The sequence below is a fragment of the Berghia stephanieae genome, chromosome 5, assembly GCF_034508935.2.
Source record: "Berghia stephanieae isolate SIO BIC M18660-M18661 chromosome 5, UCSD_Bste_1.3, whole genome shotgun sequence".
Classification (NCBI taxonomy): domain Eukaryota; kingdom Metazoa; phylum Mollusca; class Gastropoda; order Nudibranchia; family Aeolidiidae; genus Berghia; species Berghia stephanieae.
In genome coordinates, this window is record NC_088364.1 from 23,988,830 (window position 1) to 24,060,918 (window position 72,089).

Below are 72,089 nucleotides of genomic sequence, written 5' to 3' on the forward strand. Positions count from 1 at the left end.
AGACTGGCCTTTTGACATCATTTTTTGGTCAGTGTCAGGCTGTAACTTTACTATGGCTACGGTGTATCCCTCTTAGTGGGGACCTGTGCTTGTGTCTGGATGAGACTTTTTTAGTGATCTCAAACTAAGTACATACTTTGATAGTGTGCTCTTGGAATCTACACCCAATTTGAACCAATTCCCCTTTATATTATCTTTTCTTGCTTGGGTGCTTTAATTGTAATTTTAGAACTTTTTGCTATCCTATTTTCTTCCTTTTTACTGGCGCTGATATGACCTAATGATGATGATGATGATGAATTGGTGGTGGTTGTGGTTGTAGTTGTGGTGGTAGTGATTGTGATGATGTGGTGATGGTGGTTGTAGTAGAGGTGGCAGGGATGGTGGTGATGTGGTGTTGGTTGTAGGGATGGTGATATGGAGGTTGTAGTAGTGGTGGTAGGGATGGTGATGTGATGGTGGTTGTAGTAGTAGTAGTGGTAGGGATGATCTGGTGGTTGTTGGGCTGGTGATGTGGTGGTCGTTGTAGTAGTGGTGGTAAGGATGGTGATGTGGTGGTGGGGATGGTGATGTTTTGTTTGTTTGTTTTGTTTTTAAGGGTTATACGGCGCTTGCAACACATTTAGGTTATATCAGCGCCAGTAAAAAGGAAGAACATGGGATAGTCGAAAGTTCTAGAATTACAATTACAATTAAAGAACCCAAGAGAGAGTAAGACAAAGGGGAATTGGGAACAAAAAGGGATCAGATGTAGATTCCAAGAGCATACCATGAATGTACTTAGTTTGAGATCACCTATAAGTCTCACCAAGACACAAGACACAAGTACAAGATCCAACAAAGAGGAATACACTCAAATGCTTACATTATAAATTCAAAATAACACATATTATAATAATACATAACAGAGAGATGATTTACAAGGAAAAAAATATCATCTCCCAAAACAATAACTATGCATTTGACTGTTTCCCTCCCAGCCAGGACTCCGGCCAGGGCCAGGACAAAACCAAGTAATCTCATTCCAAGACAAAGACAGAAAGCAAGTTGGAAAACAGATATAAGGAGCAGCGGTGGTATTGATAATGATGTGGTGGTTGTTTTACTTGTGGTGATACAGATGATGATGTTGTGGTTGTAGAAGTGGTGATCTCGCAAAATTCAAGGAGTTTTCTCCTCAAATAAAATTCAAGTTTGCAAGATTTTCTTAACATAATTATAATCAAGGAGTCCTTGAATTTAAGGAGGCCGCGGGAACCCTGTGGACTAAGAACAATGTTTACAACAACTGATTTGATTTTACCATATAAAATGTTGCAATAGTGGACAGGAAACTCAATTTTGATTAATTGCAACTTCGATTAATCGTAACATTTTTGCTGATTCCAAGGTGTTGCTATTATCCAGAGTGGACTATATTATTATAATTAATAATTGCTCCATCCATTTAACAAATTTTGAATATCTTAAAAGGCAGTTCGAATTTCATCTTTTCAGTTGTCCCACAGTTGCTCGATTTGGGACTGCAGACCATACACCAATCTCAGAATCAAGTCTATCCTGTATGGTGCCAATTTCAATTCCAAAGGACAAATATAGGGTTAAAGAAGAGGCATCAAAAGTGGATTGACAGAGGGAGAACAGAATAAAAGAGCGAAACCCTTTCCCCATGCCCAGAATTGCCCAATGAGGTACGGTCATAATTCAAATCAATTTTCAATCATGGAACAAAATACACTTCACATCATTTCAAAATTTTATTATTGAAATTCAGTTTGGTCATAATCTCTCGCAAACAATATTTCAGAATCTCTCAAATTGGTTTACTTTTTCACTCGCATTTCTTTCCCCCCAAAAAGCTACCAGAACGTACAATTTTAATAAAAAGTACCAACTTGTTTTCAAAATATTAAAATAAACTTCCAAACTCTTATATCATCATTTGAAACAAAATATTGAAAAAAAAAATAATCTTGCAACATCATCATCCTTTCCCATCCCCACCCGATGCTCTTAGAAGACATAAAACTCACTTTTATTTTTTAAATAACAATTATTATTATAATTTGAGGGTGGGCTGATAAATACGTTCGTTTTTTGATAAAACTACAAACCCAGTATCAATGACGAACTGCTTACCATTTTCTGCGATATGCAGGGTGTGGTTCATATAGACTTTCTGGAACAAGGAGAAATGGTGAACTCAAACAATTTGTTTCGAGTCTACAAACTCTTAAAGCTAGACAGCCATGGGCTCGGTACTGCAGCATGATAATACAAGCGAGTACACTAGTAGTCAGACTCTAGATGTCTAAAAATGGTTGAACATACAACTTAACACCATCTGATACATAATCCGAATCTTGCCCCATCTATTTCTTGGTCCCCCAGCTCAAAAAGTATCTCAGAAACCATTAAGACAGTGAAACAGAAATAGTGGCAAATGTTTGATCTTTAAAGGGAAAAGTCATCTGTATTCTTTGCTGACAGAGTGCACCAACGAATCTGATGTTGTAGCTCAGTTGGGATGGTGACTGAAGAAAAATAAAGTACAAAGTTTGTAGCTAGAATTCTAAGCTTTTTTTTTCGACCATGGGTGCCACTCCACAAATCCAATATCCTGAAAATTAAAAATTGTCCCCCACTACCTTGAAAATGTTTCTTGACTCATTGACCCCTCGTTATTGAGGCAACGTAATTAAAACTCAGTCATTGACCACCCCCACCGCCAAACATATTTATCTGAAATCAACTGTATAAACTTTGAAGGAACTAATCAGAAACACAAACTATATTGATTGACTATAGAGGATGATAACGAAAAATAGACCACTTCATAACTTTATTATACCTATTCCCGTTGGGGGTGGGGACACAACCCGGAAAATCTAGTACCAGAAAATCTGTGCCCCGGTATTCCAGGATATCCCTGAAAAGTGGCATCCATGCTTTCGATGTATGATTTATGAATCTGCTATTAGAAACAAACAAAATGGAACTTATTTATCAGCTCACCCTCATACAAAAAGATTCTACATTCCAGCACATACTATAAGGACTTCCCATCACCTGCTGGAGCCAAGCGATGGACCATCTCTTCTTTGTTAATCAAATGATTTGTTTTGTGAACCAATTGCATCAGGTCTGACAAGCTGTTGGACCACTGGTTCAGTATAGCGTTAGGGTCCTTAAGTTGGGTAAAGCTCACAACTCCTGCGAGACGGTCAATCTTGGCTTGAATGGTTTTGTTGACCACCAAGTTGGAAAGAAACTCTTCTGTCTCCCCTTCAGTCAAATCTAAAAGTTGGGACATTCTTTGCATGCGTAGCCTTGTGTAGTATTTAGCCATGACTCGTATATTCTGTGAACAAATAAAAGAGCTTGAAATTGGTAGGTGAAAGGGAAGAAAAAGTCATTATTTAGCAGGCGAGATGTAGTTTTAAAAATTAGAGCTAAAATATATTTTATCAGGACTGAAAACTATAAAAATCAGTCTAATGCAGTTATTTGGCAATGTCCATAGTCATCAAGAATACCAGATGAGCAGATTTGTCTTTTACCAAAAAAAAAAACATAATAATAATATAAAAAACAAAAACAAAGCAATGTACGCTCAGTATCACACATGTCTAGTAAGTGGACAAATATGAATAATACACCTCCCTATACTGCCATGCTTGGGATTTTGGTTAGTTGATGGCTTGGATTAAGGAATCAATGAAACGTGATACATAGAACGGTGACTGTGCCATGGAATCCAGGACTGATTGCAAACACGTTTACCCCTTCCATTTACATAAGTGCACCTTCGGTTACATAAAAACTCCTCCCTCCCTCCCTCCCTCTCTCTCTCTCTCTCTGTCTGTCTCTCTCTCTCTCTCTCTGTCTCTCTCTCTCTCTCTCCTCTCTCTCTCTCTCTCTCCCCTCTCTCTCTCTCCCCTCTCTCTCTCTCTCTCTCTCTCTCTCTCTCTCTCTCTCTCTCTCTCTCTCTCTCTCTCTCTCTCTCTCTCTCTCTCTCTCTGTGTGTGTGTGTGTGTGTGTTATCTTTTCTGTTTTCTTTGTTTATAAATGTTCAAAAAACACCAATTTTTTTTTTCCATTAAGCTGATTGAAAAGAGGAGAACAAGGAATGAACAAATGAATGCAAGTCGAACAAGGGCTTCAAGATTGGATACCCATATGCAATATCAAGACACAGCTAAAGAAGTCAAAAGACGTGTGCAGAAAGACACACAGGAGGACACATGAGGATCCTTTATCAATATACCAAGGCACTTGCTGGAAAATATGGGAAACCAGAGGTACCACCCAAAGATAAAGATGAGAAAACTATTTTTGGAAAAGAGGCTCAATCTAAGTGATGGAGTGAATATTTCAACTGCATTCTGAACAGACCACCACCAGACAACCCTCCTGAAATTTTTCCAGCAAGGAATGAGCTACCAATTAGCTGTGATCCACCATCGACAGCAGAGATTGTGGGTGCTATTAACAAGAAGAAAAGGGGGAAAGCTGCTGGACCAGACCAGATTCCACAGGAGGCTCTAAAAGTTGGTGCTGAAAGATATGCTGAGGCCATTCACCCACTGTTTGAGAGAATCTGGAATGACGGGATATTCCAAAAGGATTGGAAAGAAGGACATGTTGTCAAGCTTCCAAAGAAAGGGGACCTCGGTAATTGTAATAATTATCGAGGAATCACTCTTCTGTCTACCCCGGGAAAGGTTTTTCAACCATATTATTCTAGAGAGAATTAAAAATGCAACAGATGCTAAACTGCATGATGAATAGGCCGGTTTTCGGAAAAGACATTCAACCACCAACCAGATTGCCTCTCTGTGAGTCAGTGGAAGTCTATAGAATGGAACTCTCCTCTTATTGTCAACTTTCTGGATTACGAGAGGGCTTTCGACAGTATTGACAGAGCAACATTGTGGAAAATTCTGGCACATTATGGAATCCCTGAGAAGTTGGTAAACCTCATCAAGGAAATGTATGAAGGAACACGTTGCAGGTGTGTACATGAAGATCTGCTTACTGACAGCTTTGAAATTAAGATTGATGTCAAGCAGGGATGCTTCCTCTCACCATTTCAGTTCATCTTTGCCATTGATTGGCTTATGAAGGAAACCCCCTAAAGGCGAAGAAATGACACACCATGGACCCCCTGGACAGAGTTGGATGATCTGGCTCTTCTATCTCATACCCAAGACCAGATGCAAGCAAAAACCACAATTCTAAACAGCCTCTCAGAATCCATTGGCTTGAGAATTCACTCTGCCAAGTCAAAGGTCCTAAGGATAGGTATGCGCCAAAGGGAGCAGATCAAAGTAAAAGATCAGGAACTTGAAGAAATAGATACTTTCTGCAATCTCAGGAGTATAATAGACAAAGATGGAGGCACAGAAGAAGAGGTGAAAGCATGGATTGGAAAGGCAAAGGCTGCATTCATATCTTTGATCAGAGTTTGGAGAACTAAAGATATCTCCCTTCGACTAAAGCTGGGACTTTTCAACTGAAACATGAAGTCAGTCCTTCTGTATGGATGCATCGCAGGCATGTATAAGGAGGATACAGATTCTCGTAAACAGGTGCAGGCATAAGCTACTCAGAATAAAATGGATGGACAGGATTAAGAACGAAGAAGTATGGAAAAGAACGTAGCTGAAACCAGTGGGAAAGCAAATAGGAAGAAGATGATGGAGGTGGATTGGACACACCCTTAGAAAGAATTCCTCCACTATAACAAAGAAAGTATTGGACTGGAACCCTCAGGGCAGAAGATCAAAGGGAAGGCCACGGGAATATGGAGAAGAGTAAAGAAGCTGATATACAGAGAAGTGATAAGACATGGAATGAGATAAAAAAAGTTAGCTCAAGATAGAGAGGGATGGAAACTGTCTATGGCCTATACCCTGACCCAGGGTGAAAAAGGCAATGATGATGATACTAAAGTTAAAAAATGGGGATATGGGCACAGCTAAAACTGATTTAAGAGACAGGTTGACAAGATTTTATTGAAAAAGCAAAACAGCAAACTGTGACATTTTAAAGAGCATTATCACTGATTCCATTCAACGCAAAGAAAATCATAACTAGAAAGCATTACCTGCCATGAGCAACACCGGAAAAAAAACATCTCATAAAAATAAAGCAGAAACGCTACAACATTACAAAGAGCAGAGGATTGGTAAAACTTCCAATAAATTCCATACCTAATTCATAAGAAACTAAAAAGGGAACATAATAAATATGTCAACAACATGCTCGATAAAGATCATAACAATGATCAGAAAGATGCAAAAGTAACAAAACAATTTTGGAAGTATGTATCCGAAAAAAAAGGGAAAGCTGTTTCAAGTATCAGTACTCTGCGACTCAGTGATGGATCAGAAACCACGGATGTAAAAGAAATTGCCAAACATATTAAACAAGCAGTATGAGAGCGTGTTCACCATTGAAAATCTAAAGCTACCATCCTTGAATAAGAGCCCTATATCATTGTACCAAAAATAACCATTACTGAATATGGAGTCAAAAAGCATGTCATGTAAGATCCAGGAACACATCATTCATCATGTAATGGAACATCTTGAACAGCACAACATCCTTTCAGACTCACAGCATAGTTTCCGGAAGAATAGACCTTCTTCCTTTTGCTGCTTTTATCTAAATAAAAATATATATCAACTGTTCTTCCACATCTATTGAAAGTTCTTTGGTTGCTGTTTTGGCAGCAATATGTAGGAGGTGACATGGACAGCCATTTATATACACGTCTGGGTTCTCCCTGTGAATAAAAGCGCTCACGCCTTTGTTGCTTCCTGTCATGACACTTGCATTGTCACATGCAAATGCCAAACAATTTCTCCACTTTATCCCATTTGCTTGCAATGCAGAGTATAACACTTTGAATATATTCTCTCCAGTAGAAGCACCATCACAAGTTTTCAGAGAAAACATATCTGTCATTACTTTTCCCTCCTCCTCATCAAAAGTCCATGATCAGATGCAGCAATTGGTAAGTTGTGCTCAACTAAAAATTTATTCTACAGCATCTCTGCATTTATCACTTTGTCATCGAGTGGGTTTGGGGTAAGAGTAAAATATGAAGACACAGAGTTCATTTTGGATTTTAATCAGTCATTATCCTGATGTTTCTTTGTTTCCACATGCCTATCGATATCACTTGATCCACCCGATTTGATAGTGAAATCTGTCTCACAAATATCACAACGAGCATGATAATCCCCAAGTTTAGATTTCACGAAAGAAGCCCAGGTCGATGTATATTCTGGCCTAAACTTTTGCTCAACTTTAGGTTTTTTCGCTGGTGGTGCCATTTTTCAAACGTAATGTTATCTAGATCCAGATCTAGCTGAATTTACCACTATTCAGTTTAGCTTAGTATCTCTACTATAATAATAGTTATTTGAAGTAGAGATCTAAAACAATCGGATTTAGAGATAGATAGACTGACTGTCTAACGAAATTAATCACTTACAGCACAAGTCCAAATGTGACACGTTCCGTAAGAATGAAAAGCACTTTATAACTATTAATTCAAGTATAAATCAGTCATTGAATAATCCACAGCACCAGAATCCAAATTAAACAGAATAGAGAGGCGCGAGGATGTCTTCTATTGCAACAAGAAAGAATGATTGACCAACGCTAATAACTGGCACTAAATGACCGATTGACCAACGCGGGTGTCGAAGACTAGGTTGGGCGACTTGATACTTTACTTCGATCAACTCGTGAAGACTGAAATTTTAGAATCGATACCTTAAAAGGCTTTGTTTGCGTCGGATTCATGTCTCTAGGTAATCGTAATCGTAGGCCAAGAGAATCGGATATCAAGACAATGTGTCTAGTGTCACCCTTCACATAAATTTTCGTTAACTATCGGTCCGGTCGAAAAAAAGAGGAATTTGAAGCAGGATCGCGGAATGAAAGGCAATTTCGCTGGATGATTCCGCAGATCGCGGGATGATAGGCACCTCTGTATTGACTGAACTTTTGTTTCAAAGAAAAGTAGTCAATGAATGTCTTCATTCGAACTGGCCGAGTGGTGTTTCATTGCCGTTCACACCCACCACCAAATCTCAGCATCAATGACATCAGACTTACACACAAAACTTATCTAATGATGAAGGCTTTGGCATCACCTGTGTCTGCGTTGATCAGAAGCGCAAGAGCAAGTAGACGTAGACGGTTTTGTAACAAAGTTAAGTAACCACCCCCTGTCACTCCTAGATATAGCCCATGCTAGTGACTTGTGAATGTTCCCTTGCATGTGGGAAGTCAAATCAGACCTTCCCATGGTCTTGATATAAAGTCTTTTTACACAATATGCAGTATGTTTCAAGATTGTTGCTAGTATTTTTTAACCAGTCTTTGAAAGCCAGATATTTGGTCCAGAACTCCTGGAATGTTCCACCAGGCATGATGATTAGCAGTTAACTTAACATTGCTTAATCAGTGATGATAATAGTAATTTATCAAAAAGGAGGAAAATTTCACGTTTTGTATTATGTAATATATTACTATTAGTGTAAAACCATTCTTACCATTAGACATAAATTTACTCTTTGTAAACATTTACTGAATTGTCCTTTTCACATAACATTTTAAAGGCCAACAATAATATCCAAATAAAAGGCCAGAAAGTGTTTTCTTTTGAATTTTACTTTATAAAGCAGGCTACAATATCTTTGTTACAGAAACCTAGTGGTTATGCAGCTTATAAATACAACCAAAGAATCTCTTAAATTTCAAACCATAGTCCAAAGGCAAAAAAAAAGAAGAGTAAACTTAGCCAATCACCTTTGCTTTATTGTATCCCTGTATAACCAGAGTTTTAATGGATGGTTGCGAAAGAAATAGAGAAAGAGAGAGTGAGAGAGAGAGGGAGGGAGAAAAAAAAAAAGGGGGGGGGGGGGGGGGGGGGGAAGGACTTCTCTCCCAGAATAATTTATGGAATTGACCCTATGACCTCTCTACGTTTAAAAAAAAAAGAAGAAAAGTGAAACAGAAAGAGAGGCCAAGAGGGAGAGAGAGAGAGAGGGGCCGAGAGAGAGAGAGAGAGAGAGAGAGAGAGAGAGAGAGAGAGAGAGAGAGAGAGAGAGAGAGAGAGAGAGAGAGAGAGAGAGAGAGAGAGAGAGAAATTAAAAAGGCAAGAGGCACCTACATCAGAGAAAACAAATTAAGGCCCATTTATCCCTCCCCTTCAACCATCAACTAGTCAAAGAAACCACTGGTCTTCTGTATCAATTGTGACATCTGGCGCCATTCTGTCTGGCCCAACGTCATAAAGATGGGACCGTCACTAAATTTCACGAGACTGAGCACAGATGTCAAAATGTGACATAAGGCATTATGGTGATTTTGTGGTTTTGAGGACAATGTTTGACACGGCAAATTCAGCGGAAAATTTCTGAGAAATTCCCAAAATCCCAGAATTCCGCAGAAGATTATTATCACTGCTTGATAAGTAAATAATAAGACATCAAACTTCACGTTTATGACCACACCCGATTTGAAAGTTCCCGACTCAGACAAGAAAAATCAAGACCGGTTTTTATTTTCAAGACTGTTTTTTCCCCGATCTTGAGGAAAGTAAAAAATTCAAGACCATTTCTCGACTTGACTTCCCGACCGAGTGGGAACCCTGTTAACAGATGAATGCAATCTTTGAAATGGAAATTTGGCTAAAAACGACCTTATGGAGGAACAAGCAAAGCATTTTTGAATGTAATGATCATTGTGAATTAGCTGAAATACGTGATAAATGTTCAATTCTTGATCAGCTCCGTCTAAATGCCTGTTTGCTCTGTTTTCTAACCACCGTGCGTTTAGGCAATCACCGCAGCAATTTCATTTTCATATTTTTTTCAAAAATACTTACATGTTCTACTACTCTGTTTTTCAGATCAGCCCATCTCTTTTCGCCTCCTTCCACTTTACTGCTTGAGCTAAACACAAAGGTAGCAGTATCTCCGCCCTTTAAACCTTTTTCATACTCTTTGCAAAGTTGACTCCACTTGATTATTTCATTGGTATTGAAGTTCTTCAAAAAATTTCTGGAAAAATTGAGAATATGGACTAATTAAAACCCTTCAAAATACTGAAAAAAATTAATCACATCATGAAATAAAGAACTTTTCTGAAAATGTGTTGGTATAGATAAACAATAAATATTTTAAAAATAGATAAATATATAAATAAATATACATTTTATTTCTATAGAGTAATTGACAAATTCTCAGTGAACAGCATATCTCAGAAATCATGTTTTATTTTATAACCGTAATAAAGCTGGTCTTCTGTTAAAACTATTCCAATTGTCTGTTTTCCTTTATCGCCGGTTTAGATCCAGAAACATCTGAGATTGATTTTTTTGTTTCATTGTGCTTAGACTGAATAAGAAACTGACTGTCAAGATTGTTCGTTTGTTTGTTTTTAAGGGTTTTACGGCGCTTGCAACACATTAAGGTCATATCAGCACCAGTAAAAAGGAAGAAAATGGGATAGTAAAAAGTTCTAGAATTACAATTAAAGCACTAAAGAAAAGGTAAGACAAAGGGGAATTGGTTCAAATAGGAAACAGATTTACAGTTTACAAATCATATTGTATAATATGTAAAAAAAAACATAATACAACAATGCATAACAGAGAGATGATTTACAAGGAAAAAAATATCATCTCCCAAAACTGTAACTATACATTCGACTGTTTCCCTCCCAGCCAAGGACTCCGGCCTGGGTCAGGACAAAACTAAGTAATCTCATTCCAAGACAAAGACAGAAAGCATGTCGGAAAATGGGTATGGGGGGATAGAAGACACAGTATGTACTTCCCTGCCCACTATGGGAGGTCAGGATCCCCACCCGGACTGTCAAGATGAAGAAGATTCTATTTTCTATATCAGCCATACAGTAGTTTCATACAATTGGTCATAGTCTAGGTTCTCGAAGTAAACCTGTGGCCGGATTCAAAGAAACTGATTATCAAGAGTCACAAAAGTGGAGCATCTGACAATGTTGCCAAAATCAGTCCTTCACTTTAGCAGCCAATGACTCGTTCTAAAATATCTAAGTTGGTGTCCGGTCTATAAAAATTGTTTGACAGATAAAAAAAGTGTGGTTAAGCTAATTAATATATTTCAATACTTCAATGAATGTGTTCAGTGAATGAAATGGCAATAATAAGAGAAGAAACACTCATCTAACTTCTCTAAGTGATATTGTAAAGCACTTTGAGGTTTCAGCATATAGTGCTATAGAAAATTACTTTGTTATTATTAACTACATTTTGGTCACTCTCAGCAAAAATTGAGTCATAAAATTATCTTTATTTTAAAGTCACAGTCAAGGCCTTCTACCGTTAAAACAACTTCCCTTTTCCGCATTCCAGTTTTATGATTATCTTGTTTGCTGGAAATTCGAGGAGAGATCCAGAAACACCCGAAGGAGTGGAGAAAGAAAAAAGAAAGAAACAGAAAAATAAACGCCAAAAGGAAGAAGAAAAAAATAGAGTGTAAAGTAAGGAACAGGAAAGTCAGACCAATGGAAAGAAAGACGGTGATTCTGACTTTAGCAATGACGGTTGTAGTGATAGAAAAGAACTGGAAAAAAAAATGAAGTCGGTGTTCGTTGAGAGTGATGGAGAGGTTGATATGGAAATGGTGAAACAACGATAAAAATGAGAAATGTGTTGGTTGTGAATCGAAAGGGATTCCAGGAGTCTGATTCATGGAGCGGGACTATGGTAGGCTCAGACTATAGCAAAGTCTGAGACTTTGTAGTCTAAGACTTTGGGAAATCAGAGACTACGGAAAGTTAGCTATTCATGGAGTCAGACTTCGTCCCTGACTATCAAGTCTCTGACTACGCTTGCGAAGTCTCAGACTACAGAGGTCAATCTATTTTTAACTGGGGATTCCTCGGAAACGTACCACAACACGTCATAGAAATGTGTTACTTTTCCCGCTGCGCATGCGTCATACGAAGTGGCACAGAAATCATATCTATTTCTTCTTCGTGTTTGTTTTGATCGTTTTTTTTTTTTTTGTTTGTTTGTTTGTTTTGTTGTTGTTTTTTCCCCACAAATAAAAATAGTGTGAGACAAGTTTAAGGGTGTAAAATTGTTTGAGAATGTGTGTGTGTAATGTTTTTAGTAAATATAAATAACGATGGCTTGGCACTTAAATGATTCTTATCCACGGTGTAGCATTGTTCTCAGTAGAGAGCGGTGGGCGCTGCCTGAAGCATGGGGTCCCGAAAATACTAACGAAAGAGTGATGATGGAGAGGAATCGGTGGAAACAATACAGACAATGGGCGTTTCGGGTACAAACCCTTCGTCGGCACAACAATAAACAAATAAACGTTGAAAACAAATAAGATGAAATGCAGTATAAATTGCATCGTCTGTACTCAACGATGGTTGGAGTGTGAACAAATCGTTAGCCCGGTGTGATAGAAATGATAAGGCCAGTGAGAGACGTGAAATTTCTAGAAAATAATGGACGATAAAAGACATAAAAGAAATGTAATAGTAGTCGTAGTAGTAGTAGTAGTAGTAGTAGTAGTAGTAGTAGTAGTAGTAGTAGTAGTAGTAGTAGTAGTAGTAGTAGTAATGGTAGTAGTTGTAATAGTAGTATTAGTAGTAGTAGTATTAGTAGTAGTAGTAGTAGTAGTAGTAGTAGTAGTAGTAGTAGTAGTAGTAGTAGTAGAGTAGTTAGTAGTAGTAGTAGTAGTAGTAGTAGTAGTTGTTGTTGTTGTTGTTGTTGTTGTTGTTGTTGTAGAAGTTGTAGTTGTAGTAGCAGCAGTAGTAGTAGTAGTAGAAGTAGTAGTAGTGGTAGTTGTAGTAGTAGTAGGAGTAATGATAATAGTGAAAGTAGCAGCAGCAACAGTAGTAGTAGTAGTCGTAGTAATAGTAGTAGTAGTAGTAGTAGTAGTAGTAGTAGTAGTAGTAGTAGTAGTAGTAGGAGGAGGAGGAGGAGGAGGAGGAGGAGGAGGAGGAAGTTACTATGACTGTGTGTTGGGGGGGGGGGGGGAGGAGGAGTCCCTGCAGAGTGTTTCGAATGGGCAAGATGACGAGTGTATGTGCGATTGTCGAATCTTCGAGAAAAGTAAAGAAAATAAAATAAACAAAACCAATAAATAAATAAATAAATAAATAAATAAATAAATAAATAAATAAATAAATAAATAAATAAAAATAAATATAAAATCAAAAACTGTCGGGTATTCTTGTTCTAATCGCTGTACAATTACTTCCCCAGCGTAGAGGACATATTATGATCTTGAAATTTAGTCCCAGACTACGATATTTACGCCTGCTAAATCGCGGGTGTAAATTTCACCCGTTTAGTCCCTCGTTTAGTCTAAGACTTGGCGTAGTCAGGCTTCATGAATATCTTACAACGCCTTTTAGTCTGAGACAACGGATTTAGTCTAGGACTATCGTCGTAGTCCCGCTCCATGAATCAGACCCCTGGAGTGTAATGTGAGACTTTTTGTGACAAACGTCTAATCTAAGAAGAATTGGCAGACCTGAATTTTGTGTGCACTTTGTGTTGCTCAAATCAGCGATCTTTTCCAATTTTCTACCCTGGGTGCCTCTGTATGCTAGGTATAATATTTGTTTGTAGTTATAAATCTAAACTTAGATGCCTTGTTGATAATTTTTGGCCACTGAAGATATTTGCGGCCACAAAAACATTGAAAGACCACTCTCTTGTGGCTGGTGATGTTTAATGTTTAGAAAGACACAGTTCCTTCTTAAATATTGCAAATTATTCTATGGCCAGAAAGCTATGCAAATGGCTATATGACACATTTTCAACTATTTGCTGGCCAGTAAGATGTTTTGACATGGTAGCTGATAAAAAGAATAAAAACTCATCAAACGTGTGAGAAACAGCCTTCATCTGATATACCAATAAATAAGCTTGCTATAAATAGCATATTGGTCCATCTACCACAAATAGGTGCAGCAGACAACAATGTCGAGAGATATTATTTTTTTAGCCGATAAGACATCATTTACTCTTTATTCTTGGTCTGGCCGAAGCATTGGAAAAAATCCTCCTTGATTTGGCCGCACCATAAAAAAGCATAATTTCCCTCCTAAGGCTGAAGTTTACCTTAACAGTGATCTCAGTCCTGCCGGCTAATTTTTCCTTTTTACCCATTTTTCAGAGCATAGCAATAAAATGAGCTACTCCAATCAAAAAGTGACTCCATCTTTAACTTAAGAGGACTTTAGACAGTTGGATACAGAAACTCTTCTGGAAACAATTCTTTTCAAATATTTTATATTTTGTTGAAAGGTGCTTATTGCAATATTTTTCATGAAGACATTCATCGGAGGTCGGGTTTGAAATATATTTGTGGCTTTGTCATACTTCCACAAACCGTCTTTATTTTTGGACATTATGCTAGGTAATGATTGCTGATACTTGTATCTGAATTTCATTAAAATGTAGCAATTCACTTTGTAGATATTTACCAACAAAATGCGATGTATATGTGTTTTATTACACAACGGCCCAAATTATTTCTGCTCTAACAACACTGGCATCTTTTGGCTGGTTCGTAAAAAGGTGTATCAGACCCATTCATGCCCCATTAATTTATGATACCATGAATGACCCCGCATGGTCAAGTTGGTGTGATACATGGGTTGTGAGAAATAAACAAAGAACTGTTTAAATGACCTTGATTTTATGTCAAATTGATGTATGGGTCTATTGTGATTTTAATATTTTGGAGATTTAAAAAAAAATGTTTTTGGTCGCTCTTTGTCTTTTATTTCTCATAGTAAGCCCATCATCTCTAAAAAAGGATGGTGTATGTGTGTGTCTTGCAGTTGTGAAAGAATGTATAGTCTGATTAGTTCACATGACTCAGTACCGTCCTACGAACCCATTGCAAAGTTGAAATCATTTTGTTTTTTGTCCATGGTGTGCAGAGCTGCCAACCCTTCATATTCCAAAAGTGGAATCAGAACGTCAGAAAATAGGAATTTGAAACAAAAAATAGGAATTTCTTAACAATTGATAATTCAGTATCAAATTACGACCAACTTTGCCACCAAATACATAAAGACAGTACTCAGGCACAACTGGCAAAACTACATATCACATTTTTAGGTAATGGAATGGGGAAGGGGAAAGGAGTGCATTTAATTTTCCTATTAAGCTCCCTTTTGGCAATCGTTAAAAAGAAAATTCACCTTTTAACCTCCCCCCCCCCCCCCCCCTCCCTCCATTTTTTAAACTCTTACCATGATCATCATTATTGAAAATCAGAATTTTAGAGACAATGGCGGAATTGTGGAAAGGGAAGAGTGAAATAGGAATGATTCTGTCAAAAGCGGAAGGGTTGGCAAGTACGGCTATGTGGTCTAGTGGTATGACACTCGCTTTCGGATCGGAAGGTCCTGGGTTCGAGCCTCGCTCGGCACATAGTTGAGTCCTTGGAAAAGACTCTTTACTCACATTCTCTCACCGTACTCAGGTGTAAAATGAGTACCTGGCCGTTAACAGCGTTGTCTTTGTCCGAAAAATTGTAATATCGCCTAACAGGCGTCATGTCTCGTCCTACATGTTAAATGTTGCTGTTGACCAGGGACCCCTTGTAAAGCGCATTGAGCACGTTAAGTGGATATTGCGCTATATAAATGCTCACAAAAAAAAAAAAAAAAAAAAAAAAAAAAAAAAAAAAAAAGTATGGGTGGGCTGTCACAGTATAATTCTAATGCTTTATTTAATAAGTCCGGGGTGATAAAAGGGCAAATATCGTGAAGGTGCAGTTTTCTTTGGTTTGGATGCTTTTTAACCATTCAATGATTTCATCAGTATTGATTTTTTCTCACTTGTTTGCTGATTTTTCCAATTTCAGTTTGAAAATTTCAATCAAACTTTAAACTGACACAAAAAATTTTAATTAACGACAGAATATTAGCAATAATGGCAATGCCACAAAGATCCCTCCCCTCCTTCTGCTGTCCCTATACATGCTAAATAAATTAACAAAACAAAATAAAAAATAAAATGAATTTTTAAAAAAGAAGATTAAAATAAACAACAATAAATTGATAACCAGATTTCAAAGACGAAAAGGGTACAAACAAGCTATTGTAAATGTTGAGAAATTGGAACTAACTGATAAAACGGAAGATCCTCCAAATTCTTATCTTGAGACACTCTTGCCATCAGGTCTGACTGTTCATTGTCATAAGGAGCTAAAACCAAATACAATACAACACACTGCAGGGCCTGAGAAAAAAAAAGACAAAAATTTGACGTTTTTTTTGTCCATCACCATAAATTAGTAGAAATCAGTAAAATGCAATGATTCAATTAATTAAGACCCATTTGAAAAACAGGGTATTTTAATTTCCTAAAATTAGAATAGGATAAGAAGCAATAAACTGTAAATTCTGATACTGTATTCCAAAGAAGGTTTTTAAAAATAGTAGTTAAAAACCAGATGGGGAGGACCGTTTGTGTGTAGCTTTTTTTCAGACCACACCCAATTTGAAAGTTCCCGACTCAGACAAGTAAAAATCAAGACCATTTTTATTTTCAAGACCATGTTTCCCTGATCTTGAGGAAAAAATTCAAGACCATTTCCTGACTTCCCAACCCAGTGGGAACCCTGTTTTTTCTTTTCTATCCCATATATCATAATTGATTTCACATATTATCATAAGCAACAAGTTTAACACACTATCATATCAGCAAAAATGTGTCTGCACAGTGCATGGTAATGAAGGATTTTATTTACCATGTGCTAAAATCATGATTTATTCCAAAACCACAAATCACTAGATGCAAAATATAAAACATAATAATATAGAAGTGATTAAATGTCATGATATTACATGAAATCAACTATGACAGAATTTGATGTCTATTTGTAAAAATACACAGCTATGACACTAACTTAAAATTAGCTTGGTGGTAGTGATAATGATGTGTTCGTGTAGTTTAAGTTATTGGGTTTATGATAGTGGTTTAGATTGGGTCATCCCCCCCCCCCCCCCCCAAAGACCATTTTATCATCATCAATACAAAATGACTAAGGCAGACAAAGACAAACAGATAGTTTTGTGCAAATCTCTCTGTCTCTCTCAAATACTGTCTCACTCACTCTTCACACATCAATGACACTATAACAGAATGCACAAATGCATCAGCTTGGCGGCCATCCCATTTAATGTGATGAATTTGGTGTGCGTCCATGAGTTTGTCAATGTTTGGGGTCATGGATGTCAGCCGTTGTTGCAAATCCTCTCCATAGACAATGTTGAGACTATTTCGGGACTTTGAAAGAATGTGTGTTAGAATGCTGAAACCCCTCTCCATCAGAAATGACATCGGGGCAGCGATGGAAAAACCATTTAGCCTCTTTCCAAATTGCGGCTCTCAATCTGAAATATTGATACTTTTCTCGCTCGACTTTAACTCGAAATCATTTTGCAATTCAAACAGTTCATCTTGGGTGGTGGATCCGGACAGGCAAATCGTCAATACCAAACTCCTATGGACTCAGGATCCATACTGGCACATCAAGATTAAAGTAGGTCCTGGAAGCGATTTCTCATATAAACCTCATTTTTTCAATGTGATCTGTGAAATTTCGAATGTTGTCATCAGAGATATGCTCTGCAATGCCTTTGAGGTTCGGATATTTAGTGAAGTCTCTTCAAAAGAGGAAGCGCCTTGTAAATAGGAAGATTTGCTATGAATCTAGATAAAGCGGATTTCACTTGGATCATGTTTACGTCAATACCTTTTAACTGTAGATTCAGTTCATTGAATTTTCCATAGACATCAGACAGGTAAGTAATTTGTCTTTGATTCCATTGAGTTGGTCGGTGATTGGAGAATTGATTGACTGTAAAAACTCGACAAGGGAGTTGAATAGTGCAAATAATTGAGCAAGACAGTTCCCTTTAGAGAGCCATCAAATCTTTGTGTGGAGCAGTAACCAACTGAACCCTTCGTCATTCTCCATGCATAGCTGTTGGAAAATGTGCACTTTTAACTTTACATGCTGGGTAAGATTTTTAGCCACAATGTGTTGTTTGTGAATCACACAATGCATTAATAAAATGTTTGGCACAGCCTTTTTCAAAAATGCTGTCAAGCCACGATAGTACCCTACCATGGCAGCTGCCCCATCTCTGGCACACGCTTCAACATTTGTGATTGGGATTTCCTATCTTCGAAAAAATCACGAATAGTTTTGGACAGTGTTGCCCTATGGTGTCTGTAGTTGAGGTGCATGCAAAGAGTTCTTGGCAAATGTGATTGCCTTGTATAAAACAATCTATAGATCAGCAGTATGGCATCATTGTTGCTGAAGAGTCGACTCGTCCAATTGAAGGCTGAATTTGATCACTTTAAAAAGCTGAATCAATTGACCTCAGCTTCTCCCGCCATATCATCAATTTGCCTTTGAATTATGCTCTTACTTCAAGATAAAGCCTTCATTACTGATTCAGGATCTTTGTGTAGAGCAATCATTATAACTTGTATGTCTGGGGCATGTTTCACCTATGATGAGAGGTTTGCTTAAAAAATCAAAATAATTCCTAGTATAATCAATCCTATTTAGTTGCTGATCATCGCCCCCAAATTCAAATTTTTCTTTCATCGCCCACTGGTTTAGATGATAAGGATGTAGTGATGGTGGTTATAGTTCTTGTAGTGATGATGATATTCTGTTGGTGGTTGTAGTGCTGTTGAATGGTGGTAGTGGTTGTTGAGGTTTTAGTAATGATAATTTTACTGTGTTTGTTGTAGTGATGATGATCCAATCCAATCCAAAATAGTTGCAGCTTCATGTGATGAAGACTGACGCAAATAAGTTTGGTGGGGTGGCATTGACATACTATCTATTTATTGTTTTTAAACTGGTGGATTTTTAAATAACTATGGACTATTGTCAGAATATTGGTTGCTCTCACATTTTCAGGGATACTGTTCCATGTGCAAATAGTACTGGAGAAGAACGACTGTTTATGCACAATGATTCTGGATATGGCAGTGCATATGAATTTTCTTTTCTTCTGTGGTTTTTCAATGTGTTAATAGGGACTGTGGTGGTTCCCTGTCAGCTGTTGCACCATACACCTTTCAATAAGTGGTGTCCAGTTTAAATGCTCCATCATGTCTTTTACATTGTGTTGTCGGTTGTAGTCATTACAGACAAATCGACAGGCCCTTCTTTGTTTCATTTCTATCTTACTGATCAAATGTTGATGTAATCGGGTCCCATAAACTAAGGGTGTTATTGGCTTTGTTGCCCATCTTTTCAATATGTGGGTTTCACTTTAGCTTGTCGTCAATTGTTATGCACAGGTAATCAGCATTTCTTGCAGTTTTCGTTATTCGGATGGCTTTAAACTTTTTTGGATGGAACTTCACTTTCCACTCACTTTCCCATTCTTGTAGGTTTGCAAGGTCCTGTTGTAGAATGACCCAGTCTTTCTCTGATTTTATATGTCGGTATAATAGACTATAATCTGCAAACAACCAAATCTTTGAGACTAGGGATATTCTTTCTGGTATATTGTTGATATAAACGAGAAATAATGGTGGTGATGCAAATGGCGGTGGTTGTAATAATGATATTAGTGATGATAATATAAGCAACATCCTCTATTCTTAGAATATAAAACCTCAGGTAGATCAGGCAGGGTGAGAACAGAACGTTTTTAAAATTCCTTTGAACCCTCTACCTCAAGGAGACTTTCTCAAAGTGGCATTAAGATGAAGATCAAGGGCAGTGTGGGTGGGTGAATGGTGGGTGTGAATATATTACAGTCCACTCTGGATAATCGCAGCACCTTGGGATCAGCGAAAATGTTGCGATTAACCGAAGTTGAAATTATCCGAAGTTGAGTTTCCTGCCCACTATTGCAACATTTTACACAAATATGGTAAATCCAATCAGTTGTTGTGAACATTGTTCTGAGTCCACCACAGACATGACAGCCCTGTATAGATTTTGACAAGCAAAATCAGATTTGAGGAAAGCCGACATCTTAAGATTGGATTCACTTTCACATTTTGTTATTAACATTTGTAAGAGTCCAAGAGATTAGCCGTGATGAGAGACAATGAGGTCTCACCAAACCCATTGGCCACAATGTACAGTTGTTAATCACTAAACTCAGTCTCTCCTCACAACTGTCATCGTCTACACCATGCCCAACCCACTTGCCTCATGTCTAATGGTCACAGATGACCGCACAAACCCGAACTGCAAAGCCCTGCCTCTTTTGTCTCTAATAGTGTGGTGACACACTAATGAAGTATTAAATCCCGACCACTCTCGATTCTTCAATGTGTCATGATTTCACAAGAAATCTGATCATGAGATTTTGTTTGATTGATTTCCATAAATTTGCCCCCTTTTGAGATTGAAAATGTGTTGCGATTAACCGAAGTTTGTTGCAATTAACCAGTGACTTTTATATAGAATTAATTCCGTTTCTTGGGAAATGTTGCGATTAACTGAAAGTTGCAATTAACCGAGTTGCTATTATCCGGAGTGGACTGTATATGTAATTATAGAGAATAAAAAGGTATGAAATTAGGTAGGTACAAGAGAAGAATGTTTGTTTGAGAGAGAGAGAGAGAGAGAGAGAGAGAGAGAGAGAGAGAGAGAGAGAGAGAGAGAGAGAGAGAGAGAGAGAGAGAGAGAGAGAGAGAGAGAGTAGAGATGAGAGAGAGAAGAGAGAAGAGGAAGAGGAGAGAGAAGAGAGAAGAGAAAGAGAGAGAGAAGAAGAAGAGGAGATGAGAGAGAGGAGAAGGGAAGAGAGAGAGAGAGAGAGAGAGAGAGAGAGAGAGAGAGAGAGAGATATGGCAGGAATGAGAAATTATTTTTTTTATTTGTTTAGTTATTCTGTGTTTGTCAGGGGTACTATCATCTGTTGAAAGTTAAAACTTCACTTGCATATACAGGCACACATGTGATCTTGCTAAAACAGTGCACACATCTTTTATTGTTACTCTAATAATGTTTATACATTTTTCTCCAACCAAGATGGAATGACGGTGTAGCGATTAAGAGGAGCAATTATTTAGAAAACAATCAGGTTTCCAGGGATGTGTATTGTATAACCGGAGTGGGCTATAAAGCGATGTGCAATTAAACAGAGTCGACTGTATTATCATACTGGCACTTGATTTTCTTGATTTACTCTAGAGCACTGTATACGGTTAAAATAATGACAATATACACTGGAGAGTGAAAGCGTGGGACTTGTCTTCTCTCAGGCACTGGTCTTCGCATGGGCACTGTCAGGGTCTCAACACGACCCCTTTTCCACCATCTTGAAAACCCCTGGATAATGACATGATTTTTCGGTCCTGGTCTATGTCATTTGGGGGTTGCACTTTAGATGGTAAATGATAAGACAGATCAGGCAATATAGTAAAGTATACACAGGTGTAGAAATATAGTTGTGAGTAAAAAGCTCTACAGCAATTGTATCATTTATAACAACCTTACATCTTTCATTTGTTGTTTGTCCTTCTGAATCTGGTCTGTGTTGTAAATGGCCATATAGTGTTTGCAGATGGACAAGTATGAGCCCTCATGTTGGTCTAACTCAATCATTAGTTGATAGAACTTAAGTTTCAATTCCTGTAACAAAATCAAAAGACAAATAAATATTAAACATTTGATGAAGTATGATGCAACTTTCCAATTCCAATTATAATATGTAAGGCTACTTTTAATGAATCAATATGGCCGCATTGTCTTTATGGACGCTTGCCATGAACAATGTGTGTATTACTTTGAGTGTTTCAGTCTGTTCTTAGTATCCAGTTAGTAATTTGTTTTCATAAGTCTCTGTCCAGTGCAAGTGTTCTTAGTTTTTGAAGGTCGTCATGTGTGTTAAGTTGCTGAGGCAATTCTTTGTTTCCTTGTGTTGTTGAAATCAGTTCTTCAGTTGTTTCTAAATATATTTTATATTTTTTAGATCTTGATTCAATGTTGTTGGAAGTGAAGGAACTCCCCAATTCTTTTTAACATATATCTGGAAGCAACACTAAAAGAGTTAAGACAAAAACTTCCCGATTCCTCAAATCCTTACCCGCGAACTGATCTATGCAGACCATGTTGATATTACCAAGTTAGCGATTGCACTCGTCAAGTTATACGAACGATCACATGATCAAATTTTCTTTCCCATTCCCTCGTCACAACAATTCAGAACGAAGATGAAGAGCCTGCCTCTCACGTTAGAAGATGGAAACGATCGTGTGATCAAATTTTTTTCCCCGTTCCCTCGTCACAACAATTCAGAACGAAGATGAAGAGCCTGCCTTTCACATTAGAAGATGGAACGTTAGAATATTGTGCTTTGATATTTAATTTTGCGACAACAATAAAATATATTTAGAATTGCGATTTGATCCTTTATTTTATCCGCGGGTGTAAATAGTTGACAATTGCACTGTTTGGTAAAAATCGGACAAAAATTACGACTTTGGTGATAAAAAATGACTTTGATGACAATTATTGTAATTGTTATTGTTATGAATAATTTATAACTCCCTTATTTGTGGGCTGATTTTGTCATTTGTGGTATCAATTTTATTGTAATAGAGAGAGATAGGAACTTCAGAGTTATTTTTTCTGTTGCGAAATTATTACTTTGTATAATTTAGTACCAAGATAAATGGTTGGTAAATAAAAATGCTACCTGCTTTGATCTACCGCCACTGTCTTTATTTGTGTAGAATTGTGAGTAGAGCGTCCTCTCTAACCGGCCTGCCGAAACAAAGACTCTACTCGCCTTCCACGTATTACGCTATTGTTATGCAAAAAGTGTAACACCATTTTGAGTAGGCTTAATAGCTAAAATCTAAAAGTAAAAAATATAGTTCTGAGGAATTTTAAAGTCACATTGCTGAAATCAGCTTGAAAAAAAGAAGAACATTAGTTTTTATTTCAGAAAAATCGGTTGAAAACCAACTGTTTTACGAAAAAATTTGATTTTAAAAATTGTTTTTCTTTATTTTAGCTTTTTTAAACAACTGTTTTATTTATCGGACGATTTTCTTGATTTTTATATCATTGTTCAAATCTCAATGAGACAAACACGTTGATGTAATCGTTTGATTCAAAGAGTTTAAAACACAAATTTCGTTTTTAGATTGCGAGTCCAGCCTTACTAATTAATTTATTTAGCTGAAAATGACACAGCAAAATCAGCAGAAAATTTCTGAGAAAACATCTATATCCCGAAATTCCACAGATCCGCGGAAGATTATTATCACTGATTATTTCACTGCAACAAATCATAGAGACTATGCTGATTGAGCCTGAAATTGTGATTGGTGATCACCAAGAAATTGAACCACGGATAGCAAGAGGTCAATACCAGTAGGGAGGAAACCCCAAGAGATACAGATGGTAAACAGCAGAGGAATGTGATCCTTAGGGCATTAAGATCAGTAACCATGGGGATTGAACTCAGGACTATGAGAGATGGCCACAAGTAAGGATTGAACTTGTGACTATGAGAAATTGACATCCATGGGGAGTTAACTTGCATTATGGAAGTCAAACACCAGTAGAAATTGAACCCAGGACAATGCAAAATGACTGCCATTGAGCAGCTGGGAGTAGTCCTGGGATTATCGGAGATAAATACCAGTGGGGAGTAAACCTGGACTATGGGGTATTGTCTTGCAATGTGTTCCTGAAATTCGAAATTGGGGGTAGGCAACCCTGTAGTTTATATTCCCCCCCCCCCCCCCCCCAGACCAGTTCTTTTGAAAGCAATAATTATTTAATTAAAAGGTAAAATATTGCATACAATCCACAATTCTGTTCATCTTGAAAATAAATAATTGAGCTTACCACAGTGTCAGCATCTTCAAAAAACTTAGTACTGATCTTTTTGCTAATGATCTGGGTACGAATGTAATCTTTCTTGGCAAGACATAAACGCATTTGTTCCAGAATAAAGTCAACCTTTTCCAGACGCTTCATAGACCCAAATGTCTCAACCTGGAAGGACAGATTTCACAATGCATATAGGCAATCAGTATTTTTCATTACTTATAAATATGGTTAATTTTAAAAACTTTATATACAAAGTTAGTAAAATACTATAGATATGAGAGTGGTGGTGGTTGTAGAAGGGTGGTAGTGATGATAATGACGTAGTGGGAGGTGGTTGTAGTAGTGAATAAAATGAAAATGATATTGATGCATTGGTGGTGGTAGAAGTAAGTAGTTTTGATGTGGTGATGATTGTAGAAGTGATTAAAATAATGTAATGGTGATTGTATTTAAAAATAATATGGTGATAATAGTTATAGTGGTTGTGATAGAAATGATAATTAATGATTATAACATAAAATGAAATGAATAGGGAAGTGCAAGAAGATAATATACAGGGAAAAAAACTTTTATCATTGACGGGAATGGTTTGTTTTGTTTGTTTTTAAGAGTTTTACGGCGCTTGCAACACATTTAGGTTATATCAGCGCCAGTAAAAAGGAAGAAAATGGGATAGTAAAAGGTTCTAGAATTACAATTAAAGCACCCCAGAAAAAGTAAGACATAGGGGAACTGGGAACAAATAGGGATCAGATGTAGATTCCAAGAGCATATCACCAATGCACCTAGTTTGAGATCACCTATAAGTCTCATCCAGACACAAGCACAAAATCCAACAAAGAGGAATACACTCAAATGCCTACATTATACATTAAAAATAACAATAATACATTACAGAGAGATGATTTACAAGGAAAAAAATATCATCTCCCAAAACAATAACTATGCATTTGACTGTTTCCCTCCCATCTAGGACTCCGGCCAGGGCCAGGACAAAACCAAGTAATCTCATGCCAAGACAAAGACAGAAAGCAAGTTGGAAAACAGATATAAGGGGATAGAAGACACAGTATGTACCCCCCTGCCCCCTATGGGAGGTCAGGATCCCCACCCAGGACGGGAATGGAACTCAAGACCAAACTAATATGGCACCTTATGACTGGCTGCCAGTGGGATGCTCTACAATCAAAGCCATTCATCCCTAAAATAAAAAGTGGTTTCAAATATTATGTCTATCTAGAGCTCGTCGTAAGTTCCAACTACTGTGGGGTCAGAATGAGGTCAATAACCAACACTTATAAAGTTAAGCGAGCCAGCAATTAAGCTATTAAATCTTTCAGCCCTGGGACTGATTGAGCTGTCAGATGCTCGAGCACTAATTTCAAACATTCAATTTAAAAAATTTGTCAAGATATCTTCTTCAAAAAATGTTTGTATAACAATCAAAACTATAGTCAGATTTTTAACATGTAGCGTGTGCTTTTCTTCTTATTCTCAGCTCTCCCTTGATGCACAGCTGCAAAATTTGTATGAACCTTTGAATCTTAATGAAAAAGCATATTTTCATGAATTTTTAAATAATAGGAAAGGATTTTGCTTATTATAAAACGTCTGACTGATAATCAGAAGGTCTGAAGTTCGATCCTCAGTCGAGGTCGACTGATTTTTGGGGATGGTTTTTTTCCTGTAATTTTCTTTCTTGATTTGTCTGGCACCTTCCATTTACACATGTTCAGTACTTTATCCAATACAATACAGCCGGGTGCTTCGAGCAAAGGAAGCAAACGGTATATAGCCCGTCTTCAAACACTTTTTCATTGACCCCTGAATGATATTCTATACTTTCCAGATGATGCAGAGAAGAAAAAATGGGCATGGCACAGCATCTTCACCACCTGCAAGAATAACAATGACCCTCTGTCCAGAATTCATGGGCCTTTTTCTGCCCGAATTATCACTCCATTCCATTGTCAGATGTATGTTTACGTTCAGCTTATAAAAGTTTTAGAGACTTTAATGAAACCAGATTATGTCTGAAATTTTTGTTACTTACATATAAACAGTCTATTTTTTTAAAATCTTTTCTTTTTCACTTTCATCAGATTGCCAAAATCGGGATGGTTGGAAATTTTACTCCACAAGGATTTGACATCACTAATATTCTGATGATTTGGTGGAGGGAGTTGTTGTATAGAGGTGGTTGTGATGATGAATATGTGGTTTGGTGGTTGCAGTAGTTGTGATAGTGATGGTGGTGTGGTGGTGGTGGAAGTGATTATGATGTAGTGGTGGTGATTGCAGTAGTGATGATGATGATGTGGTAGTTGCAGTAGTGTTGATGATGATGCGGTGGTGGTTGTAATATGGGTGATAGTGTTGATGATGATGATGATGTGGTGGAGGTATTTGAGGTTAAATAATGATGATATAGTGAGGATGATGATAATCGTGGTGGTGATGATAATCGTGGTGGTGATGATGATGATGATGACGATGACGACAACAATGAAGATGTGGTGGTGAATAATTGAGAGCCATAATATAGATTGCCAGTCATTTATTGCTTTCAGGCAATGAGGATAGAAGCAATTTTCATTTAGTGAGCTATCGGGCATATAAACAGTAATTAGACCAGCAGAGATAAAAACTTTCAATTTGCTAGAAAGGGCAATGACATCTATAAAAATAAACATCCCTTTACATAATAAATTGCAAATATATATAGAATCCATATCCCACCTGTAATTCTTGCAAGACAGTTGCTGCTGTTGCTATATCTCCTTCATCTTCCCTTATTTTTGCCAGAGTTCTTGTTAGACGTGCACGTTCAATTTCCACATATATCTTTGAAGAAAATAAGAAGAAAAAGTTATAAATGCCTTCCTTCACTGCTTTAGCATAATCCATTTTTAAAAAAGAATCAAATTATTTTGTCTTCACCAACCAACAGCACATACTGATTTGCTTCAGTCAAGGCATCCATTATTGATGATCTGATTGCAGGAGCAAAGTGATAACAATATTGCAATTTAGCTTACGCCATTAGCAGGATAGATGTCTTAATTTGAGTTGCCAAACAGAATCGGCTATAACTTTTATTAGCCTAACATATATCAATATATATATCTTTTAAGCTGATAAAAATGACAGTCATTTTATCTTCTGGTTTGCGATGGTGGGTGTAAAGCTGAAATACAAAATACCAACAACAACAAAAATTTCCATCTGACCTTGTGCAGCACATTAATTCAAGATGGTGGATAGTCTCAGCAATTTGCAGAGTTGATAATTATATAATAATCAATAAGTATATCAAATTTCAAGACATTTCAGTAATAAATGTTTAAAAGGTAATAAACGTTATGAAACAAAAGACAAAAAAACAAACAAAAAAAAAACAAATACTTGACCTAATAATTTAAGACTGAAGAGGGGGCAACGGTATTGACTTTGCTAAGCACCTGAAAGATATCTAGTTCGAATATCCATCGCGTTATGTAGCCTTCAGCAAGCCACCTCTCCCTATCTCAATTTGAGACACTGCTGCGGCTGACAATTGGGTTATTCCAGTCTTCCTTGGAATTTACCCTAAGACAAATTTCTGCTTATGGATGACAAAAGGGAACTTAACTTATGTGAAGTGATAAGAATAAGCGGAGAGTTGTTGGTTATGCGAATCGGCGATAAAGTGTATATCTGCTTGTATATCATGCTGTATACACACACCTGCACTGTAGATAGATACACATGATACCGTAACTGTCAATGTCACGGTAAACCATCAGTGGTCGAAATCACTGGGCGCATTTTGGATGAAATCGTGACAGGTTGAAGAATCGATAGGGAGTGGGATTTAATGCTACAGTAGTGTGCCACCCCTATATTACAGACAAAAGAGGACGAGACTCTGCAGTATGGGTTTGTAATGTCATCTATGGGTGAAAGTTAACGGGGATCAATTTGCCTGAAAGACAGACCGGTGAAGCCGGCTTGCCTGAAAAAGATGCTAATTTAATTTTTTTTTGCGATCTACGACTCGCAGGTTGAGTGCCAACCTTTCCAGAGTGAAAAGTACGTTTAATTCTATGACCCTAAATGTGTTTTTATTTTAAAAGCAAAAATAAAAAAGCATTTAGTCTGCATGATTGAAAACCAAACCCAAAGCAAAATAATCCTCATAATTTAAACACTCAATCGAAGCAATCTCTAGTGATTACAGTATTACCTGGTTTATGGAGACACCAAGATAAGCCATCACTTTAAATTTGTATAGTAAAAGGCTCAGAAATTGTAATACCAAGGGCTATTACAATTCGAAACACCCCAAAGAAGTGATCAAGAGACTCAACCATGATACTTGTTTTGATGCTAGTGTTGGTACAGGTTGTAGTAGTGATGATGCTCTAGTGGTCGTGGTGATAATGATGATGATGTGGTGGTAGTGGTTGTGGCAGTGTCAATGCTGTGATGGTGGTTGTAGCAGTGGTGACAACTACTACTACTACTACTTTTGGTTCAAATATGGGATATACCCACCTATGTGATATACAAGTTGAATACCCTAAAAATAGTCTTAGTGCATTTTTTAAAAACCTACAGCTTTCTTACAGCTACCCATTTTAATAATAATAATTTTAAAAATTAGACTCATACAAAATATTAAAGAAATTTTTTAATAAATGTAAACAATCAAAATAAAGTGCTTTCAGTTGTATTATAAAGGGAAATAACCCATTTATGTTTACGTTTATTGGCAATACAGTCCTTGATTGAAGGCTTCATTGTCAAAGATGTTGGTTCTATTTTATTGTCACTTGACAAGTTCTATTTAACAAGAATTTGAAGCTTAAATGAGATCTGAGACCATTTGAAGTATAAAATAAGCTTATATGCATAATTCAATGCAAATCTTCAAAAGTGGTGTGAAAGGTCATAGTGAAAACCAGCTGAAAAGATAAATATAGTACTAGTACACAATGTGACTCATCAGCTGATGTGTAAACAGATCAAATGTATGAAAGAAAAGTGACACATGTGTTCAATTGTCACATTTGAAAGAATACTAAATAGTCTACACGTTCCGGTGGTGCAATAATAATAAAGCCGGCAGAAGTCAAAATGCCGGAAGGCAATTATTACATTTACTAAAAAACCGGAATTTCCGGCATATGCCGGCGAACTTTCATCCATGATGTCATCTGTGGCCATGAAATAGGAGTCGAGGGGGCTGGGTAGACGAGGGGGCTGGGTAGACAACAGGTAGACAATGACAGTTGTAAAGAGAGAATGGGCGATAACCTTTGTTTTGGGATTGACAACCGTACATTGTGACCAACTAATTTGGTGAGAGCTTACTGTCTCTCATCACGGCTAATCTCTTTGACTCTTACAAATGTTGAGAACAAAAGATTGAAAATTAATCCAATCTGAATAAGATGTCAAAGCTGCTTTTGCTTGACAAAACTATACAGGGCTGCCATATAGTTTTTATTTTTTCAAATTGCTCAGTCTGTGGTGGACTAAAAACAATGCTTACAGAGTTGACCATATTTGTGCAAAATGTTGCAATAGTGGACAGGAAGCTCAATTTCGGTTAATCGCAACATTTTCGCTGATCCCACGGTGTTGCGAGTATCCGGAGTGGACTGTACTATGACAACAATTTTGATTGGCGCTATATAAATTCATTATACTATTATTATTATTTTGACATAAAACATAATTTATCTTGGCTTTGTCTAACATGATTCTCAAAAGTTTATTTCATTTAATATGCCAATCTAAGGATATCAACTTCGTATTGGCAGTTTTTCATGAAAAAAAACAATGAGATGGCAAAATGGCTGAGAACAAGCTACGGTACGCCTATGATTTCATGAAACTGGATCGATAACTTGTGTGAGGAGGAAATTTATGCAACAATTCGGGGGGGGGAAAGTCCCATCTAGGAACAGAACAGAATTCTAGTCTGGTATAACAACCTTAAAACAAGTTCAGTCACTGGACCAGTACCAAGAGGAAGAAAACTGCTCTCAGAAGGCATAATCAATGAAGTCGGGACGTTATTCGATGAAACACCAAGACAGTCATTGAGGCAGACTACAAGATTAGTCACTGAGTCTGTACGCGTGTCTTCAGTACACAAAATAGCCTAAAAGAAACTAGATCTATTCCTGTATAAACCTTGTCTTGTGCATGCTTTGGAAGGACGTGATTTGCCAGCATGAGTTGATTTTGCACTGCATGTCCTTGACAGACACTGAAAGCATTGCCCTCTCCAGGCATGTAGACGAACACAATATTCGATATTGGAGCAACTAAGTCCAGATGAAGTGTCAAAGCACATCAATGTCTCGGGTGCACCAACCAGGGAAAGAGTGGTCAGTTCTTTCTTTTCTGATGACATGACAGTGTCAGTAACAATCTATCTGGCCATGTAAGAATCATACTGAATTTCTCAATTTAATGATCTTCAATCTAACATCCTTTTCGAACAGGACGGAGCTCCCCCTCACTAGAGTTGAAATGTGAGGGAATTTTTAAATGAACAGTTCCAGACTGCTGGATCGACTGAGGTGGTCCAATTTCCTGGCCTCCAAGATCACCAGATTTTACCCCTACTGGAGAGAAGCTTGCGGCTTGTCATTCAAAATGTGGTCAGGTGGAGCTTTAAATCAAATGATTGCGCAAACAAATGATCACAAGTAAACTATCAGAAAAAACACAGTGTTAAAACTGATATCAATCAAAACTAAAATAAATTTTGCACCTATGGCAAAAATCGTTTGATGAAACCACACAGCTTTGGAACTTCCAAAATCAAACCTGAAATGCGTCAATAAAAAAAAACAGTAGTAGTAGTAGTAGTGGTAGTAGTAGTAGTAGTAGTAGTAGTAGTAGTAGTAGTAGTAGTAGTAGTAGTAGTAGTAGTAGTAGTAGTAGTAGTAGTAGTTAGCAGAAGTATGTAATTCCCAACAGTTAAACTCACCTTGCCAGCAGTCACAGATCTCAGAGTGTCAATGAGTTTCAAACGAGTTTCTTTATTTGGCATGTTTTCCACATATGTACAAGCCTCTTGGATCATTTTGGTAACAGACTGAAATGAGAGATAATCTTAAAATGAAGACATATATCAAAGTCATTGTTGCAGACCTTCCCAAGACATAACTCAAACCAAAAATCTGTATATTTTTAGTTAAAAACCAGAATTAACCCAAAATGAATGATTTATACTTGATGTAAAAATCACTCTAAAATGCTTCCAAATTGATGTATTGCAGATCAATTTAGTCTCATATTCATTTCTGAATATTTTTACTGATTTTCCTGTCAAATTTTGTTTTTAAAATCTGGATCTGCTTCTACCCATCCCAACCCCGCCACTGACAGCTACTACCACTAGTAACTGCACTTCAAAACTTAAGTAGCGCACAGTCCTAATGAAAAGAAAAGACAGTTCCAGGCTTCAAATAGAATTCATTACCAACTCACTTCTCATTAGGCACAGATACCTAATCAGTCACAAGCAGGGTTCCTACAGCAATTAAATTTTGAAATTCAAGGAGTTTTCAAGGTGATTTTTTTTTAATTCAAGGATTAAAACAACAAATTATCCCTTCAATGCTTACATTTATCTGCAAGTAGAGACAAATTAATTCCTTAACTGCTGCCACAGAAGTGTAAGGGCCTCATGTTCCCTTTTCTTCAACTTAGCTGAAGATATTGATGCATTTGATGAAAAAATAAATTTTATGATATTCAAATGTCCTGCCTTTGCTGAAATTTCGTTAGCTATTCTTTTTTCAAGATCTAAAATGATGATTTGGTGGATGTGATAGTAGGTATGATGATGAGGTGGTTGTTGTAGTAGTAGTGGTAGGGATGGTGATATGGTGGTGGTTGTAGTAATGGCAGACCTGCCAACCTTCCCAGAATGAAAAGTGTATTCTATGATCCTAAAAAGTGTATTTTTTAGAAAAAAAGTGTACAAAATACAAAAATTTATATAAAAGCTAACATTAAACCCAAATCAAAAATAAACTCCGATCTTCATCATTCAAACATTCATTTGCAGCAATCACTAGAAATTACAAAATTATCGGTTTATCGAGAAACTAAAACTTAATGACCATTTTAAATCAGTATAAGGCTCAAAAATTGCAATATCTGAGGATATTGCTTTCGAAACACTAAAAGAAATGACCAAAAGACCCCAAATATGTTGGTAGTATTGATGCTAGTGCCTGTAGAAGAGGAGATGCTGGTTGTAGAGATGGTGCTCTAGCAGTGGTGGTGATGGAAGAAGTGATGTGGTGGTTGTGGCAGTGACAATGCTGTGATGGTGGTTGTAATTGTAACAGTGGTGATGCCATGGTGGTGATGGTTTGAGATGATGGTGCTGATGTCCCAAATGAAGTTGTGATGGTGATATACAGGCCTGTAAATGGTTGGTGAAAAAATTGTCGGAGTTTTTTGAACATGCGAAAATATGGACACCAGACATGACACGTCAATTGACTAGTCCAATCATGTCACTTTCCCCTACTTATTTATAACGAGGTCCTTATTTTATGGTACCCAAAAAAAAATAAAAATCCCAATTATTTGAGGACCCAGGTCTGAGTTAGTTGTAAAATGAAAGGAAGAGAACAAATCCTACCCTTTTGAAGGATGTATATCTTCGCTCCTGATCGTGTTAAATGTTTACGCTGATTCTTTCGTTTATTTGGATTAATTCTTATCGAAGAAGAAGAAGAAGAAAAAGAAGAAGAAGAAAAAGGAGGAGGAGGAGGAGGAGGAGGAGGCGGTGCGAGAGCTTTCGAAGAAGAATATATATTTCGAAGAAAAATAATTATTTGCAATTTTACCGTCTCAATCGGGACGGAGACAAAAATATAGAGAAACGAGATTTGAGAAGAATATCATATGTGTCGAAGCAAAATAGAGAAACCTTCCGGCCCGTTCGACACACTTCGTGTGTGCCCAATATTAGACTAGGACGTGTGTGTGTGTGAAGACGACTCCGCGAAATACGCGAAACCTCTCTTCGCTGGCTCGCCTGGCTGTGGCACAGTAGCCAGGCAGTGAATACATCCACGGTTAGCGGAGTGTGTAGGTGGCATGATAATATTATAGCTTTTGTTTTGTTTTTGAAGCGACAAATAAAAAGTTGTTTTTTTTTGTTTTGCTTTTTTAAGTCGGCAAATAAAAAAGTCTTTTATTTTCTTTTTTATTGGTTCTGTTCTTTGACATTACGAATTTTATTTTTACTATTATCTTTTTTTTTTTTTAGCACTTATAGAGCAAAATCGTACTGTCGGAAATCCGACAATAGACGGAAGATTTACAGGCCTGGATACACATCTGCCAGCCCAGTAAATCAGTTGAAGGTTTTGAGATAAAATATTTGTGAGAGTGATCTTCAATCTAATAGAGATGACAATTTGCAGCAGTGACAAGATAATTTCCATTATGGTATCAAATGATCCATGTCTCACTCTATCTCTCTCTCCCTTTTTTATAGCATTTACTACTCCTCCTCCTACTACAAGTACAAACAATTCCTACAACCACTCCTAGACTAGTACTATTACTACTACCACTACCACTCCTACCACTACATACTAATACTATTGCTGTTGGTCAAAATGATGGGAAATTCACACATATCACAGACAAGTTAAATACTTCTAGAGGATTCATTTTGAACCATTTTGTTCCTAAAGCTACCCAGTTGGTAATGAGTAAAAAAAATCACTCATGCAAAATAATAAACCTTAAAAAAAGATCGTTAAATCTTTAAAAACAAAATAGTCATTTTAGTAATCACAAAGGGAAATAATCCATTTATGTTTCAGCTTATCACCAAATACAGTTTTTAATTGAAAGTTTCATTGCCAAAGATGTTAGTTAAATTTAATTTTTACTTTAAATTTTCTATTTAACAAGTGGTAAAAGCTTAAATGTGGCCTGATGCCATCTAAAGTACAAAATAAGCTTACATGCATAATTCTATGCAAATCCTCGAAAAGGTATGAGAAAAATATTGGTGAAAACCAGCAACATATAACCAACTGAAATGAAAACAATAGTATCATTCAGGAACACGGTCAACCGAAAAAGAAAAAAAAGAAACACGGTCAACAATTGATGTCGTCATTTTCAACATCATTCATGCTTGAGAAAAAAAATATATTTTGTTTTTTGTTTTTAAGGGTTTTACAGCGCTTGCAACACATTTAGGTTATATCAGCGCCAGTAAAAAGGAAGAAAATGGGATAGTAAAAAGTTCTAGAATTACAATTAAAGCACCCAAGAAAAAGTAAGACATAGGGGAACTGGGAACAAATAGGGATCAGATATAGATTCCAAGAGCATACCACCAACGTACTTAGTTTGAGATCACCTATAAGTCTCATCTGGACACAAGCACAAAATCCAACAAAGAGGAATACACTCAAATGCTTACATTCTACATTGAAAATAACAAATATAATAATACATAACAGAGAGATGATTTACAAGGAAAAAAAATATCATCTCCCAAAAAAATAACTATGCATTTGACTGTTTCCCTCCCAGCCAGGACTCCGACCAGGTCAAGGACAAAACCAAGTAATCTCATTCCAAGACAGAGACAGAAAGCATGTTGGAAAACAGAAATAAGGGGATAGAAGACACAGTATGTACCTCCCTGCCCGCTATGGGAGAGAAAAAAAATAAAAAAATTAAAAAAAATCAAAATGTTACAACAACAAAAATCATACTAAATCCTTTGGAATCGTATCCACGTATTTGAGTCCAAAAATCGTACTAAAATACGATTAATCTTACCGGTTGGCAGGTCTGTATTAATGGTGGTAGGGATGGTGATGTGGTGGTGGTGGTGGTTGTTTTAGTAGTGGTGGTGGTAAAGATGGTGATGTGCTGGGTGTTGTAGTAGTAGTGGTAGAGGTGGTGTGGTGGTGGTTGTGGTTATAGTAGTAGTGGTGGTGGTGGTGGTAGGTGTGATGTGGTGGTTGTTGTTGTAGTAGTAGTGGTGGTGGTGGTGGTAGGTATGATGGTGATGGTGATGTGGTTGTAGTAGTGATGGTATGGATGGTGACGTTGTGGTGGTTGTTGTAGTAGTCGTAGTAGGGATAGTTATGTGGTGGTAGGGATTGTGATGTGGTGGTGGTTGTTATAGTAGTAGTAGTGAGGCTGGTGATGTAGTGGATGTTGTAGTAATGATAAAAGGGATTCTTCAATTAACTTTTTAAAATTTTAATTCTTTGAATAACAAATTTATGACTTTTTTACGACCATCGATGCAAATTTATGACCATTTACGACCAAGAGGTCAAATTTACGACTTTTTAAAATTTTTACGACTTAACGACCTTGCTGGACACCCTGGTAGTGGAAGTGATGCTGATTGTAGTAATAGTGGTAGTGATGATGTGTTGTTGGTGAATGCAGTAGTTGGGGTAGTGATGATGGTGAGGTGGAGGAGGTTATCCATGGGACAATATGACCCTCCTGAAATTTGACGGAAATTGCCAGTAACCTGGAATTTTTTGCTCCAGACAAATTCCCCCCCCCCCCCCCCCCATCAAGATGTATAGGCATTTCTGAAATATTCTTTCGTGAGAATGTAGTTGGATGGTTACTAAAAATGATGAGATGAAAAACGAAAATCATGCAGATAATGATTTTTCACCTTTACTCAGTAGTATCTCAAAACTAGCTTGTGCATCATGCGACAGATTTTGCCAAATCATCTCACAGTTTGTAAAGGGTAACCAGCAATGTTTATATTTAAAAGCATTAATGATTAAATGCCTCTAAATCAAAGTTGCTGATTTAACTTTATTTATGTAATACAATCTTCGTAACAAACAGTGAAAGTATGAAAAATATCTGAGAACAAATAAAGTATGCATCATGCTTCAATGCATATTTTCAAGCAAATCTTCAATACAATGTGAAGGGTTTTGGTGAAAAATGTGAAAAAATGAAATAGAAATAAAATTGATATCTATTAACTTCCCTACCGCTATTTCCTGTGGATTTTTTATGTAGTTTTTAAAATTTATACAAAAGTCTCTATTTCATAAATTCAGGTGTTTTCAACAAATTATGGATGACTGTACTTTTACAGAAAATTGGCAACCCTGTAGGTTATAAGTTAGCCTTTTATAAAATCTCTTCAGAAAAATGGGAACACCACCATAAATATTAAATTAATTTTTTTTAAAACAAAGTGAGTGGAGCAGGCACTTTGTTGGTAACAACAAGATATGAAGTGAGTAGAAAAGTGCCAGAAGACAATAGAGAATAAAAAATTTTATTCTCTATTGTCTTCTGGCACTTTTCTACTCACTTCATATCTTGTTGTTACCAACATAAGTGCCTGCTCCACTCACTTTTCTGAATTAAAATTCACCCCATATACCGGAGCATACTCAATGTCTCAATCGTTTCTATGTTATATGTTTGTGTTGAGAATATTGGCTATTAAGCTTAACTGCTGGTCAAATAACTTCGCGATGGTTGTGTGCGAGCGAACCGGCGGTCTCCAGAAGTGGGTGAGAGAGGGCTCTAGAAATGACTTGGGTTTGATACGAATATTTTTGTATTCGTGGATAGCTCACACGGTAGAGCCACGCTCTCACCTGCCAGGCGGAGTTGTCGTACCAATAAGGTCGCAGGTTCAAACCCCACCACCGCCGCGAAAAATTATTTTTTTTATTCTCTATTGTCTTCTGGCACTTTTCTACTCACTTCATATCTTGTTGTTACCAACATAAGTGCCTGCTCCACTCACTTTTCTGAATTAAAATTCACCCCATATACTGGAGCATACTCAATGTTTCAATCGTTTCTATGTTATATGTTTGTGTTGAGAATATTGGCTATTAAGCTTAACTGCTGGTCAAATAACTTCGCGATGATTGTGTGCGAGCGAACCGGCGGTCTCCAGAAGTGGGTGAGAGAGGGCTCTAGAAATGACTTGGGTTTGATACGAATATTTTTGTATTCGTGGATAGCTCACACGGTAGAGCCACGCTCTCACCTGCCAGGCGGAGTTGTCGTACCAATAAGGTCGCAGGTTCAAACCCCACCATCGCCGCGAAATTTTTTTTATTCTCTATTGTCTTCTGGCACTTTTCTACTCACTTCATATCTTGTTAAAAACAAAGGCTAATCTCCAGTATTAAAGCAGAAAAAAGAAAAAGTACCACCATACTCCAGCAATGAATTGAAACATGTACTTAATGTAAATGCAGATGTACACTACAACAACAAAAATTCAATTCTCACCTGTTTGATCTGCCCTCTTCTTTTTGTCAACAGGACAATATTTTCATTCAGAGCATCCCAATTCTTGGATTCAAAGCACATCTTGACAATAGCAACCAGGATACGACTAGTTGAATGTGTATCTGCAGCCTATTAAATAATGAATAGAAAGACAGCTAAAGAAGCTATAAATATCTCTGTTGCTTAGATTTCTTAAGAAACTTTATCATTTTGTAATCAGGGTATCCAGCAAAAGATCAAAGTATTCCTAAGACTTGATCAGTGAGTCTCCTTATGCCAGTGGGCATACATCCCGATATGGTGACTCTTCTGGGCCTGGCTGGCAGAGGCAATGTCTGACATCCTTGCAAAAGGAAAGCTCCCACAAGTGTGGAAGCACGCAAGGATAGTTGCCATCCTGAAGCCTGGGAAACCAGCGAAGGAGGCCGACAAATACAGACCCATATCTCTACTGAGCTGTCTTTACAAATTGTTGAAGCAAGTTCTATTAAACCGATGGAGGCTTCATGGAAGGGAGGTGCACAACGGAACAGGTCATTGCCCTTAAATAGCATATTGAAGCAGGGTTTGAGAGAAAACAGCAAACAGGTGTTGTATTTATAGACATATCAGCGACGTACGATACGATCTGGTGCGAAGGATTAATGCTCAAACTTGCAAAGATCATAAGGTGCAAAAAGACCTTGAAGTTGCTCTCTTCAATCTTAGGGGAAAGACAATTCCACGTTGCGCTGGGAAACGCTAAGAGATAAGTTAGGAAACTGAAGAATGGGGTTCCTCAGGGTTCGGTACTAGCGCCAATGTTGTTTAACGTTTACATTAGCGACATGCCGAACACTTCCTCCCTGAAGCTGGAATATGCAGACGACTGGGCACTCGTTACTCAAAGTAAAGTGTGGACCTGTCCCAAGAGCGTACTCAGCAAGGACATCACCAGACTCAAATCCTACTTCGACAAGTGGTACCTGAATATGAACACTTCAAAAGCCATGGCCAATGCATTACACCTATGCAGTGGCTGGCACACCAGTTAACTACTCCCATATGAGCCGCATCTAAAATATTTAGGGGTGACGCTTGACCGCAGCCTTACCTATCGGGTGCACCGCGAAGGAGTTGCCCGGAAGATGGAGAAACACAACAGTCTTCTGAGGACGCTGGCGGGATCAACTTGGGACATTAACCAAGCACTCCTGAGGACGTCCGCCTTGGCACTATGCTATTCCACCGCAGTGTATTGCGCTCCAGTATGGGGTAGAAGCAGGAACGTTGCGAAGGTAGATGTTAAATTCAGAAAAGTGAGTGGAGCAGGCACTTATGTTGGTAACAACAAGATATGAAGTGAGTAGAAAAGTGCCAGAAGACAATAGAGAATAAAAAAATTTTTCGCGGCGGTGGTGGGGTTTGAACCTGCGACCTTATTGGTACGACAACTCCGCCTGGCAGGTGAGAGCGTGGCTCTACCGTGTGAGCTATCCACGAACACAAAAATATTCGTTTCAAACTCAAAGTCATTTCTAGATCCCTCTCTCACCCACTTCTTGAGATCGCCGATTCGTTCGCCACCATCGCGAAGTAATTTTGACCAGCAGTTAAGCTTAATAGCCAATATTCTCATCACAAACATATAACATAGAAACGATTGAGACATTGAGTATGCTCCGGTGTATGGGGTGAATTTTTAATTCAGAAAAGTGAGTGGAGCAGGCACTTATGTTGGTAACAACAAGATATGAAGTGAGTAGAAAAGTGCCAGAAGACAATAGAGAATAAAAAAATTTTTATTTTTTATTCTCTATTGTCTTCTGGCACTTTTCTACTCACTTCATATCTTGTTGTTACCAACATAAGTGCCTGCTCCACTCACTTTTCTGAATTAAAAATTCACCCCATACACCGGAGCATACTCAATGTCTCAATCGTTTCTATGTTATATGTTTGTGATGAGAATATTGGCTATTAAGCTTAACTGCTGGTCAAAATTACTTCGCGATGGTGGCGAACGAATCGGCGATCTCAAGAAGTGGGTGAGAGAGGGATCTAGAAATGACTTTGAGTTTGAAACGAATATTTTTGTGTTCGTGGATAGCTCACACGGTAGAGCCACGCTCTCACCTGCCAGGCGGAGTTGTCGTACCAATAAGGTCGCAGGTTCAAACCCCACCACCGCCGCGAAAAATTTTTTTATTCTCTATTGTCTTCTGGCACTTTTCTACTCACTTCATATCTTGTTGTTACCAACATAAGTGCCTGCTCCACTCACTTTTCTGAATTAAAAATTCACCCCATACACCGGAGCATACTCAATGTCTCAATCGTTTCTATGTTATATGTTTGTGATGAGAATATTGGCTATTAAGCTTAACTGCTGGTCAAAATTACTTCGCGATGGTGGCGAACGAATCGGCGATCTCAAGAAGTGGGTGAGAGAGGGATCTAGAAATGACTTTGAGTTTGAAACGAATATTTTTGTGTTCGTGGATAGCTCACACGGTAGAGCCACGCTCTCACCTGCCAGGCGGAGTTGTCGTACCAATAAGGTCGCAGGTTCAAACCCCACCACCGCCGCAAAAAATTTTTTTATTCTCTATTGTCTTCTGGCACTTTTCTACTCACTTCATATCTTGTTGTTACCAACATAAGTGCCTGCTCCACTCACTTTTCTGAATTAAAAATTCACCCCATACACCGGAGCATACTCAATGTCTCAATCGTTTCTATGTTATATGTTTGTGATGAAATTAAATTAATTTTTTTTAAAACAAAGTGAGTGGAGCAGGCACTTATGTTGGTAACAACAAGATATGAAGTGAGTAGAAAAGTGCCAGAAGACAAAAAAATTTTATTCTCTATTGTCTTCTGGCACTTTTCTACTCACTTCATATCTTGTTGTTACCAACATAAGTGCCTGCTCCACTCACTTTTCTGAATTAAAATTCACCCCATATACCGGAGCATACTCAATGTCTCAATCGTTTCTATGTTATATGTTTGTGTTGAGAATATTGGCTATTAAGCTTAACTGCTGGTCAAATAACTTCGCGATGGTTGTGTGCGAGCGAACCGGCGATCTCAAGAAGTGGGTGAGAGAGGGATCTAGAAATGACTTTGAGTTTGAAACGAATATTTTTGTGTTCGTGGATAGCTCACACGGTAGAGCCACGCTCTCACCTGCCAGGCGGAGTTGTCGTACCAATAAGGTCGCAGGTTCAAACCCCACCACCGCCGCAAAAAATTTTTTTATTCTCTATTGTCTTCTGGCACTTTTCTACTCACTTCATATCTTGTTGTTACCAACATAAGTGCCTGCTCCACTCACTTTTCTGAATTAAAAATTCACCCCATACACCGGAGCATACTCAATGTCTCAATCGTTTCTATGTTATATGTTTGTGATGAGAATATTGGCTATTAAGCTTAACTGCTGGTCAAAATTACTTCGCGATGGTGGCGAACGAATCGGCGATCTCAAGAAGTGGGTGAGAGAGGGATCTAGAAATGACTTTGAGTTTGAAACGAATATTTTTGTGTTCGTGGATAGCTCACACGGTAGAGCCACGCTCTCACCTGCCAGGCGGAGTTGTCGTACCAATAAGGTCGCAGGTTCAAACCCCACCACCGCCGCGAAAATTTTTTTATTCTCTATTGTCTTCTGGCACTTTTCTACTCACTTCATATCTTGAAGGTAGATGTTAAACTTCGCAAGTCAATGCATATAGTATCAGGAATGCTGGCAACAACGCCTAGAGGACGAGGCCCAATAATGGCAGCAATCCAGCCCCCCGATGTCCGGAGGGAGACGATTACGGAAAACTAGCTCAATAATATCAAAGAGAGAGGGAATCGGTATACCCCTCTGAAGCGCATTATGGACGACACCCCCGTTTCGAGCTGGCAACCCTTGTACGCAGCTTCTCTGACTACAAACAGAATTCAATCTCTCGAGGGGCGGGGACAAACACTCCTCTGAACTTGGTGAGAAGTTGCCAGGCTTCTCCACCGGTAAGAGGAGACACTGGGTGGTAGTGAATCGGCTTCCGTCGAGGACCTGCCTCATGACAAAATCGCTTCATCAGTGGGGACTTTCCACCTGTCCAACATGTACCCAATGTGGGCTAGATCCCGAAACCGCAGAGCATCTAGTTAACGGTGTGTTGTGACAAAGCTTCAGGGTGGGTTTGCGATGGTGCACGACTGAGGTGAGTAATTTGCTAATTGGGTCGATTGTCATAACATAATAGTGTGAACACCATTAGAATCTGCTGCAAGGGCAGGGAAGAAGACCACCAATGCACATCACCATGGTCTGGTTCTATGTCTGACAGGTGCCCACGATTTTCAAAATGGCAACCGCAAGATAAAACCTTGTCATTTTTTACTTCGCAATTGTGTCTTCTCAGATTTAATTCCTCAACACACTTAAAAACTGATTTCTTTGAACCTTCAACTATTTTACAACTTTTTTTACGGCCATAGGTGAAAATTTACAACTTTTATGACTTTGCTGGACACCCTGTTGCTTGAAAACAGTTCAAATATAGGAGTTACAAAATGAATTTGTATCTTAGAAATTAAGTATATGGGGCAAAGGTTTTTGACGGAAGAATCTAGTTATACATTTTAAATTTTAAATAAAACATTTCTTTTAAGTACATTCAGAGAGTTAATCAGATGTCTTGCTTACAGTTCTGGTCTGTTTTTCCAATGACATAAGGTTGTCTATTGCTTCTGTCAACTTTCCTTGCTGTAAATAAAAGGAGGTAATAATTCTATTAAATAATTAAGGAACAGGCTCTGAAATAAGTTGGAAATCAGAGGTAGTGTAAACCAGAGCAGGCAAAGCAGAAAGAAAAATACAAGTTAAAAAAAAAAAGAAAGTTTTTTGTGCTGTATACATGTAATGTCAATTATTATAATATCAAATGGTTCACCAGGACATTTGTACCTTGGTCTCTTGGTAATAGTAATAGTGGAAGGGATGATGATGTGGTGATGGTTGTAGTAGCGGTGGTGATAGTGGATGATAATATGGAAATGCGGTGATTATTGTAGTTGTAGTGGTGTGGATGAAAATGTGGTGGTAGCAGGAATGACCAAGTTGTAGTAGTGAGGGTGGTAACGGTAATAATGATGATATGGTGGTGGTGGTTGTAACAATGGTAGTGGTAAGTAGAGATGGTGATGGTTATAGTTAAGGATGATGATGTGGTAGTCTTTGTAATAGTGGTAAAGGTAGGAATGATGATGTGGCGGTTGTAAGTAGGGATGATGTGGTGGTGGTTTTACTTCAGGCAGTGGCAGGGATGATGATATCATAGTGGTAGTAGTAGTTGTTGCAGAAGTAGTAGTAGTAGTAGTAGTAGTAGTAGTAGTAGTAGTAGTAGTAGTAGTAGTTGTTGCAGAAGTAGTAGTAGTAGTAGTAGTAGTAGTAGCAGTAGTAGTAGTAGTAGTTGTTGCAGTAGTAGTAGTAGTAGTAGTAGTAGTAGTAGTAGTAGTAGTAGTAGTAGTAGTAGTAGTAGTAGTAGTAGTAGTAGTAGTAGTAGTAGTAATAATAAAAAAAACTTGAGCGCAAACTTATATTGTGCAATATCCACTAAACGTGCTCAGAGCGCTTTACAAGGGGTCCCTGACCAACAGCAACATGTAACATGTAGAACAAGACATGACGCCTGTTAGGCGATATTACATTTTTTTCCGACATAGACAACGCTGTTAACAGCCAGATACTCATTTTACACCTGAGTATGGTGAGAGAATGTGAGTAAAGAGCCTTTTCCAAGGACTCCAACTATGAGTTGAGCGAGACTCGAACCCAGGACCTTCCGATCTGAAAGCAAGTGTCATACCACTAGACCACATAGCCGCACAGCAATAGTAGTAGTAGTAGTAATAGTAGTAGCAGTAGTGGTGGTAGTAGTAGTAGTACAGTCGACTCCACTTAATTGCACACCCTCAGGAGATGGGCTGGGCCATGAGATGCTGGTTTTGAGGCAGCAGTGAGATCAGAGATAATTCTGTAAAATTGACTAAAAATTTCAACAGAAAAATATAAATAATTCTGGAACCATTAGTTGTAGAGAAACAAATAAGGTATCAAATTTTGTTTTTTTCAAGTCCCATTCCCCTGACTGGGTCATATTAAGATATTTTGAGTTTGAAAATTTTATCAAAGTGCCTAACAAACGGTTTGAATCACCCCTCCCCTCTTTCTTCTCAAACTAACACACTCTCATTCAACTTCAAGCCATTCGACAACCTGCCATTTTGAACAGAAAATACAGTGTTGTGTTCAGTGAGGGGACAATGACTAATTTTCAAAGACAGGAGAGCGCTTCTACTACTGCGAATAGTGATTCCACCTTGAACTCACTATTCGCAGTACTACTGCGAATAATAGCACTTCGATTATGTTTTTTTAAAACAAAATTACGGTTGACCCTAGCCATACAGCCCTAAAACTATACACAAGTTAAAGCTCTTCTGATGTCTTCGGGAGGACCCTCCGAAAGCTCCTAGCACTAGCATTTATTTCAATTTGTAATTTCACCGTGGATCTTTTGTCAGGCGTTTATTTATTCACGATTTGTGAAAGTTTGTAATGTCCTAATTAGACCATTGTTTTGATTCTCGGCCGCCATTTTGATTTGTGAAGCAATGAAAGGTAGTGCAAAGCAGCCCTAGGGTTGTTTTTTTTTTCTATTAGGGTTAGCTCGAGATTGGAGGATTTTTTTTTCAATTAGGGGTTAGTCTTAAGTCTTAGCAAAGGTGCTAGAGTGTTTGTTTTTCCTATTAGGGTTAGTTAAAGGTACTAGGCTTTATTTTTTCTTAGGGTTAGTTGAGGGAATATTTGAGTTGTTTCCCTTAGCACTAGGAGCTTTCGGAAGGCCTCCCAAAATTCTAAATGTAATTCACGCACTTGAAACCAATGTCATATGAAAGAGCTGGCATCACTGAATACAAAACAGTTTGAATTTTGTTCCAATCTTGATTAGAAATCTGTGTCATATTTTCTGAGAAATTTGCCGTAAAATTGCCAAGTTTCAATATCATATTCCATGTATTAAGCAAGATACAGCCACAAACCAGAATAAAACGCAGAAGAAGCGTCCCATAATTTCCGGGGGTTTTTTTCTCTTTGTCATTTGTATTATTGTGAGTCAGCCAAATAAGTGACACACTTTCAAACTGCATAACTTTTTTATTTATGATTCGTAGTGTTTTTATACACCTCCGTTGACGGTGTATATTAACGGATCGTTTTTATACACCTCCGTCACGCATGCGCATTCCACCCAATTTCATTAGCGATATTGTGTCTCTGCATTTGGACATGGCGAAAGTTATATTGTGAAATCTGTAGGATGTTTTTGTTAATAAATTTATATAAAAATAATAATAATTTAAAAAATCGAAATATAAAACCAGAAAATAGAAGTTGCATTGAAGGTAAAATAATGTTTTAGAAAGACCTTATTAAATGTGATGGACAGTCAGGTGGCTCCGTAGCGCAGTGGACAAGCTGTCAGACTCCAACCTTGAAAGTACCGGGTTCGATTCCCATTGTTGACATTTTTTTATTTTTTTTTATTTACTTTGTTTTTGTTTGCTTTTTTTCTTTTCAAAAACTTTTTATCATGTTTTTAAAAAACTTCGATTTTAATTTTCTAACATTATTTATTTATTTGAGATCAGTATTTGTGTGCCGTGTTTCTTTTTACTTTTGATTTTTTAAATTATTGTTATTATTCTTTGATTTATTATCATTGTACATCGGTAATCACTAAACAGTGTGCTAAACTACAATCTAAAACTATTTAAACCTCATGGACGTATGCAGCAACATTTTCATTAATTTACCATCACCGTCAATGGAGGTGCATAAAAACGGTGCGTTTGTGTACACCTTCAATGGAGGTGTATAAAAACGGTGCATTTTTGTACACCTCCGTTGGAGGTGTATAAAAACGCCACCTTTATGATTATGAATCGATTTTCAAAATTCAAAAAGATTTTCACTCAGTGGAGATAGGCCTGTTTAGTATTTCCCCCAAAAATAGAGAGAGAAAAAATTCATAGTCATTGTATCCAATGGTAATTTAGGGGTAAAAATCAGTCTGAGTCTGAAATTTCAGACTTTGACCTGCCATAACTAGGAAAAATTCAAACTGTTTTGTAATCAGTGATGCCAGCTCTTTCATATGATATTGGTGCGTGAGCTACATTAAACTCCCTAAACCAATAATATTCGGGAGGCCTTCAAAGTTGAAAGTTGAAAGCTCATCATACATCCCCAGCCCCAGTCCAGTATTAGACCTTGTAGGTAGTCTCACTATTTTGAAACTCTCATTCACTGAACGCGAGAGGTCGTGCAGCGAAAATTGAACCCGGAAATATGCCGGAAGCTGACCATCGTTATGGACGCTGTCGTTGAATCAAAATGAAAGCCAATGAAAGCAGACGCGGAGCTCTTGATTTTCGCCATTTTTTGTCTTTCGCGAAACCACAATGGCCTCAACATCCGGGTCACCCGTTGCCCCAACAATGTTTCTGTCGTCTGCTATTTCAATCGAGGGAATCGGCGGAGAATTCGATATTGTACGAATTTTTTTGTTCGAGCTCTAAAAGTCTCATGAAAATTGATGGAGGTAAGAGACATTTTTTTTGGTTTTATTTAATAATCTAATAATATTTCTTAATTCACATCTATAAAGTGAAAATTTTCCGTTTCTTTAACATTTGAACAGTGTGTATGCGAGGTTTCAATTGAATTGGCCTACCCTGAAATTTTTTATGTGTCCTCGTATTTTTTTTCTATTCCAGCTCTAAAAATGTAATGAAATTAATGGAACCGAGGGACGATTTTTTTGTTTTATTTAATAATGTAATAATATTTCTTAATTCACATCTATGAAGTGATAATTTTCCGTTTGTGTAACATTTGAACAGTGTGTGTACGAGGTTTCAATTGAATTGGCCGACCCTGAAATTTTTTACGTGCCCTCTAGTAATTTATTTTATTCCAGCTCTAAAAATGTCGTGAAATTAATGGAAGTAAGGGACAATTTATTTTGGTTTTATTTCATAATATTTCTTAATTCACATCTATGAAGTGATAATTTTCCGTTTGTGTAACATTTGAACAGTGTGTGTGTGAGGTTTCAATTGAATTGACCGACCCTGAAATTTTTTATGTGCCCTCTAGTAATTTATTTTATTCCAGCTCTAAAAATGTAGTGAAATTAATGGAAGTAAGGGACAATTTATTTTGGTTTTATTTCATAATATTTCTTAATTCACATCTATGAAGTGATAATTTTCCGTTTGTGTAACATTTGAACAGTGTGTGTGCGAGGTTTCAATTGAATTGACAGACCCTGAAATTTTTTATGTGCCCTCTAGTAATTTATTTTATTCCAGCTCTAAAAATGTCGTGAAATTAATGGAAGTAAGGGACAATTTATTTTGGTTTTATTTCATAATATTTCTTAATTCACATCTATGAAGTGATAATTTTCCGTTTGTGTAACACTTGAACAGTGTGTGTGCGAGGTTTCAATTGAATTGACCGACCCTGAAATTTTTTATGTGCCCTCTAGTAATTTATTTTATTCCAGCTCTAAAAATGTAGTGAAATTAATGGAAGTAAAGGACAATTTTTTTTGGTTTTATTTCATAATATTTCTTAATTTACATCTATGAAGTGATAATTTTACTTTTGAACAGTGTGTGTACGAAGTTTCAGTGAAATTTAAACGGTCATTTTTGTACTTTTCCATTTAGCAAATATTGCATTCAGAAAAATGAGATTTGTCACTAATAATTGTTCTAAAGGAAGAAAATATTTTTTCCAGCATTTTCTTTCTTTTTCTGTTTTGTTTACCTCATCTTTAATTGTTTTCCATACAGTACAGTTTGTTACGTGTGTGAATCGACTAAGTAGATTCTTGTTGTGGAATTTGCTGCATTCCTGTGCATTAACTCGATGGGGCATTGAAGGTAGGATATTTTAATTAATAACCACTCCTCCCCCTCCTCCTATTCTTAAACTTTATTGGTCTTTCATAGCCATCTTCTATCTTTGAGAAGGGGGGGGGGGGATAAATTGCAAATATTATATTATTTTTCTTTTTGCTTTATCTGTCAGTATTGTTTTCTGTCTTTAAAATAAATCAAATTATACACATTCAATCTTTATTTCTTCTTTTTAACAGACCGTCTTATTTGTTTTTCAAACAGTTTGTTTGGTGTGTGGGTCTACTAAGAGATTATTGTTGTGGAATTTGCTGCAATCCTGAGAATTAACTCGATTTGGCATTGTCATTGAAGGTATGATATTTTAGTTAATAACACCCCCTCCCCCCTCCTCTATACTTAATCTTTATTGGTCTTTCATAGCCATCTTCTATTTCTGAGAGGGAGGGGGGGGGGGGGGTGGGGGGGGGGGATAAATTGCATCTTTTATATTATTTTTATTTTTCAAATTTTTTTTTTTTGCTTTATCTGTCAGTCTTGTTTTCTGCCTTTAAAATATATCAAATTACACACATTCAATCTTTATTTATATTCTGAGACTCAAGGTGATCGCACAAAATACCAGCATTAGGTGTGACCCATGGAGATCAGACATCATTGTCTAATTTCTAATCAGTGAATGGCAGTTTGAGTTTTGTCATTGATAGTTATAGACTTATTTTGTTGACAGTAGCCAGTGAAGGCCTTTCACGGATTGGCTTTACATGATAAAACTTCTGATTTTCAAGCAACATCCCAGTAATTTTTTCTTTATTTGAACACACTATCTTCATTGTTTTTCAAACAGTTTGTTTGGTGTGTGGGCCTACTAACTAGATTATTGTTGTGGAATTTGCTGCAATCCTGGGCATTAACTCGATTTGGCACTGTCATTGAATGTAGGATATTTTAGTTAATTACACCTTCTTTTGAACACATCTTAATTGTTTTTCATACAGTTTGGTCTGAGGGTTAAGTCTGTAGATTCTACCTGCAGGTAACTGTTCTATCTTTGATTGGATAGTGAAGGTAGGATACTTTAATTTATACACCCATCCCCTTTCTTAAAATCCATTGGTATCTCATACTCATCTTGGGGGTTCTGATAGTTCAGCAAAAGTAACGGGATGACCCAGGTGCACTCGAGATTTTTTGATGACGTCCTTATCTACTCCCCAGATATTGGGTCGCTGGGTCCGATCTGGTGGAAATCAGTTTGCGATAACTAGCCTTCTATCCAGAGGGTAGCAAGAAATTGCCATTGTCTGTTTCAAGCTATAGATATTGGGATAAACTCGGGCTCCATGGTCTCAGTGGCTCTAAAGGGTATACTCATCTTCAATTCCCACAGGGAAAAAAATATATTGCATTGTTAGTTTTAGATTTTTGCTCTATCTGCAAGTGTCTCTAACTGCCCTGGTTGGTATAGTAGTTTTCTGCATGGAACCTCCCAAAATTCTGCACATATTTCATTCGCAACACACAAGCTTCGAACGTAAAATATTAGCAAAAAGTGTGAACCACCGTTGTAAAATTACAAAATCAGGTGAACAAGCAGTTTGAGCATTGCTTTTGTAGCAGATTACACAAAATTTGTACTCTGCTGAAAGCCTTTTAGGATTGGTGCTACACGATCCATCTTTTTTTTTTGAACTATCAAATGTGTTGCTGAGCTGTCAGAATTCATTTGAATGGAAAACTAAAATGACAATTCCAGTCATTATGATGTTATCAAAAGCTAGGTTTTTCTATCTTTTCTTTTTACGTACTCCCCCCCCCCCCTCCCCTCCAACTGAATCAGCAAGGTCTTGTTGCATCCTTCATACTTGGTTGTGGAGTTAACATTTGTGATTTATAAAAAGTGCTACTTAACAGTTGTTTGGCTTTGTTATCTTTCAGGTGTGTTTGATATCGTCAACAAGGGCTACATCAAACTCATTGTATATAAAGCATTAGAATCAATAGGTGAGTTGTCTCAAAATTAAAATATAATTTTAAAATATTAAAAAAAAAAAAAGAAAAGTCAAGCGCATTCATGAAGATTTTTTAAAGAAATGATCAGCCCCACAAACTTACACAATCCATGTTAAAAGCATTACCCATTGATTACCACTGTACCAATGACAGGATCTTATCGTTATTCATGAGGCACTTTATCTTAAAATCCTCTAGAGATGCACAATATAATAATAATAATAATAATAATAATAATAATAATAATAATAATAATGATAAGTTTCATCTGTTTGGAAAGTATTTGTACAGACGTATGGTGCATGATAAAAATCAAATAAATATTTGCAACAATATCACAAAGCAACAGAAGTAAAAGTAAATGTATATGGTCTTCAGAATTTAAAAAAAAATTGAAATAAGGGTAAATATCATAAATAGACTTCAGATTATGTGTATATTTGTGAAGAAAGGTATAACCATCCATTTAAGGTGTGAAATGAATGTAAAATTGCACAGTTTTAAAAACAAATGAATTTGTAAAATTCTTATTTAGTTTTTTAGTTAATGTAAAAGTCTATTTTGAAGCATTACATTTATTTTATTTGTTCTGTTAAAGTAATTCAAAGATATAATTAGAGAATAAAATCAACAGAACAAATATAATTTTTTAAATTAATAAATCTCTGTTTCTCCCCACAGACCAGTTTAGGCATGGTGTTCAAGACAGCCAGTCAGGTGTGGTCATTAGTGGCAAACTACTCATTTGATCCAGATATGCCTCACCAGATGGAGCATTTGTTTTTCAATGAGTGCAAAAGAAGTATCCTGAAACCATTCTGAAAATTCAAGAGCTTTCTGGTTTCAACATTAATAAAATGTATTATATTTGTTATTCGCTAAAGAAGAGGTTTGAGCCCAAAACGTTCTGTTTTTGGTATTTTGTTCTTTTTTTAACTTATTATATTCATTTTTGTACTAAACAAGAAAAATAAGTATTACTGTTATTGGCTGAAGAAGGGATTTGAGTCCGAAACGTTCCGTATTTGGTATTTTATTCTTCTTTGAGGTTGTTATATTCATTTTTGTACATTAGAAGGAAAAAAAGTATTATTATTGTTATTGGCTGAAGAAGGGATTTGAGCCCGAAACATTCCGTATTTGGTATTTTATTCCTCTCTGAGGTTGTTATATTCCGCATTGTACTTTAGAAGAAAAAAAACGTATTATTATTGTTATTGGCTGAAGAAGGGAGTTGAGCCCGAGACATTCCGTATTTGGTATTTAATTCTTCTTTGAGGTTGTTATATTCAGTAATTGTACATTAGAAGGAAAAAAAAGTATTATTATTGTTATTTGCTGAAGAAGGGAGTTGAGCCCGAAACGTTCCGTGTTTGGTATTTTATTCTTCTTTGAGGTTGCTATATTCATTTTTGTACATTAAAAAGTAAAAGAAAAGTATCATTATTATTTTGTTATTTGCTGAAGAAGGGATTTGAAGTCGAAACATTCTGTGTTTAGTATTTTATTTTTTGACTTTGCAGTTGGTAGAGTACTCACTTTACATGCAAAGGGACTGAGATTGGTCCCGGGTGCAATCGAGATATTTTTCTGATCCCTTTAACTACCCAGCTGTGAATGGGTATCCGGGTCTGTTAGATCTGGTGGAAAGTTCTTTGTGATGGACTAACGTCCTATCCAAAAGGTAGCAAGCAATTGCTTTTGTCTATTCATGCTATAGCAGCCGGGATAAACCCATGAACCATGGATATCCATTTTGTACATTAAGTAAATATTATTTGCAATTGGCTGAAGAAGGGTTTTGAGCCCGAAACATTCCTTGTTTGGTATTTTGTTCTTTTTAAAAGCTGTTATGAGTAATTATATAGAAAAGTCCACAACTAGCACTTTTTATCTTTTTGTTTTCTAGACATGTGAGCTTTTCAAAAAACATTTTCTTTTCTATTGAACGGATCCCTTGTTTAAATAAAAAGTAAAAGGTGCAGTTTTGGACACAATTTTTGATCCATTTTTTCTCTTTGTGATATGTATCAGTTTCCCGTCACTCTTTTGACCATATCTCAAAAACTATAAGAGCCACAATCATAAAACCTATATGAATTTTGATTGTTTTTGTGCAAGGAATCCAATGAAACTATTTTCAGAATGATTTGACAACTTTGAAAATTTAGTGAGACTACCTAGACCTTGACCTAGCTATCTAGTCGTTGTTTTTGTTTGGGAGGGGGGAAACTTTATTTAGAGAGGTGGGCCTTTGGCCTACCAACCTCCGCTGCACGTCCAACTCGCCTTGAGCATGCATTCACGTAAAATATAAAGATTTTTTTTAAAAACCTACCTCTGTTTCAAAAACTAGCATCTTTCACCTTTCTAAGAAACATTTTGATTTTTCAGAACTTTAGTTCGTTAAAAAATACCAGCCAATCTGACCCGTTGAGTCGAATGAAAACGAAATTTTGTTGTTTACACGGTTCAAAGGAAATGCCGTAAATAAGCTTTCATGGACTTCCTGTGTTGTTTTTACAGTGTCACGTGACCGTTTTGAGAAATTTGTCGTCTGCTACAAATAATTAGACCGGTAGGGGGTAGATATTTTCGTTGGAGCAGAGAAAAAGTGAGTATTATTTCTTGGACTTGTAGAGAGGCCTAGGGTCCACCAGCAGTCAAGTTGATTGAATAAAAGAAAAAGGCTTTTTTTATCCGCCGCCACCACCACCGTGAGAGTGGAGAGGGGGGGGGGGGGTTGCATGATGAAGACGAAAGGGAGACGTGTCGCTTGTGACCTTGGTGACGTAGAGCATGTCAACGATGCTGGCAGATGTTCTTAACCCCTTAACAGCGAAGCAAATTTTTTGCTTTCAGATAATAGTTTGCTTTTATCTTTATTATTGTTAACGGAGAATACAGCTTTTCCACCAAGAGAGCAGTCAGACTATCGCAACTCGGAATTCAATTGTCTATAATCGTTTTGCCGTTTCTTGTCTTTTGATGAAAGAGGATTTGGTGTTAGGTCAAAGATCGAATTTCGCCGCTAAAGGTTGCATTGCTACTGGGTTTGCTCTCCCCCCCCCCCCCCCCCCCTCCTTTTTTTCTTCTTTTTTTTCAACTTAGTATTGTTGATTGCTATTTCCTTTTTTTATGATTAGCAAGTGCCGTAGGAGTCTCACAGGATGCAGGAGTACTGCAATTAACCCTTTGCCAGTGACATTGATTTTTTTGTTTTCAAATAATAGTCGTCATTTATATTATTTTTTAACGCAGAAAAAATAAACGTTTCCACCATAAGAGCAGTAAGAATATTGATAAAAAGCGCTTTGAGCACTTTTGGGGGGATATTGCCCTATATAAAAGCTCAAGTTTTTAAATTGTAATTTGTTTTTTGTCTTTTGATGAAAACGGTAAGATTTTATTTTTGGTCCAAGTAAGATTGATATTCGCCTTTAAAAGGTTAAGTTGTTTTGTTTTTTCAGGTTTTTTTTTGTTTTGTTTTTCAAATGAAGAAACGCTGAACGCTGCTTCTTTTTTTTTTTCTTTTCCTCAACTGGCAAGCTATCGCTGTACTTACCCGCATGGCTTGCACACACAAAAGGATACATCTAGGTCACAAAACCTTACATCCAGGTCACAAAATCAGACAACTAGGTCACACATCAAGACATCTGTTTCGTTTGTTCCAAGATAGCAAAACACACCAGACGTCTTGGAGTTCGAAAGAGCTTTCCATAAAATATTTGGTATTTGCAAGACCCCAGAAACCAATTCCCTATACAGCTCTTGTGCACGGTTACTTATGACCTTGATTTCTTTCGTACCCACCCCCAAAATCCCACTTATTGTGTGTTATAGGCAGAACATAATAAATAGCTGGGCTGCCACATGCGTAACTAAATTGGCCAAAGAGAGAATCTATACTTTGGCATTAGACACCAATTACCTGATGTCCTGGTTTTTAATCCTAGCGGAGTGAGAGAGAAAAAACAAAACAATCATACATGTATCTGCAAACAGCAGAACGTTTTCATTTTACATTGAGATGGGAAGGGGAAGGGATAACACTATGATAAGAACGAGAGAGAGAGAGAGAGAGAGAGAGAGAGAGAGAGAGAGAGAGAGAGATAGAGAGAGAGAGAGAGAGAGAGAGAGAGAGAGAGAGAGAGAGAGAGAGAGAGATGGGCGGGGGATGGGGGTATAGTAAGGGGAATGGGAAAAGATGAAAGAAACAAGGGGTTGCCTGATGACGTAGATCAAAGGATTGTTACAGCGGTGTTCACGGAGCGTACTTCGTGAAATTTTAACCTTTTACAATGACACTGATTTTTTTCTGCAGATTGCTTATGCGGAATAAATCGTTTCACCAAGAGAGCAGTAGTAAGAGTATATTTAGACTCGGGCTTCAATTAAACTATAAATCCCAAAGCTTGTCTTTTAATGATAACATTAAGACTAAGATCTGGAGTTTGGGGAGTGTAAGATCGAATCTCGCCATTAATGGTTAAAATTGTTTTGATCTTTTTTAAAATAACACACACAAACACACACACACACGAGCGCGTACGGTCACGACAGCGAGGACCATCTATTGCAACAGTAAACCAGTTCACGTGTACGTAGATCCTGAGGCTAGATGCCCCGTTACCGTGTACATAGGCACTCCCCAAAAAAAAAAAAAAAAGAAAGAGACACACACACACACTCACACACACACACGCAGTCTCGCATCCGCTACAAACTACTTTTGCGCACCAATTTTTACTGCACTAATGCACCAAATTGCATACCTATCTATGGACACTTTTTTCCGTATTTTTCCCAATAAACTTTTTTAACTGGGGCGGAACCTTGATAACAGAAACGAAACCCACACGATTTCGCGAGGAATGAATCATGAAAAAAATTAGGATATAATTTCAACACAACTTTTGAAATTCATCAAGGATTGTCCAGTACCGAATTTTTTTGATAGAAAACAAATGCATCTTCAAATCTAAACTGCTTTTGACGGTATTCGGTAAGTTTTTTATTTATTTTTCTGTCCAAACGAATGATTTGTCCTGGTATAGAAGCTAAGTATTGGTAACACCGGCGCAGCTCTCTATATAATGTTCTAGTAGGGGGTTTGGGAGGGGGGGAGACTTTTTTTTAAAGTCCCCCCCCTCCCAAACCCACTACTAGGACATTATAATAAAAAAAAAAAAAAACAAAGAATACTGGGGTGTAGGAGCTTTCGGAAGTATTCTTCTAGAGAAGTTGAAAACCGGTTCCTGAACAAGTATGACATTGACTTTGACAGGAACAGAACTAACCCAACAAAAGATATACCAGTATTAAGAGATGAATTTAAACATATGTTACCTTGACTAACTCTTCACAAATAGGTAATTTCTCATCAACAGTGGAACTATAGTCCACTTCCATTTTCTGAATGCGTCCATCTCCGACGTCGGTCGCCATGATGATCAAGCAAAAGTAAAAGTTAAAAGCTACTAGGCTACTAGGTACCGAACAGGGTTGCCAGGTGATTTTTTGTCGTGGAGCCAGATTTTGACAAGAAAAGGGCCAAATGAGACGGTTTGGGGCCAAAATACGGAAACTGTTCACTAAACTTTACAGAATGTATATCCGAATACAGATAATCATACAAACATGTGTGAACAATAAGGTCGCAGGTTCAAACCCCACCACCGCCGCGAAAATGTTTATTCTCTATTGTCTTCTGGCACTTTTCTACTCACTTCATCTCTTGTTGTTACCAACATAAGTGCCTGCTCCACTCACTTTTCTGAATTAAAATTCACCCCATATACCGGAGCATACTCAATGTCTCAATCGTTTCTATGTTATATGTTTGTGTTGAGAATATTGGCTATTAAGCTTAACTGCTGGTCAAGTAACTTCGCGATGGTTGTGTGGCGAGGCGAACCCGTGGTCTCCAGAAGTGGGTGAGAGAGAGAGAGCTCTAGAAATGACCTGAGTTTGATACGAATATTTTTGTATTTGTGGATAGCTCACACGGTAGAGCCACGCTCTCAGCTGCCAGGCGGAGTTGTCGTACCAATAAGGTCGCAGGTTCAAACCCCACCACCGCCGCGAAAATGTTTATTCTCTATTGTCTTCTGGCACTTTTCTACTCACTTCATCTCTTGTTGTGAACAATAAAGAGGAGTGAACTAACTTGCAAAGGGGGTCGTATGCATGTTGCCAGTAGTAGTAGCTGTAGTGGCAGTAGTGAGAGCAGCAGTGGTGATGAATATGGGTGACGTTGACATCTAGAGGTGGTCAATCCTGGTGTTGAGTCCGCGTGGAGTCAGCGTTCCCAACAACTTGATCAGGTGAGTTTCCCTACTGCTGCTGCTGCTACTACTACTACTACTACTACTACTACTACTACTACTACTACTACTGTTCATACTACTAAAACTACAACTCTACCTATCTATCTATCTATCTATCTATCTACTGATTATCCACCAATACATAGTCATCTACCTTCCTAGCTATCTCTCATTGTGTCCACTCATCCACTTTTTTATCCATTAATATACACATAGACCCAGCTATCACTTGGCTGTTTACTCGCCCTCTCTCACCTCTTCCCCCCCCCCCCTTTCTCTCTCTCTCTCTCTCTCTCTCTCTCTCTCTCTCTCTCTCTCTCTCTGTCTTTCTTTCTTTGCCCCCCCTCTCTCTCTTTCTCCCCCCCCCCTCTCTCTCTCTCTCTCTCTCTCTCTCTCTCTCTCTCTCTCTAATTCCCCCCCTCCCTGTCCCATCCCCCCCCCCTTTTTTTATATAATTTTTTCTTTGTTGTGTTTTTTTTTTGTTTGTTTGTTTTGTTTTGTTTTCTCTCCCCCCCCCTCTCTCTCTCTCTCTCTCTCTCTCTCTCTCTCTCTCTCTCTCCCCCTCTTTTCTATCTATCTACTATCTATATGTCTTCATCTTTATTATTATTTCTAGTTTCGTTATTCCACTTCTATCGCATCGCACGATCTTGTATTTCTTCGCGAAGATTCGCTTCGCTCATCCACACCCCCCCCCCCACCCACCCACCACCTCCGCGTGACCTTTCACCTCGCCCCCTCACCGCCCTACTGTTTCACTACAGCTTCTACTACTACTGTACTACTACTACTACTACTACTACTACTACTACTACTACTACTACTACTACTACTACTACTACTACTACTGCTACTACTACTATACTACTACTACTACTACTACTACTACTACTACTACTACTACTACTACTACTACTACTACTACTACTACTACTACCAATATGTCTTTTATCTTCCATTATAGTCTGGAAAGTTCTGTTCCCTGACGCTGACCTTTGCTTATCAATTGGATCACCCCCCCCCCCCCTGGGGCACCCTATCCTCTACCCACGCCACGCTAACAGTTAATTCATACTGCAACCACCATTGAGTACAGACGATACAAGTTATTTTTCATTATATTTTATTTGTTTCCACGTTTATTTGTGTATTGTTGTGTTGACGAAGGGTTTGTACCCGAAACGTCCATTGTCTGTTTTGTTCCCATACGAAGCCTTTCCATTTTCACTCTTTCGTTAGTATTTTACGATCACCGGCTTCAGGCAGCCCTTACCGTTTTCTACTTAAGCTGGAGTGAGTGGGAGAAGTGCCAGAAGACAAATAGAGAATAAATATTTCGCGGCGACTTGGGTCTCACCAGATGGTGTGACAGAGAATCAGATCGATCATTTTTGTATCTCTCGAAGATTCAGACGTTCATTGGAAGATGTAGATATGACAGTACGGAGAGGGGCAGATGTTGGATCAGACCACCACCATTGGCAAAGCTTAAGCTCCGACTCAGAAAACATGGGACCAGATCATATACAAGAAGAAAATTGAATGCACTAGATGGGGAAAAGAATGATGAATTCAAACTACAATTGAGTAATAGATTCCAACCTCTTACTGAGCTCGAGGAGAACATAGATGTAGAGTCACATTGGGCAAAGATCAAGGAAGTCTACATAACAACTTGCCACGAGGCATTGGGTGTAAAGATATCGGAACATAAAGAATGGATAAGTCCAATCACCTTGGACCTTATTGAAAAGATGAGAACAAGGAAGGAACAAGTGAATGCAAGCCGAACAAGTACAAGGGCTTCAAGACTGGATGCACAAGAGCAGTATCAAGCCATAGCTAAGGAAGTCAAAAGATCTATGAAGAAGGACGGTGAAGCATTCATGAACAGATTTGCAGATAAAGCAGAAGCAGCAGCGACAGGAGGACACATGAGGATCCTTTATCAAACTACCAAGACACTTACTGGAAAATATGGGAAACCAGAGGAACCAGTCAAAGACAAAGACGGGAAACCTATTTTTGGAAAAGAGGCTCAATCTGAACGATGGAGGGAACATTTCAACTGCCTTCTGAACAGACCACCACCAGACAACCAGCCGGAAATTTTGCCTGCAAGTAATGAGCTACCAGTTAGCTGTGATCCACCATCGATAGCAGAGATTGTGGGTGCCATTAACAAGATGAAAAGGGGGAAAGCTGCTGGACCAGACCAGATTCCACCGGAGGCTCTAAAAGTTCATGCTGAAAGAAATGCTGAGGCCCTGCACCCACTATTTGAGAGAATCTGGAATGACGGGATATTCCCAAAGGATTGGAAAGAAGGACATCTTGTCAAGCTTCCAAAGAAAGGGGACCTCAGTAATTGTAATAATTATCGAGGAATCATTCTTCTCTTTATCCCAGGAAATGTTTTCAACCGTATTATTTTAGAGAGAATTAAGAATGCAAAAGATGCTAAACTGCGGGACGAACAGGCAGGTTTTCGGAAAAACCGTTCAACCACCGACCAGATTGCCTCTCTGCGAGTCATAGTGGAACAGTCTATAGAATGGAACTCTCCTCTTATTGTCAACTTTCTGGATTACGAGAAGGCTTTCGACAGTATTGACAGAGCAACATTATGGAAACTTCTGGCACATTATGGACTCCCTGAAAAGACAGTAAACCTCATTAAGGAAATGTATGAAGGATCAAGTTGCATGGTTGTACATGAAGATCAGCTTATTGATTATAATTGAGCTTTATATAGCGCAATATCCACTAAATGTGCTCAAAGCGCTTTACAAGGGGTCCCTGACCGACAACAACTTTTAACATATAAGACGGGACATGACGCATGTTAGGCGATATTACAATTTTTCGGACAATGACAACGCTGTTAACGGCCAGGTACTCATTTTACACCTGAGTACGGTGAGAGAATGTGAGTAAAGAGCCTTTTCCGAAGACTCAACTATGCGCGAGGCGCGAACCCAGACCTTCCGATCCGAAAGCGAGTGTCATACCACTAGACCACATAGCCGCACAGCTTACTGACAGCTTTGAAATTAAGACTGGTGTCAAGCAGGATGCTTGCTCTCACCATTCCTGTTCATTCTTGCCATTGATTGGCTAATGAAGGAAACCTCCAAAGGGCGAAGAAATGGGATACAGTGGACCCCCTGGACACAGTTGGATGATCTGGATTTTGCAGATGATCTGGCTCTTCTGTCCCACACCCAGGACCAGATGCAAGCAAAAACCACAATTATAAACAGCCTCTCGGAATCAATTGGTCTAAGAATTCACCCTGCAAAGTCAAAAGTCTTGGGGATAGGTACGCGTCAAAGGGAGCAGATCAAAGTAAAAGATCAGGAACTCGAAGATAGAGAAACTTTCTGCTATCTCGGAAGTATAATTGACAAGGATGGAGGCACGGAAGCAGAGGTGAAAGCACGAATAGGAAAGGCACAGGCTGCATTCACATCTTTGAACAGAGTTTGGAGAACTAAAGATATCTCCCTTCGACTAAAGCTAAGACTTTTCAACTCAAACGTGAAGTCTGTCCTACTGTATGGATGTGAAACTTGGAACGCATCACGGGCATGTATAAGGAGGGTACAGATTTTCGTAAAAGGTGCATGCGTAAGCTACTCAGAATAAAATGGATGGAGAGAATAAAAAATGAAGAAGTATGGAAAGGAACACAGCAGAAACCAGTGGGAGAGGAAATAGGAAGAAGACGACGGAGGTGAATTGGACACACGCTTAAAAAGAATGAATCCACTATAACAAAGAAAGTATTGGACTGGAACCCTCAGGGCAGAGGATCAAGAGGAAGGCAACGAGGAACACGGAGAAGAATTAAAGAAGCTGATATACAGAGGGGTAGTAAGACATGGAGTGAGATAAAAAGGTTAGCTCAGGTTAGAGAAGGATGGAAACTGTTTGTCTGTGGCATATACCCTGACCCAAGGTGAAAAAGGCAATGATGATGATGAAATATCGTCTATACTACTTACCTTAATCGTTGAGAGTTGTTCGAAATAGAGCTTACCGTGGCTGCCAGATGGCCATGGGCCTGGCCAATTTGGCCAAAATTGACCACACAGAGAATAATGTTTAATTTTTCCTAGTCGGTTAGAATTTTTGTGATCATCAAAACCGATGAGTTTTCCAAGGAGATCAGAGTTTTAGTATTGTTTGCCCAAGTAAGGTTCTATTTAGTCACTTTTCATATCGATCACTAGAATCGAGGGGCAGTCTTGACTTTGTTTACTTTCAAAATCCTTTTCTTTCAAAATCATTCCTTGTCCCCTGTCTCGTAGGGCTAGTCTATTGTTCATTGTCTTTCATGTCTTGTAAAACTAGATTTTTTTTACTGGTATCCCATTTCTTCCTTTCTACTAGCCCTAAAATGACCTCAATGTTTTATAAGAGCCACCAAACCTTTAAAAACAATAGAGTCCTTAAAAGAATGTAGTCATCTTCCTTGCGGCTCACGCCGATATTGTCTACACCAAAAGTGTCCCAAGCCTGTAACCTTATAAATAAGGATAGGAACCAAAAGAAAAAATAAATAAATTGTGCGAGTACAAGTAGCTACAAAACAGTCCTTAACCCCCCCCCCCCTCTCTCTCTCTCTCTCTCTCTCTCTCTCTCTCTCTCTCTCTCTCTCTCTGACGCTCCCTTAAACATGTTCAAGACTATAAACTATAAGACTTTAACTATAAAGTTGTTCTCTTTTCTTTACTTTTCTTTCTTTCTACAACATGAGAAAAAGACCTATCAGAAAACTTTTTGGAGCCTTTTTTGGGAACAATTAACCCTCTCCTTACCAGCCATTTTCAGAATTTTCCCCAAAAGGTCACACCCACCCAACACAAAAATATATTTTTCTTACTAAAACAGAAAAGCAACAAGTACATTCTATACATAGGGCTAATGTTATTCATCAAAATGAGCTTTACTAAACTACGTCAAGTTTGTATGGCTATAATAAACAAATTTTCTTCAAATTTTATGACGTACATAAGAAATCAGATAAGAAGATTGTTGGTTGCATCGTAACGAATGTGACAATTTTCCTGTAGTTGGTAAGGAGAGAGTTAATAGGTGCTGATCACTAGATCCCAAAGTTCTGGAAGGAGAGTACACTGAAATAAGGTTGCATAAATATGAAGGAGCAGTTTTGTCCAAAGAACCGCAATTTTGTATTTGAGTCTTAATTCAACAGGTAGCCAGTGAAGTGACAATAAAATGGGTGTAATATGATATCTTGCCCCTTTTCTTAGAAGGATCCTAGCAGAATGATTTTGGATGCACTGCAATTTATGTTTGGAATGTTATGAAGGAGCGAATTACAGTAAGCTATCCTAGAAAATATAAATGATGAAACAAGAGTTTTTAGGGCAGTGCTATTCAAAAACGTTGATAATTGTGAGATCTTTCTAAGTTCGAAATGCAATATAGGTAGTCAATGTGTTTTCCCACGGATAAGTGATTTTGAAAGTATAATATAACTAAGCATCTAGCTTTTTCTGGAAAAAAAACTTTCCCGCCTGAGAGCAGATAAGTGGAACCAGTTACAACACTCCCTTATCATGAAATCTAGATTTGATGGCATGAGAGCACACAAGATACAAAGAATGGTAAATATACTTAGAGAGGACCAGATTGCTTTCATTGGTGTATAAACAGAACTCTTCACTCCGCACAAATTGGACGTCCCATCAGTTTGCAATGGCAATGCATTAATTTACATCTAAGCTTTAGTTCTTTTTAAAAATCGTTGATATGATTTTACAAGTCAACCGCGGTAGTGTACTGTTTACTGAAACTAATAATAATAATAATAATAATAATAATAATAATAATAAAATAATAATAATAATAATAATAATAATAATAATAATAATAATAACAACAACAACAACAACAACAATAATAATAATAATAATAATAATAATAATAATAATAATAATAATAATAATAATAATAATAATAATAATAATAATAATAATAATAATAATAATAATGATAATAATAATATATACTTTATTCATAAAAAAATGGAAATTCGTTTACAGACGTGGCATGCATAAAAATGTATAAACACAAAGTTGAGAATCTATTGCGACAATGTATACACACACACACACACACACACACACACATATATATATATATATATATATATATATATATATATATATATATATATATATATATATATATGCAAATGTACAGACATGTAAAAATATACAACCAAGAACCGATAGCAACACCTTATATATTAATCCTTTCTTTAAAAAATATAGCATTGTGGAGAATATTGTGCTTATTTGAGTCAATAAAAAAATTGATACGGCGCACAACTCTACTGAAAGATTTGAAAATTAGAAATGTATTTTTTAGAGATAGATAAACAGATAACTTGATTTCCTTTTATAATTTAAAGTCAGTTTGAAAGTTCATTGAGTCAAACAGATATCATAAAATATGTACCAACGACGACACTTGACTCCCAAAATCAACTAATTTTGACACTGTAAAAAGTTGTCAATTTGCGTCATCTATTTATGACATCAAGTATTATTATTACTTCCGTTGTGTTGTGTGGGTGTTGGCATTTTTCAGCAAATCGTGGCATTCATAGTGATATTATTCACTTGATCACATGAAGGTATTTCAGTCGCTATTTTGATTCTTTTTTTACTATTAGGGTTAGCTCAAGATCGAGGATATTTCTTTTTCTATTAAGGTTAGTCATAAGTCTTAGTAAAGGTGCTAGGATGTTTGTTTTTCCATAAGTTAAGCAAAGGGGAGACATTCCGAAAGCTCCTACATCCCCAGTATTCTTTAAATTTGTATTTTCACCGTTGATATTTTGTCATGCATTTATTTATTCAATTTGTCATTATATCTAGAAGTATTTTAAAAACTCTAGAACAAACCTTGATAGTTTTGTGAAAGTTTAAAATGTCTTAATTTGACCATTGTTTTGATTTTCAGCTGCCATTTTGATTTGTTAAATATTGAAAGGTAGTGCAAAGCAGTCCGAGAGTTGTTTTTTTTTTCTTTCTATTAGGGTTAGCTCGAGAGGTTAGTCATAAGTCTTAGTAAAGGTGCTAGGAAGTTTGTTTTTCCATAAGTTAAGTAAAGGGGAGACATTCCGAAAGCTCCTACATCCCCAGTATTCTTTAAATTTGTATTTTCACCTTCGATCTTTTGTCAGGCGTTTATTTATTCAATTTGTCATGATTTTTTCTATTAGGGTTAGCTCGAGATCGGATTTTTTTTTCCTATTAGGGTTAGTCATAAGTATTATTAAAGTGCTAGGGTGTTTGTTTTTCCTATTGGGGTTAATTAAAGGTACTAGGTTTAATTTTTTCTTGGGGTTAGTTGAGGGAATATATTATTAAATATATTATTGGGCCACACAGAAAAATCATCCGAAGATATACCAAATTACACAGACAACGTTGTTTACCAATCTGCCCTCATTAAATGATGGTGAGTACAGTATCGAATGAAAATAGTTCTTTCCCCGCGAAATTGCGGGCTTTTTACTAGTTTAATAAATTGAGATAGGCCATACCTCTGGCCTTTAGTCCGAACTTGTGAGTGTATATTTAAAAGTAATTTAAATCACAATTGTGCGTTAAAAATTCGAACACCATGTGGCAAAAATGAATTAAGGCGACGTGTTGTCTTTGTTTTTATAGATATAAGGCGACGGCTCCTCATGGAGAACTTAATATATTTGCGAAGGGGGTGACCGCCGTCCTTCATAACTTTCTCCATTTTACTTAGACAAAATCTCGATGGTAGAAGGAAAGATGAGCAGCTTGGAGCTTTTTTTCTCTAGAAGTTATCTAAAATATTAAAGTAATTTCCTTTTCCCAATAAGTGGTATAATCCGTTACCATGGGTAATAACAATGAACCCAATAAGAGTATTTTGCAGTCGTAACAAGCGATTTGTTGGTTGAAAACGGTCGCGGTTCTAATTATTTATAATTAATTATATAAATATAATATATGGGTCTTATTTATGCAAGTCTCTGGTTTTATTTTGCGAAATGTATCCTTCTAATGCTCGATAACGAAGGCAGCAACTTCTAATGGTGCTCACACTACTATGTTATGACGATCGACCCAATCTGCAAATTCCGCACCGTACTCGTGCGCCGTCGCAAACCCACCGGGAAGCTTCGGCACACGCACCGTTTAACTAGATGCTCTGCGGTTTCGGTACATGTAGGACATGGTGGCAAGTCCCCTAGGCGTTGTTGCCAGCGTTCCCGTCACTATGTGCATGGACTTGCGAAGTTTCACATCTACCTTCTCAACGTTGTTGCTTCTACCCCACACTGGAGCGCAATAATCCACAGTGGAATAGTATAGTGCCAAGGCGGACGTCCTCAGGACCGCTTGACTAGCACCCTAAGTTGATCCCGCCAGCTTCCTCAAAAGACTGTTGCCTTTCTCTATCTTCTGATCAACTCCGTCGAGATCCACCCGATAAGTACGGCTGCGGTTCAGCATAACTCCCGGGTATTTTGGGTTTGGCTCATATGGGAGAAGCTGGTCCCCGACGAGGACGTTCAGTTTACGGGTGTTTCAGCTACTGCATAGGTGAAATGCAGTGGCCACGGTTTTCGAAGTGCTCATCTTCAGGTACCATTTGTCAAAGTAGGATTTTAATCTGGTGACGTCTTCACTGAATACGGTCTAGAGACGGGTCCACATTTTACTCTGAGTAACGAGTGCCCAGTCGTCCGCGTATCCAAGCCCCAGGGAAGAAGTGTTCGGCATGTCGCTAATGTAGACATTAAATGACATTGGCGCCAGAACAGATCCCTGAGGGACCCCATTCTTCCGTTCCCTAACTTTACTTGTAGCGTCTCCCAGCGCGACGTGGAATTGACTTTCTCCTAAGATTGAAGAGAATAACTTCAATTTCTTTTTGCACCTTATGATCTTTGCAAGTTTAAACCTTTGCACCAGACCGTATCGTACGCCGCCGATAGGTCTATAAATACAACACCACTTTGCGGTGTCCTTTCGAATCCTGCCTCAATATGCTCTGTAAGGGCAATTACCTGTTCGGTGGTGCACCTCCATTTCCTGAAGCCCACCTGCTCGGGTGGCAGAGCAGCGTCTAGTACCGGCACCCATCGATTCAATAGAACACGCTCCAAAAGATTGTACAAGCAGCTTAGAATTGATATGATTCACCGGTTTCCCTGGCTTCGGGATGACAACTATCTTTGTCAGTGCTTTCCTTTTGCAAGGATGTCGGACATTACCTCTGCCAGCCAGGCATGTGTCCTGGGCCCAGATGCGTCATCATGTCGGGATATATGCCATATATCCCTGCTGCCTTGCCGCTCTTGACATCGCTAATGGCTGCACCCACTTCTTGAGGAGTGAACGGGGATGTCCAGTCCGACTCCTCCGCAGGTAGCGAGTACAAAAATCGTACGGTATGCCTTGTGGACACTGCACTCGTTATATTCTTGGCAATTGTGACTGCCTCACATTCCGATGCAGCCTTCGCGAAATTCCGGTCAGGATCCAATTTCTTTATCAGTCGCTAGAGTGTGTAAAGTCAAGACTTTCCACGGTCTCCTGCCACCGTTGCTCACAGCTTTCTGACTGAAGTAGTCTATCGGCTACGTCTTGGGACTGGGTCTGCTGGTGCTCAGATATCGAGTCCAAAATCGTACCGCATGCCTTGCGGACACCGCGCTTGAAGGACTGATTTGGTACCCGTTTGCTAGGGTTCTTTATGTTCCTAACAATTGTGTCTGCCTCACATTCCGGTGCCATAAGAAGGAGTATACTCCTGGTTTCACTCTCGTCACGAAGGAAGCGAACGAAGAACCGCTGCAAGTGAAGCGGACAGTCCTCGGCGACTTTCTACATAGCCAGCCCAGGCCAGTTCTTGTCACAGCGGGGGTGACAATTCCGAGGGTGCAGTCTCTCCCACTCAGCAGATGGAACTTCAGGAAGGCTAACTGGGTGGAGTTCAGTTCCTATATCAAGGGTTGAAAAGTGCCAGAAGACAAAAGAGAATAAAAATTTTTTTGCGGCGGTGGTGGGGTTTGAACCTGCGACCTTATTGGTTCGACAACTCCGCCTGGCAGGTGAGAGCGTGGCTCTACCGTCTGAGCTATCCACGAACACGAAAATATTCGTATCAAACCCAAGTCATATTTCTAGAGCCCTCTCTCACCCACTTCTTGAGATCGCCGGCTCGTTCTACATTGGCGAGATTGGAGATAAAGAAACAGCTTGCACAGAATAGAAAACAATCATTACTGTTCTAACAAAGAATAATGTAACATTTTGTTGTCGATAAGACATGAAAAAGAAAAGGTTTTAAATAAATAAATTAATTAATTAATAAATAACACTCTAATAAGGTCATGTCCAGAACGTGATGGTCCCAAGCCCGTAGAAAACTCAGAAGTGAAGGTCCTACATGAATGCCACATGAAAGCTGGTGCTTGGATGCTATTTTTAGCTTCTCCGCTTAATCGCACACTCCGCTTAATCGATGAACAAAATAGTTAACTAAGTAATGATCTCGATCCAGTTCCAGAAGAAGAACATAAAGTCACAAGGAAATGATAAGGGGGGAATAGAAGAGACAACAAGGGTATGGGACAATGCTACAAGCCTGAGATAGCCAACTTTTCCATACCCGAAGGAGAATTCTAACACCGAACTCAAGAATGGACAAAAGCCACAGAGCAACAAATTAAGGAGTAAAAGTTATTACGCTATGGTGAAATCAAGGGGGTATACTAATAATAAACAACTAAGCTGTATGTATACTGAACAGCAAAATAAACACACCACTTTTGAAATCGCTATGATTTATTAGAGCGATACACCATGAAAAACTACATCTTTGAATCCAACAGGATGAAAATGTTTGACTCTAAGTATTTAAAATGCAACTAATATGATCGATGATGTATCAGCATACCATATTGCATGATTTAACATTCTGACACTTTCATATCGTTCGTTTGTTGCAGTGGCAACTGAGAGTGTCGACGAAGGAACTGGGCGTGGAAGGAAAAGAAAAACAAATGAAAGAAAAGGAAGACAAAAACACTTTGCGGTATAGAAACCGGGATTAACTCCGACTCCATGGGCTTATTGGCTCCGGAGGACTACAACCACCACCACCACAACTACAACAATCGACAACGACAACTATTCCTCCTCCTCCTCCTCCTCCTCCTACTACTACTACTACTACTACTTCTACTACTACTACTATTACTACTACTACTACTACTACTACTACTACTACTACTACTACTACTACTACTACTACTACTACTACTACTACTACTACTACTACTACTACTACTACTACTACTACTACTACTACTACTACTACTGTTCCTCCTCTTCATCCTCCTTCGCCTCTCCCTCCTCCTCCTCGAAGCCCACAACGCAAAGTGTTTGTTGTAGGTAGAAAAGCTTCATTGGCCAGCAACCATCGACTAATAACCGATGCTGCATATAGTTTGATGAGAGCCTTCACGTTCCGCGTACGTTAACAGCTCCAGCACTCCACGACGTGACGTGACGTAAGAGGTTAGATCCAGGCTTTTTTTTTTTTCGTTACTCGTCGTGCGGCACGATTTCGTTAACTTGCTATTATAACATAGTAAACGCGGAGCGGGAAATTACACGTACGAGTTAACTCGCGCGATCAACATATTTGGATCGGTTTATAAATTTACAAAACGAAATCTACTCCCGCCTCGCTAGTTATTTGCAGCGGCGCAGGAAAAGTATACTGAATGAAAAATTACTTCTTTATCGGTATTCGCGAATGTGACGGTTAGTGGGTTGTGTAGTGAGAGTTGTTTTATTGCATGTTCTCTCATAACATGAATGTTTATCGTCTCGTTTCTGCCATATTCAACTGACCATACATGTGGGTCAAGAGGAGGAAAGACCGTTAGAAAAGAAATGTTGATAAATCGCGCCAAACGACGAGAAACGAGAGACACCAAAAAGAAGGAAAAAAAAGGCCGGATCTAGCCTCTTACGTCACCTCGCGTCGTGGGGTGCTGGAGTTGTTAACATACACGTACCTTGAAGGCTCTCAAATGATATGCAGCACCGGTACCACCGATCTAAGGCCGCACGACAGAAGATAGCTTGGGTTGCTGGCAGCGACGTCTATATTTGAAGACGATGGTTGCAAGTCAATGAAGCGTGTAATTCGTATCTACCACTCTGCGGAGGAGGAAAAAAAAGTTTAAAACATAAATTACGTTAATGATGGTGAGTCCTGCCTCACTAATTAATTCATGCGCGTTGAGATAATAACGCAACTGTTACATACAATACCTCGTGGTCGAGTCAATAGGCCTTTTGGTGTTATGCAACCTTCGGTCAGTGCATTCTTTGATGACAACATATACCGCATTTTGCTAGGTTTGCCTGTCCATAAACCAAGATATGATCAATGATCTGATAACTGTTGACAAGTGAGATGTCAAACGAGCAATCTTTGATTGGTCAAGAATTTCAGGATCACATGTAAGGTAAGTTTTGGAAATGCGATATCCACCTACCCGTCATTGGACAGAACATTAATTGATGTGGTATAAAGTGTTATATCATTCAATCTCCTGGTTCTCTTTCTATTCTGGCGTACATCAGACGACGACAGCTTATCGGATGTCACAATTCATCCTAACCGTTTTCATCTTTTAAAGTGAAAGGGAGGGTTCATTTTCGTTCTGAATTGATCGCGACGAGAGAACGGAAACAAGATTCTGATCACATGATCTAAAATTTAAGCAATGAACATAACATGAACTTTTACTTTAAAGAATTCACCTAAACAACATATCAATTTAACCTATTTTATTTCATTATTATCTGTCTGTGTGACTGTTTGTGTTTGAGTGTGTGTGTGTGTGTGTGTGTGTGAGAGAGAGAGAGAGAGAGAGAGAGAGAGAGAGAGAGAGAGAGAGAGAGAGAGAGAGAGAGAGTATCTATCTATCCATCCATCTTTTTCATTGTGTGTTATTTTCTATCTGCAGTTCATTGATTTTTAAAAGCTTTGTTTTTTTTTTTTGGGTGTTATTTTAAAATCTGTTTATGCTACGATCAAGTTACTTAACTTATTAGGTGGTGCAATGATTTAAAAAAAAACAAACAAAACAACTAACAACAGTAAATATATATTTTCTCATCTCGATTTCCGCAGGTACAAAGTCGTTAGCCTGTCGGTCAAGCCATTTAGCTCCAACAATCACTTCCGGTGTGTATTTCGTACACTGGCGTGAGGAAATCATGTGTGTGTATTTTGTGCATAATAACAAGAAATGTAGTGAGCAAGAAAATGCCAGAAGACAACAGATAATAAAAAAACTTCGCGGCGGCTATGGGGGCTCGAACCCCTTACTGGTACGACAACTCCGCCTGGCCGGGGAGATCGTGACTCTACCGTATGAGCTATCCACGACCCCCAAAGAAGTCGCTTCAAACTCTATGTCTATCTGAAGGTACTCTCCCCGACTTCTAAGCCCCACGAAGCATTTAAGTTTAATAGCCAATATTCTCAACACAAACAATATCTTGTCTGAATTTGTATTTTGTACACTTGTGTAGGAAATACACACTTTCGTAAAAAAATAGTTCTTTACATCTAAATTTAGACTCTTCATATCCAATGAAATCGATGATTTTGCTGTCATGTGACCATCTAAATTCCCAATCTATCTTTCTTTTCCTGTTATGGATAAACATATACCAGATTGGTGTTTCTTTCGTGTCAAGTAAAACATTTCTTTTCAGAAAAAGAATGTCCTGACATAAGTATATATTATCATTGAATCATTTCTTATAATCTAAATGCACAATAGGTTTTATTTAAGAGATTCCCCCCATGAAAAATAGTTTTTTTTTGGTGCATATAATAGCTCGGTGGCATAATGTACTAAGTCCTGGCATGGTCACAAAATAAGTGGCAACAGCCGTAAAAAAGGGGAAGTCCCAAATCACAAAAAATCCCCTGGCCTTACTTCTCATATCGAGAAAAAAGTGGGGGACTGTATGAGTTAAGTATTGACTGAATTTTTGGTATAAAATAATATTTTGAATTTTCTGTAAAGTCTGAAAAATTGTTTGCATTTTCAACCCATTTCAAAAGAGATTAATGTTTGCGAACATGAAAAATGAGATAGATAGATAGATCTAGATAATTGTAATTGATATTATAGTAAAAGTAGTAAGGGACGTTCTTTTTATTTTCATTTAATTTACTTCTTGATCTTGTCCTTTCATGATTTCTATTTTCCTACAGATTCTGGAAAGATGGATCTAACTTGCCCATCTTCGAATGATTCTGAGGATATCCTTCTCAATGAAGGGATGTTGCCAGTAGAGCTCCAAACCCCAAACATTGTTCATCCATCATACCATGCTATAGTGACACCAAGTCCAAATATCATAAATGGAAGAGGTGCTGCTGAAGTATTCAACGAAAATAATGGCGGTAATAGTTACATTGTTACTCACCGACGTGTACCTATTTGAAGGTCTGATAACCCAAATTGTTATGGTCTCATTTTCTTATAATGGAATTACCCCCAAAACGGCGCAAAATATTGCATTCGGTTATCAGACCTGTAAATAAGTTCACGTTGCCACTCACCAATTCTTGTGTGATTATTAAATACGGCCAAAATCAAAGACAACAAACTATTGTATTCAATAATAGACAAAAAGTACACAGAAGAAGAAGAAGAAAAAAAAAGAGCATATTTTTCAGATTTTCAGCTAGATCAATTAATATATAGGATAGGCACGTGCAGTTACTGTTTTCCTTGGACAAGCATATTTTGTTTCTTATTTTACTAACAAAATCATAAAGTCAGGCTTGACTAACTTTCACAATCCGCATGTCCCACAATTAATAATAACAACACAATAGGCCTATCAGTCCTATTTCTAACAACGATTATCCATAATCAACCATTACAAAAATACAATCAAGACTTCATGACACAAACACGAAATAACACACACAATTCTCATAATCACAAACATATTTCAGACACACACACACACACACACACAGATCACCAATTCTTAAAATGCCCAACTTCTAAACTAAGGTGTATTATAATGCAATATTATTGTCTCTATTAAAGATTTGCTTATAATGTGCGCTCAGATCCCTTTGTCCATTGAGGAGTGGATGTGCGGTATCAATGTTTATTATTATTATTATTATTATTATTATTATTATTATTATTATTATTATTATTATTATTATTATTATTATTATTTCGGTTAGTCTTTGAAATATTGTTTTTTTATGGGTTTAAACTAATGAATGTATTTTGAAGTTTGTATGGCTTGTCAGGATTTTGTCTTCTCTCCTTTGATGACCTTGCAATTGAGAAATTGCTGTAATGAATTTGAGCTTTAGATTCAATTAAAAAGCTATCCTTTCCCTAATTTCTATATTTGTTATCCCATCTCTGGTGAACATTGCTGTCAGTGAATCAAAATGGTCTACATTTTTTATCATTTCTTAGTTTACCATTTTTTCTGCAGCTATGTGGTCGTGTGGTATGACACTCGCTTTCAGATCGGAAGGTCCTGGGTTCAAGCTTCGCTTGGCGCATAGTTGAGTCCTTGGAAAAGGCTCTTTACTCACATTCTCTCACCGTACTCAGCTGTAAAATGAGTACCTGACCATTAACAGCGTTGTCTCTGTCGGAAAAAAGTGTAACATCGCCTAACAGGCCTCATGTCTTGTTCTATATGTTTCGTGATGCTGTTGGTCAGGAACCCTTTGTAAAGCGCTTTGAGCACGTTTAGTGGATATTGCGCTATATAAAAGCTCATTAGGGGTATTTTTTTGCCGGTAGCAATGCTACATCTCCTCTAGGTCTGTTTCTTGTGTGTCACTTCATGATAATGCTCCTTTTTCATGCTTCCAGCTGTTCTCCCAAATTTTACTCTGTTCAGTGTTACCTATTCATTCCTGTGGAGCTCAGTTACATAGGGCAGTTCTTCTCTCAGATCTTCAATGGCTTCAATTGCATGGCTGTCCCATTCCTTCCATGTGGAAGGTCAGTATACAGCTGCATGGTCAGGGTTGATGCTTTCTTCTGTCATGAAGCTCTTTCTCGACTTCAGTCGACTTGTCGTTGGGTTGTGGTCATGGAAGGGGTGCTTTGGGTTCATTTCCTGTTTATATTTCTGGACTTTGGAGGTGCGATGCCAGCCAGCCGATGGAAGACTGGGACTGCAGTCGGTTTAAAGTTACCGGTAACAATCTGTCTGCTGTTATGTAGATCAGGGTCAATCTTTTTGGCAGGATCTTGCCCGGACTGATGAGGCGTATTCGGCTGATGAATAGCAGAGGGTTAGTGCGGTTGTCCTGACTGTTTTTTGATCTGCTCCCCATGTAGTATTTGCCAGTCTTTTTGGGATGTTGTTCACAGCGTACATAATGAAACCAGCTTAGTTGAGATGGTATCCAGTTCCCGACACGTGCTGACCCAGTCATGGTGAGCGGTCAATCACTG

General features: G+C 37.9%; 2 protein-coding genes across 3 annotated transcripts in view; one reads left to right on the forward strand and one right to left on the reverse strand.

Annotated features, from left to right (window-relative positions):
* Positions 1–1,742: 1,742 nt before the first annotated feature.
* On the reverse strand, positions 1,743–54,686 carry LOC144972628 (26S proteasome non-ATPase regulatory subunit 12-like). The gene is made up of 10 exons (XM_078914083.1): positions 54,531–54,686; positions 41,878–41,937; positions 37,194–37,322; positions 30,880–30,987; positions 26,631–26,735; positions 23,907–24,056; positions 21,543–21,677; positions 16,179–16,291; positions 9,911–10,085; positions 1,743–3,361 (listed from the first exon to the last, which is right to left on the reverse strand). Exons 1-10 carry the CDS (start codon positions 54,627–54,629, stop codon positions 3,050–3,052), a joined length of 1,386 nt encoding a protein of 461 aa, XP_078770209.1. The 5' UTR covers positions 54,630–54,686; the 3' UTR covers positions 1,743–3,049.
* Positions 54,687–69,537: 14,851 nt separating this feature from the next.
* LOC144972629 (nuclear factor NF-kappa-B p105 subunit-like) overlaps positions 69,538–72,089 on the forward strand; it is a 105,805-nt gene continuing 103,253 nt past the window's right edge. Inside the window, exons 1-2 of one of the 2 annotated variants that reach the window (XM_078914084.1) lie at positions 69,538–69,609; positions 69,851–70,042. In XM_078914084.1, coding sequence (XP_078770210.1) covers positions 69,862–70,042 — 181 coding nt within the window. In that variant the 5' untranslated portion in view covers positions 69,538–69,609; positions 69,851–69,861. The remainder of the gene's footprint in view (positions 69,610–69,850; positions 70,043–72,089) is intronic. The other variant, XM_078914085.1, reaches the window with a different exon arrangement.

What these genes read in the sequence shown, in the direction of transcription:
- LOC144972628 (XM_078914083.1), bottom strand. Translation starts at nt 54,629, where the DNA reads ATGGCGACCGACGTCGGAGATGGACGCATTCAGAAAATGGAAGTGGAC. An exon ending in TTTGTGAAGAGTTAGTCAAG is followed by an intron (nt 41,938 to 54,530) that starts GTAACATATGTT and finishes TTTTATTTACAG; the next exon opens with CAAGGAAAGTTGACAGAAGC. An exon ending in TTGAAGATGCTGACACTGTG is followed by an intron (nt 21,678 to 23,906) that starts GTAAGCTCAATT and finishes ATTTTGTTACAG; the next exon opens with GAATTGAAACTTAAGTTCTA.